At 31.9% G+C, this 72,089-nt stretch overlaps 1 protein-coding gene across 1 annotated transcript; it reads right to left on the bottom strand.

Annotated features, from left to right (window-relative positions):
• Window positions 1–24,363: 24,363 nt before the first annotated feature.
• On the bottom strand, window positions 24,364–64,827 carry LOC140433352 (uncharacterized). Its single transcript, XM_072521377.1, has 5 exons — window positions 64,522–64,827; window positions 60,812–61,039; window positions 53,866–54,045; window positions 25,934–26,281; window positions 24,364–24,685 (listed from the first exon to the last, which is right to left on the bottom strand). The coding sequence occupies exons 1-5, from the start codon at window positions 64,766–64,768 to the stop codon at window positions 24,393–24,395; spliced, it is 1,296 nt and encodes a 431-aa protein (XP_072377478.1). The 5' UTR covers window positions 64,769–64,827; the 3' UTR covers window positions 24,364–24,392.
• Between the last annotated feature and the right edge of the window lie 7,262 nt (window positions 64,828–72,089).

Raw genomic sequence — 72,089 nt, 5'->3', positions numbered from 1 at the left:
GACAATGCAAGTTACCACAGTCGTCAATTACATAGGTCTCCAAGTCGCAAATAACACGAAAATTGAAATTCAAAACTACCTGTTAGAAAACGATATATAATTTGAAGAAAGTTTTTTAAAAAATGAACTGATAGAAGTGTTAAAATCATTTTCTATTAAAAAAGTATATGTTTGTGACGCATTGGCCGAGAACATGGGACATACAGTGTTACGGCTTCCGCCCTACTATTGTTTATTTAATCCCATAGAGCTTATGTGGCACCAACTAAAGTCAAATGTTAGGTCACGAAATGTTTCTCTGACTTTAAGTCGTAGTGTAGTCGAATTAATAAGGAAATGTGTTGATGATATCTCCCCAGAAAGTTGAAAAAATTCAGTACGCCATGTAATGAACGTAGAAAATTCATATGTTACTTTGAATCACATAATTAAACCAATTATTATTAATCTTGAAGAGGATAGCGACAGCGAAACAGAATTAGGTATTTAGGAATTTATAAATATATTTTGGTTATTTTGGGTATTTTTTTTTGTAAATATTAACTTGTATATTTTTTTCTATATTTTTTTTTTTCAATTCATCTATTTTTTGTACATTATGTATTCGTTTGTATGTATATACGGTAAATAGAACTATTATTACTGTACATTTTCAACGATATCCGATTAGGAAGAGCAAAAACTTTTAAACACGCAGGTTTTTTGCTGACATTCCTAAGTCTGTAAAAAGTGTGAAGGAAAGTACCTTTCTGAATTTAGATCCATATACTACAATTATTCACGCAGAGCAAAAGAACTACTTTCTTCATGTTAAAAATTGTTCAATTATGAAGAATATTGACTTGAACAACCTGAAAATACCATATGAAAGAATTTAATAAATTTTTATAATCGTGTATTACACAGCTACCAATGAAATATATTAAATAACAAACTTTCTGAAGTGCGACCCTGTGTACTTCTGTAGTTTATTGAGAGACTCTTGTATACACAATAGGATTAACTCAGGAAACCATTAAGCACTCAACCATTTTTCGTAAAACAAACTATACTAGACCTGTTTTAAAATCTACACTAAAATCATGTATGTGAGAAATGTTAGTGCAAAACTTGTAAGAAAAATTGTTTTAACGATTATTTTTATTATCTGCAACGTGATTGTGGTACTCCCCTCTCAAAAGACCTTTTGTTATTTTTTTACGACCAGGAAACTAACCAGGACAAAATAATAAATGATGGTTCACTTATTCAAAAGACAAATCGCTATGTTTTTAAGCATACTTGCGACAGATGTTTGGAATATGATACTAACATTTGCAAAAGGTGAGATGTTCAACTATAAATCTTGGAAAATAGCCCTGATAAGCGCTTGATGAAGTTTGGTTTTAAATCATCGCAAAATATTTAATAATGTTTTGGTTTTAGCCCATAGCTGAGGTGGTTTTGATCATCAGTGTCATATGTCAAACTTTAATCTAAAATATTAATCAAAAATAATTTAACCCATGATCTTCTTAGATGTACCAATTTATTGTCAATGTGTGTTGGGAATACTCGCTGTATAGACAATTTAAATTATTTTCCAATTAATGTCATCTCTTTTTTGGCTTATTTAAACTTAAAAAAAGATATTATCCTAACCTGTTTAACAGAAAGGATAATACAAATTATTTTTGCTTGCTTTAGAATTCTACGACTCCGACAATTTGAAGGAGAAAGTAGGAACAAAATTACTTGATTGCTATGGTGAGAGAATTGCGGATGGACATGTCTTAGAATTTCAAAAGAAAGTCATCGACTAATGCATTAGCAATCTGAAAATTTTGACATAGGCTTGCCAACCTTCCGCAAATACTTAACAGATACGTCAAATGTATGTTTATTCATTGAAGCAATGATGATTAATTCCACATGTCTTAAAGTGTTAAAAAAGCATAATTTCTTATAGCCTAACACTAGGTGTTATCGTTCCCAAACGTGGTTACCGTTTTAAAGACAATCACTTAGAAATAGCCTTATACTGGCTACTTTGGGAAGAGAAGCAGCGCCGTATTAAAACAAAACATGTTGCAAGAGGATCAGAGGCTGTAGTTGGCAGTTGTAAGGTGGACAGTTAATACGAGAAGACTGTCTTTGAATTTCAGGGTTTTTACTGTCAAAGTTGTCCTCGTTGTTATTTTAAAACAAGAACATTCTCTCTTTATGACAGTTAAGCATCTTACAGTTTGCATAGAGAACCATAAAACTGTTCTCAAAATTTAACATCTCAAATCTATGTGATGCGAAGTGGTTGAAATGTGGGAATGCTAATTCTGATAAATGACGACAACTGAGATAAAATCATACAAGTAAAGTTTGTTTAGCAGTAAATGGTTGACTTCAATTGATACCGAATATAAACATCCTGGGTTAACACATAATAGTATAAAAGACCCGATTTCAGATAACAATGGTTTACCTGAGGTACAAGGTTTTCACAATGGGCCAAGTCAGATAAATTTAATAAACTGCTAAACAAACTTTACCGAAAGTGATTTTCTCATGATGACTTTATATTTGAATTTTTAAAATGCTTTGTATGGTGGTCGAACAGTAATATCGTAGAATATTAATTTTACAAGTGAAAAATGTTGATCTTTGTTCTCTTTATCCATGGGTATGCAAAGGGAGTAACTGTCCAGTAGGCCATCTTAAATTATACGTTGTTAATAAATGTTCGGCTGTTGTCCTTTCTAAAATGTCGGGTTTAATAAAATGTAGAATGTGATTTACACCATCCTATTCTTACGGCCTAAATCAACATAGATTTATGTTTGTTTTTTGTCAAAACTGTAACAAGGACTGTGTTTATGGCGATTGTGAGGATTTCGATAAGCAGATGGCTCTCAAGGGAACGTGAGTGATTAAAGAAGTTTCTAAAGCTCCCAGGAAAGGCAATACACTTCTGTAGACCTATAAGATATGGTTGTATGATACCATTCAGTTGTCAAGTGCTCAAAAGGGTTTGTTTTCCGATATGACGATAAAGTACAATAAAATTAAATAGCAGGCTTCAGAGTGACTGTGTTTCAAATGAGAAAGATCGGTACATCAGTGTTTCTTTAAAAGAAGGACGTAATGTTGAAATTAACCGAAATAGCAAAAAAGGTAATGTTAAATTCGTTTTGGGGTAAGTTTGCGTAGAGAAAAAATTTTCCTAAAACGTGTATCATAAAAAAATCCAGGAGAATTCTTTGCCATGTTGGTTAATCATTTTATTCATAATAATAAACTGATTCCTGTAAATGATGTAATGCTCGTTGTTACCTGGGAACATGTAAAAGAACTCTCGACCAATAATTTTTTACGTTCAGTAACTACCGTCGTTTCTTTTTACCCTTTTCCTTCATTTTACCCTTCATAACAAAACATGGAAGGTTTTATTTATCTCATCGGTCATCTGCATAACCTATTTTATTGGTTTTATTCTTCTTCTTAAAGTGCCTATCCGTTCCGGACGTTGGCGATCATCACGGCTATCTTCACTTTGCTTATTGCAGCGCGGAACAGTTCAGTGGTAGTCGTGTTATACCACTTTCGCAAATTTTGAAGCCAGCAAATGCGTCTTCTTTCCGGTCCTCTCTTACCATTTACTTTCCCTTGGAGAATCAGCTGGAGAAGGCCGTAACGTTCTTGATTTCTCATTACATGACCTAGATATTCCAACTTTTTAGTTTTGACGGTCATGAGAATTTCACATTCTTTCCCCATTCTACGCAGGACCTCCACATTAGTAACTCTGTCAACCCAGGATTGGTTTTATTTGGGGTTAAAATTACTTTATATTAGAATATCGGTACCCATAATTTGTAATATACTTTCCTTCATTCTGCATCATATTCATGAGACCTTTAGTATTTCTCGAAAAATCGACATTTTTAACTCTCTTAGCCTTATACTTTCATCACAAAGAGTCCATATTTCCACTTCATAAAACATTCATCATCATCATCAACTAGCCTCTAAGGTCCACTGCTAAACATAGGCCTCTCGCATGCTTTTCCACTTAGTCCGATTTTGCGTCATCTGAATCCAATTTGTAGTCACGCTTTTGTATGTCATCCGTCCATCTCGCTGGGGGTCGACATAAAACATTATGCAAATATAATAAAAACTTTTCATCAACAAATAAGCATTCATTGATAAACCAGAGTTGGTGAGATATTTTTATTTGTTAAAAGGTTGATCTGGCATTACTATTCGTGCCAGTTTTATGATTAAGATAATGCAGTTCAAGTTTTTGTATACTTTATCGATATTTAAAATAAAAAATTTGCAGAACTGTAAGGCACAATTTACAATTTAGTTCAGATTAATACTTTACCTAGTTGTCGCTTAGATTGTAGCTTTAATATTACAACGTTCGTATACATAAAGGTCACAAATAATTATTTTACTGTAATTTCTTTTGATTTTATTTATTTGTTAACTTTCTGTTTTTTTTTACTATTTTTATTTTAAAAATTGTTGGCACTCAACTTTTCTATTAACTAAAATGATGTGAAATATTTATTTTTCAATTTAAGCTTTTACTTATTTCGATTATTTTCTTATTTATTTCTTTCCTCCTTTTTATAAATCCCGTTTTATACCTTGTGTACGAACATTCTCATAGTTTCTAATAGTTTTAAAATTCTTTGTGTTGACAATTTCGATTTCTGTTATGTTAAATTTCAATCCCAAATTATTGAAAGTTGGTAAGGTTTTCTGTGTATTGCATCTTTTTAATGTGGAGTTTTAGTTCATAAACCCATTTATACAGTTAAATCTATCTTGGAATAAGTTAACAATTAATATTTCACCAATATTCAGTGCCTTTTTTATAATTAAATTTTTTGGATTGTTTTATAATCTCCCTAACCTCTGTGCTGTAAGCCATGTATTTTTTAAATACATTATTAGGTGTATGTATGTGTATTAAAGTTATATATACCCAAATAGGATCTCGTGTTTTATTTATTTAAAGAATTTATTTTAATAATAATAAAATTCATATAACATATTTCTATAAAATTATGTTCATTTAATTGTCTATGCCACTGCTAATAATTTTCTTATTATTTTTTCTACCACCTCATGGCAAGGCAATATTTAAAATTTGTGCTGTCGCTAACCCAAGGTCTTTTGTTGTAGTTTTTTCTACATTTTGAATTTTCTCTTGTCCGCCTTTTTAGTGAAACAACCCAAACAACCACGTTGTGCACCACACATTAGCAAGCTTTATCCTTGACACGACAACTGCTTCTATAATAAAAATTAACAACATCTCTAGCTTGTACAGCTTTAGATAAGGTTTGCTTGTTATTAATTTCAAATTTAATTGTCTTTATGCATTATAAATATGATTATTTAATTTAATCTTTTATTTGTCTCTGCCATTTGTCTTTCCTCAGGTTTCCATTTAATATAAGACATACTTACACCTACCTAAGACAGAGCTGGTCGAGTTCTCAACAATAAAATTATCATCTCAAGTGTCGTTTTGTAGTTACACGACTAAAGTGTCATTTAATTATCCACAAGGAAAATAAAATTCCTGTAGTTAACCGCATACCTTCTTCTTCTTCTTCTTTGTATGTTATTCCTTACGACCTGTCGTTTCCGGTTTGGTTTAGCAATATTTGCGATGTTGACTTTTTCCTTCTGGTTTTCCATCTCTTACTATTCGAGAGTTTCTCTCTCTTCCCATTCTGTTAATGTGTTGGTTGCATTTTAGTCTTCTTTCCCGTCCCAATCTGACAATATTATGTACTTTACACAGGTCTTCGATTTTTGTATTAGGAATTCTGTCTTTCAAAGGTTTACCTGCTATCGCCCTCAGTGTTTTCATCTCTGTTGTTCTTAACATTTTCTTTGTAATCATTGTTTCTGCTCTACTTTCTATAGCATAGGTTAATATCGATCGTATGCAAGTCTTACATATGCGTGTTTTTCCTTTTATCCTCATGTTCTTGTTTCTCCATATCACGTCTCGTATGCATCCTGACACGTACGCTGCTTTATTAGCTTGTATGCAGGTTCCTTCGGAGATGTTTCCATAATATGATATTTGCGTTGCCAGATACTTGAGCTTCGGTACTTGTTCTATCATTTCTTCGTTTATTACAATTTTGCATCTCACTCTCTTCCTAGAAATAACGAGGGACTGTTTTTATTGCTGATATTTTTAGGTTTAACTTTTCTGCGATAGCGTCCAAATCGTGGAAAATTCGTCCTACCGTTACACCTGCGTCATCTGCGTAGCATAGAAACTTTACTGCTCTATTGCTTATTTTGTATCCTGTTTCTGACTTTTTTACTTTTTCTATTATTTTGTCCATTATCAAATTAAAAAATAACGGGCTTAAGCTATAACCCTGTGTTATACCAAATTGAATGTTGACTTCCTTCGTTACTTCGGTTATGTTACATAGGTATATAGTAACTTAATAAGAGAAGGTGATATAACCTAAAACACAATTTGTAAATAATGACTCGCATAGCAAAGTTTTAAATTTTATTGTGTAGTTAGGTTATTAGTACACACTGAAACAGTGTTATATGGTACACAGTGATACGCGTGTCACTGTGTAAAGCAATATTATAAATTAGTTTTATAAATTAGTATAATAAATTATTACCAACAATTTGTTATTTTAGTATTTCAGATGGTTAGAAAGGTAACGCCTAGGAAAATAGGGAATAGTTCTGCAGATGAAATGGCTGCTGCCACAAAGTTGGTATTTGAGGAAAATTACTCTCTACGTGGAGCAGCCGAGGGATAGAATATTAGTTTTGTAACTTTACGACGAAATGTGCTCAAAAAATGCAATAACCCTAACACAGATATAAAAATGTCACCCAATTATTCCGTTTGACAAATTTTTACAGAGGAACAGAAGGTAAGATTAGCAGAGTATAATAATACCTGCAGTAAAATGGTATGTGGATTGTCCACAAAAGAGTGCAGAAGGTTTGCGTGGGAGATGGCGGATGTAAAGAAACTGGTTATTCCTGAATCTTGGACAGAAAACAAACAAGCTGGGGTTGATTGACTACAATTTATGAAAATACGAAAGAATCTTAGCATTCGTCAACCAAAAGCCTGCAGTTTAAGCAGAGTAACTTTGTTTAACCCACAAAATGTGAAAAAATGTTTTAATAATCTACACCAAATATTTAAAAAGAAGCCTTAAGTAGCTAATGCATCTAGAATTTTTAATATTGATAAAACGGATACTAGAACTGTGCAAAACCCAAGAAAAATTGTAGCCAAAAAGGGTTTTAAACAAGTTAGTCAATGTAGCAGTGCCGAACGTGGAACTCTAGTAACAACTTGCGCAATCATTTGTGTTAACGGCACATACCTTCCCCCAGTGATGGTGTTTCCGAGCAAATATTTCAAAACTACCCACATGGTAGCTGGAGCACCTCCAGATACACTGGAATTAGTAACGCCCAATGGTTGGATGACGACCGAACTCTTTTCAGTTTTTCTTGACCATTTTATGAAGCATTCACATAGCACACCTGACAATCCTTCCCTTCTAATATATGACAATCATGAAAGACATATATTAGTTGCCGTTTTTAAAAACGCACGAGCTTCAGGTGTGACTATTTTGACCCTACCTCCACAATGTAGTCACAAAATTCAGGCCTTAGATATATCGGTCTTTGGACCATTTAAAGCACATTACAAAGCTGGTATTGATTCTTGGCCTCTACGATATCATGACATTCCCATGACTATTTACCAAATAGCCGAATGTGTTAAAAAAGCTTATGCAAAATCCTTAACTCTTTTCCAGGAGTTCCTTTTATCCAGGATTTCAGGAAAGTAGAATTTATCCATTTAATTCTCTAATCTTTGACGACGCAGACTTTTTAACATCAGTAGTATATGACAGGCTACAACAGGAAGATGTCCTTGATTAGGATTTACCTGGACTTGCCACCTTACAATTTTGTAAAAAGACTATCTTTACAAATAAATCTTTTATAAAGTTCTATTCTACACCAGATACTGAACGTGCTGGATTATCTGGCGCACAACTTCAGAACGAGATTACTCCAGAAAAAAGTAAACCTAGATCATCTAACATAGAATTTAATCTAGAAACAACTATGGATAATAAACTTCCCACTTTTGCTAGTCCAGAAGGCTTCAGAGGGTATTCAAAAGCACCACCCCATAAAGCTAACTGGAAACCTAGAAAGTGAGGTAAAAGCACAATTATTACTGACATATCCGAGAAAGATGCGTTGATAGAGAAATAAAGGGGAATAGGGAAGCACTAATTGGTAAAAAGGTTAAAGATCGTTTAAAGGAATTCCCTACAACAATTAAATTAATTAAACGGCAAAAGACAGAGTCTGACTTCATTGAAGAAAGTGATATCCAACTAGTCGACTCCTCAGATGATGATGAAAATTGGATTGCTGAACAACCTGATAAATAACCTGATTATTTTCGAAGTAATACTAAGGGCGATTTCGTGTTAATACGTTTTCCTAAAAAGGTCCTCTATGGTCCGAAGTGGGTGGTTCTTTCATTCTAGCCTGAGTTAGCCCTAGTGAATAAAGTTGATGTAAAAATGGTTTTACCTCAACCCGTTTCCATAAAAAATTAACGCTTGGCAGGTTATTACATTTAATTTTGACTTTGTATCGTTAGATGTTCGATAAGGGCTTTACGTAGTCAAAACATTTTCTTAAGATACAAGATATAATATGTTTTACTGTGTACAGATTGTGGTACATAGTGAAAAAATTTTCGGTCTTTTTTCTTTAAGTTCTATTTTTTAATTATTTGAATTTTTAGCGAATTTCGTCCTTAAAAAACGATTAGTGTAACATACTGCTTTAAAAATTTTCCTTTTAATTCAAAAATAAATTGTTTGAACTCAAAAACTTTTTTTTGTTTCACTGTGTACTACTCTCCCCTACGTTATCTATACTTTTTTTTAATTTCTCGTGGATGAGTATTCCAACTCATTAGCTTGCATGTTTTCCGTTATCTTTTCCGCTAGATACTAATATGTACTTTGGATATTTTACGGTTCCCTTACCTTTTTTTCTTGTCTCTGAAATTTCGCATAATATATCAATTTTGTAGGTATTCAGTCCTATGATTATTTCTTCTTCTCTGCCTATCCATGATTTAATATTACAACATGCTATTCTTAACATGTCTTTTCTTGTTACCCTTTTTCAGGTAGGTTGCTAACCTTGCATATCAATTCTCCACTTTTATCCGGGCTTGGGACCGGCTATGATAACTACCAAGCAACTTGATCCACCTGATAATCATCCCAGTGTGTACATGAGTTAAGCCACTACATATCTGGGTAAGAACCATTAAAACGTTACAAAATATATTATGTGTTACATTTTTATTAAAAAGAGGTTGTGATGTAAAAGTATTTAACGGATACACTGCATGACAATGTAAAACTCCTAATAAGGGTTGTTGTAACCCTCAGATAATGTCTAAATGAGTTCTTAGTTTCCATTTACATTTCAGTTGCCATTTTAAACCCATTCAGTCATTATCCGAGGTTCAGCAAACACCCCTATTTTAAGGCTTAGGTGCTATGCAGGGTATCCGCTAAATACTTTATCACACTATATTTTCAACAGAAATAAATCACATAATAAATTTTGTAACTTTTTTTAAGGGTTTTTACTCGGATATTTAGTGGCTTGACTTATGTACACCTGGTAATAATACATTGATGATGGACTTTTTGATCCGAAAACGTTCTGTGATGTAGTTCGAAAGGGTCTTTTGACTATATACCTTTTATAAAGGATTTTTAAATAAAACTATTGTCATTTTATTGTTGAACAGTTAGCACCTAATGATATAGGGAGTAACTCCACTATCATGCATTGGTTGTTATACAGTGTGTCCGTAAAGTATGGAATAAATTCGATATTTCCTAAATGAAAAACCTTTTTAAAAAAATTTAAAACACGTCGAATTTAAATTTAGTGTTCTACATTTTACAATAAAATTTCAATATACAAGATGATACACATTACAGTGATGACGTCATCGGCTCTTTTTTTACATGTATCACCCTGTATTTTAGGACATTTTTAGATCGATAAAAATGAGCTGATTTCAAAAAAGTATAATACTCGGATCTAATGGATATAATTTGAAAGATATGCGCTTAGAAAATAAATTATTTATTATCAATTGCAAAAAAGTAGCCTACTTCTAGTTTTTGATAAACTGTATTTATTTTTAGTAACGTTCAATAACAATTAAGTAGTACAATAATTGTATTAATTCGTAAATGTTCTATATTATTGCTTAGAATTAATTTTAAGTAGAAACGAATTTGAGTGTAAAGCAAAGAATTGAAATACTCAGGATGAATGGGTATGGACACAAATCGCGAACTCAGATGAAAGTGTGTAATTATTTTATTGATAAATATCCAGAAATACCCATCATGCAACAGTAAGTAAGATTAAAAAGAAATTTCGAGAAACTGGTACGGTTGAAAATGCACGCAAATCAGGTCGTCCCTCTGTAAATTATATTACAAGATTAGATGTTTTACATGCTTTTGAAGAAGACCCGCACACTTCTGTTTGTAAGGTTAGTAGTGATCCCGATGTTTGCAAAACAACGGTACATAAAGTACGTTAAAGTAAGTAAAGTAAGTAAAATGCACAGTTGTACAGGAATTAAACGAGGATGATCCAGATAAAAGAATACAATTTTGCGAAATAATGATGAATAACAGCCACCGAAACCCTCTGTTGGTTCAAAATATTATTTTTTCTGATGACGCTACATTCAAATTTCATGGCGAGGCCAACCGTCAGAATTGTAGATACTGGGTAAAAGAAAACTCCAACTGGTTGCAGGAATATCATACACAATAATACCCGCAAAAGGTAAACGTATGGGCTGGCATTGTAAGAAATAAAATCATTGGACCCTACTATTTCGAAGGTAATTTAAACGGGCCAGCATACCTTCAGTTTTTAAGTGGGTATCTCGTACCTACTTTAGCTAATTTATTCTCCACTACAATTAATTTTGGAGGTTTTGATAAAAGTTTATGGTTTCAACAGGATGGTGCGCCTCCGCATTATGCTTTAGATGTTCGAAGGTACCTAAACGAAATTTTTTCGAACAGGTGGATTGGAAGAGGTGGACATATTGAATGGCCAGCGAGGTCGCCAGACCTCAATCATTTGGATTATTTTATGTGGAGTAATTTAAAGAATGTTGTCTATAAAACGAAACCTGCAAATATTGGACACTTAAAAACAAGAATTCGTAAAGAAATAAACAATATTTCTCAAGAAAACATAAGCAAGTTTCTACAAGAACTTTTATAACGTTTGAGTTACTGTCAAATACAACAAGGGCTACAATTCGAACATTTAAGATTAAATCATGCATTAATTACTGGACTACTTTCTGAAATACTTTTAAGTTATTTATTATAAATTATATAAAATTTATTATTATTATAAATCAATAAAAATTAATTTTCTAAGCGCATATCTTTTAAATTATATCCGTTAGACCCACAGTATTATACTTATTTGGAATCAGCTCATTTTTATCGATCTAAAAATGTCCTAAAATACAGGGTGTTACATTTAAAAAAAGAGCCGATGACGTCATCACTGTAATGTGTATCACCTTGTAAAATGTAGAACATTAAATTTAAAAATCGACGAGTTTTAGATTTTTTTAAAAAGGCTTTAGGAAATATCGAATTTATTCCATACTTTACGGACACACTGTATAGTTACAATTTGTCTAATTTATCGATATTTATAATTTTCAAAATTGTGATGGACACTTTTTAAGTCAGTTCATTTTATTATTATAAATGTAGTTCTCGCCCACATTGTTGCTTTAATTTATATTTAAATAATTTGATACATCGAAAGAATATATTAAAATATAACTAGACTAGATACCTAAAATATATATCTACTTTGTTGTTAGTAAAAGATGAAAATTTTTATATTTAGTACAATACATACAATACCATACATTCCATTTCATGAAGCATGAAAACGACAGAAGGAACTATAGGAGAAATTATGCAAATTTGGTTACAGAATAACAAAGATAGATGCATCTTTGATGCATCTAGTAACCGAGAGCTATTAAGGAAATTAACGTGTTCTCATTCATATGCTTCTAATTTGTATGTATATTTCCCAAACGAATTCAGTTTAGAAAATTATGTAATCAAATAACTCATACGTTAAATTATAAAAAAAATAAAGTTACTGAATTATTAAAATTGACATACAAGAGTTAATCAACATTTAGTATCATAAATAAAATAATCCACTTGGATCTAAAGACATGTTTAAACACAACCTTTAATGTTACAACTGACCTTCCTAACTAAAATTATTGTGTAGACACAAAAACGTTTGCTATGTTTCCGTACGGCATTTGCCCCGAATGAGTAATTACGGCATTATTAGGTACAAAAGACCCCTCGTTGTCCCTGTTGTGTTCCTTAATTATTGTGGCACATTTCCGGAAAACATGATTTTAATATTTCGTGACTCTCGATTGTTTCCATTCGTGAATTATTTTATTATCTTTTGTTTCCGGTAGTCAGATATGTTAAATAGAGGCTTTTGTTTACAGTTTGAGGTATTGTGTCGTAGATGTTTGTTAGGTTAGCTGAATGCATGATTAGAGTTGGACAATTTGCATTTTAGAGGAGCTGACGAAATGAGTTTTTAATACAATCTACATATTCTACTTTTCCTGAAAGATAAAGGGCTATTATTAAAATAATTAAAAATATTTGAGGGTATATATTTAAAAATATTAAAAGAATTTACGAGTAAAAGATTCAAATATTTTAAATTCGGCTTTTTTGACGTATTCTTTGTTACTTAAAAATGACATAAACTATTGCAAAAATAGATTACTTATAGGTATTTAAATCTTAACCTTTTAGCTCTTAAAGCCTTGTTATACATATCAGCTATACTACTACTAGGGCAAGTGCGGATATTTACTCTTAGCGACAAATACCGCCCTCTCTATGAAATTATGTTGCATAGAAACATAGAATTTTCATTAATTAATGAGTAACCGGTCCTCATATATACAGGGTGTCCACAAACTCTCCTGACAAACGAAGACAGGAGATTTCTCAAATAATTTTAAGACAATTTAACCCAATTCACCTTTTCCGAAAATGCTTCCTAAGGGAGCTAGAGCTCTTTAAAGATGACCCTTTGTAATTAGGTTTTTTTAAGTACCTCCAGAACGCTTCTATTAAAAAAAACGAAAACTGCTGCGATTATTTATCCTCCAAAGTTAAATCGATTTAATCAATTTTAACGCATAACTATTTTGTTTTTAACTTTTAAGCATTCGTGATACTAGAATAATATATTTTCAGTTATTCTACTACTAAAATTTACTCCTACTTCAAGTCAATAGAATACACTGGTTTCTAGAAAAATCGATTTTAAATTTTTTCGTTTTTTCGCTATGAACGTTAAATTGAAACTTTTTGCACTAGTTGGCCGTGACCTGTCAACAGAAGTGTAACCTACGTTTTTCACTGTCAAATTGTGGTCAGTTCGTGAAGTTAATCTTTTAGTTTTTTATTTTGTGGCATTCAAATATAACAATTTCAATTCAACAAAAATGATTTTTAACTAATAAGGAATAAGCTTTTTTGCTTAAGTTTTAATCGTGGCCCCAGAGGTTTAGTCGTCCCAAAAAATAATGAAAGAGGGAAGTGATGATGTAACAGCAGCACATAAAGATGTTAATGGAAGTTGAGAAAAATCCAGAAATTAGCGTTCGAAGACTCTCTGCCATGTATCCCACAATTACAAAATCTTTCGTAGGAAATATCTTACACAACAAAAATTTATATTCTTTGCATTTAACAAAGGTACAAGCACTGCTAAAAGGAGATTTTCCTGCTTTTCAAGAATTCTCTAGCTGATTACAGATCATCAAAATCAGAAAAATCAAAATGAAGATTTTTCAGATAAATTCTGTTCTGCAGCAACACTGAATTCACAAAAGATGGAATTTTTAATGTGCATAATGCACAATATTATTCGTACGTTGGTGACAATCCCCACGTTGTTTAAGAATTTAAGCATCAGCATAGGTTTAGCATAAACGTTTGGATAGGAATAGTTAACGATTATCTACTTGGGCCTGTGAAATTGCCTGCTCGTTTAAATGGTGCTGATTACTTACATTTCCTGCAAAATGGTTTGTTTACCTGATTCGTTAGATGATGAGCCTTGACGGCTGTCCGTCAAACTTTAGCAGGAAGGTACGAGACTTTCTTAATAATAATTATGAAGACCACTGGATTGGAACAGGCAGTCCAGTTGCTAGGCCAGCATGGTCGCAGGAGTTTAATTCTTGCGATTATTGAGCATCTTTTGTAAATATCTACTTTTGATACTTGTTCTTTTGTTTCAGTTTCTTTCCATCGTAATAAATAGTTCATTTTTAAAACATTTTAAATCCAATTTTGTTTTAATTTGATGTTTTGCTACATTTCCCAAACTTTTTTTACGAATTGTATGCCGCATTTAATGAAATGAAAGATAATCGCTTTTTCTAGAAAACGGTGTATCTTACTGACTTAAGGTAAGAGTAACTTTTAGTACTAGAATTGTACTGAATACTGAATAGAATAGTACTGAAAATTAAATAATCTTGTATAAAAAATGCTTAAAAGTTAAAGACAAAAAAGTTATGGGTTAAAATATCCGTTGACCTATTTGGACGTAGAAGATGAAGATGAATCAGAAAAGGATATTGTAGTAAGTAGTGACCATTACACTTATTCCGAACAAGAAGGTTCTTTAGATGAAGACCAAGTAAACTATAACACCTCTTCCAATTTTTTTCTGGGAAATGATAAATCAACAAAATGGACAAAAAAAAAAACAATCTAAATATTCGTATTCGTTCACACAATATCATAAAATTACTTCCTGGACCAAAAAGCAATGCCCGAAATGCAGTTTCGGAGATTGACTATAAAATTATATAAAACTGCTATTATTATTCAAATAATAACAAATTCAATAAACATATATATCGAAAAGATCTAGGACAAGTTTCGGAGGCAGAGGGATGTACGACTAACAAATGAAACTGAAGTTCGGGCATTTATAGGAATTCTGTTTCTTATCGGGGTATTGAGAAGTTCCAGAAAACATATTTATAAAATATGGGATAACTCAAAAGTCAGTGATGTAGAAGCATGCTATTTATCTATAAGCGAGGGCCGATTTAAATTTCTAAAAAGGTGTATAAAGTTTGATGATATTAGAACAAGGAACGACAGAGAAGAAATTGATAAGTTTGCACCGATAAGAGAGGTTTTTGAAATGTTTCTTCATACATTTTAAACTAATTTTATTGCCAGTAAATTCTTAACTATAGATGATCAATTATTGGCTTTTAGGGGTCGCTGTTCCTTCAGACAGTACATTCCTAATAAACTAGCGAAGTATGGATTAAAGATGTTTGCATTGGTAGATGCAAAAACAGCTTATACATTTAATCTCGAACCTTACGTGGGCACTCAACCTGACGGGCTTTACAAGGTAAGTAACTCTCCATACGATGTTTTTCTCAGATTAGTGCACCCTGTAGAAGGAACAAGCCAAAACATAACAGGAGATAGTTGGTTTTCAAGTATACCACTAGTGAAAAAATTATTGGAAGAAAAAAAATTGGTACCCTCCGTAAAAACAAGCGTGAAATTCCAAAAGAATTTTTACCACGAAAAGATAGAGAACCGAAAACTACACTTTTTGGTTTTCAAGAAAACTAAACCATAGTTTCATATATATAATAACGGATTTATTACGGCTGTCGCCGCTTCTCCGCCCCCAATTTCCATCTTTTTCTGTCATATGCAGTTGCCTCCTCTAAGTCTCTTGCCGCCATTGCTTCATCAATATCGTTGCGCCAACTTCTCCGTGGTCGTCCTCTCTTTCTTCTTTCAGGAGGGATCCATTCCAGTACTCTCCTAGGCCATCTGTACTCTGGCATTCTTTTAACATGTCCGAACCAGATTAATTGTTTTCTTTCTATGTCATCATTGATATTTCTCTCCATTTTCATTTCGTTTCTTATTTGTTCGTTTCTAACTCTCTCCAGTTTCGATCTACCGCAGCTTCGTCTCAGATAATCCATTTCTGTCGTCATAAGTTTGTTTTTATTAGCTTTGGTGACGTCCCATACTTCCGAACCGTAAAGTGTAATACTTTGAACTATACTACCGTAAATGTGTTTTTTGGTTTCTCGTCGAATTGTTTTTTGCCAGAGAAGAGAGTTTAAGGCACGGGTCGCTGCTCTGCCCTTGTTTATTCTATGGTTTATGGAATGGTTTATGGTATGGTTTATGGAATAAACCATAGTTTCATACTGTCCAAAAAAAACTAAGGGTGTATTATTAATTTCTTCATTACACAACGACGATTTCATTGATCCAGAAAGTTGAGATAAAAAATTACCAGAGATAATAACGTGCTACAATAAAACAAAAATAGGCGTTAATCTTATAGATCAGATGTGTGTAAATTACAACGTAGCACGAACAACAAATCGATGGCCAGTGGTTTTGTTTTATAATCTGTTAAACATATCCGCGATAAATGCATGCTGTGTTTATAAAGCCGCCCACCCTGAAGAGAAAGTCAAAAGATCAGACTTTATTGAAACATTTGTGTGGGAACTTATCAAACCTCAAATAGAACAAAGGTCAACTATTTCTTTTATACCAAAGGAACTTCGACGTCAAGCGCGTCAAATACTTGGGCATGAAGACATTTTACCACCTCCACCCCCTCCCGATATGTCGGTAAATGCGATTCGTCGTTGCTACATTTGCCCAAGAAGTCGTAATAAATCGACAAGAAAAATTTGCCAACAATGTGGCAAGCATGCTTGCAAAGAATAAATGCGAGATGTCTGTACGGCATGTTTATCAGAGTAAACTATTTGATATATTTACCATTTATAGTTTTTTATGTATATGTATATATTTGTCAAAGGAGTTTATGGTTTCATTTATATATGCTTATAGTTTAAAAAAAGGAAAAGTTGTTTAGTTTTTTAAAATTGCGTTTAATTTTTTACCTATTTGTTAACAAAGTGTAAATAAAGGTCTAAAAATGCAAAAAGATTTTGTTTCTGCTATCACCGTGAATTACAATGTTGTATATACATAAGTTAAATACCGTTTTTGCAAAGTTTATGTAAATAAATTCTTATTAACTAAGAAAAGCTTTTTACTTCAAAAAATAGACATCTTACGTTTGAAACAAAATGGATTACGATTGTAGTCCAATCGACCAACAACGTTAGTACACTATACGCTACTAACGTAGGGTTAAGTGGGATGTATTTTACATTCATTTATACATTTCTAATTTAGGATAAACAATGCCGAAACAATGATAAATTCACGAAAAAAGGCAACATGGAGCGCAGAACATCTTCAGAAAGCTATAAATGCAGTAAGTAGATATGGAAAATGCCAAAGTGCAAGAGAATTTGGTAATATAAAATTTTTATAAAGAAAAGACAGTTAAGATTTGATTTTACGTATAGTGCGTCTGTGTATTCGCTTATACGTATTTCACCCCACCCTAATAGGGATCATAAGAGACGGATATTCACAGTCGCTCTGAAAGTGAAAATAAATCTTTTCTGTCTTAGGAAGCAACTCTAACATGGCTTTGTCTGTCTTAGGAAGCAACTCTAACATGGCTTCGTATAGACGCAAATAGCGACATCTGATATTAAAATCCGTAAACTAATTTTCGAAACCAAATTCAGATTTGTGCTTTAATCTGTACCTTCTAAGAATTGTAAAGCAAAACAGATAATAAGTTAATAGAGACATGGGGAATCTAAAAATTGCATTCCACGACATGTCTCCTCAATTAAGCAAAAATCCTTAGCGAATTTGGTTTCTAGTACTCGTACAGGGTATATCGGAATAAAAAGAAAAGACAGTGAAGATTTGATTTCACGTACAGTGCGACTGTGTATCCGCTTTTACGTATTTTACCCTAATAGGGATCATCAGAGATAGGTATTCACAGTCAGAATTGGGAAAAACACTGGTGAAACCACTTATTATTTCCAGGAAGAATTTGCAAAGAACTAATGACTCACAAGAACTGGTAAAAAGAACATGAACAGAAGCGAGTAGAAAAGATGGAAATTCTAGTGAACTATGGACAATCCAACTCCACTTGCTGAACGAGCACGCTGTTAATTTTGCTCTAAAAATAACAATACTAATATTTTATGGTGTATATGTCACAAATATATTTGTAAAACCCATTCTTTTTATTGCTGTCCCAGTAGTAAACTAAATTAAATTTTATAGGTATTTGTTCTTAGGCTTTTCTGGGAAAGAAAAAAATATCTTTTATGTTTGTTAATAAGGTTTAATTTACATTAGCAACATAATTTTTCTAAATCTTGTGGCATTTTAAAGTAATTAATATTTAAATGGGAATAAGCCACAATTAAATCAAGAACAATTTTCGAAGTGAAAATTAAAACGTTAATAAACGTACCTTAACCTTTAATTGTGGCTTATTCCCATTTAAATATTAATTAACATAATTTTTGTTTAATTAGCTGTAATTTTTTTTAATAAAGTTTTCTTTAGCACCATTAGCTTATTTTATTTCGAGTAAGGACCGTAAACCATAGTTGGATCATATTGACCCAAACAGTCCATTTGCGTAGTTTACTCGAACGATACAGCAGAGTTAACAAAACCTTAGGCCACCAGTTTCGAGTGAATTTGGGTTTAATGCTAAAGGCGAAGGCTTTTTATCTCAAATTTTATTATAATTTTAACGAGATATAGTTTTCAAGCTGCGTTTATTGTCGACAAGACAGCTGTAAGTTGGGAGGGAGGTCGAAGTAAGACTATGCACTGTTCAGTAAGTTTATCAGGGATAATATATACCTTCGATAATCATATATCCTAGAATACGAATGTTGTTACAGCTCAAACGCATTGGACTGATAGGTGCCACTTATAAATGCTTGGACAAAGTCTAGATGAATGAAGAGTTACTATTGATTTGGCTTAAGTATTTTAATAAACACGGATCTACTTTAAAGGGCGACCCAGCATAGCTGTTGCCTGGTAATCACAGCAGTCATTGTGCTTTATCTGCTTATGAATTTTGCCGTAAAAACAGGATCATGTGATCGTTTCCGTCCTGCGCGTTCCATAAGCTACAGTTACTAGATGTGACACTTTTTTGCCGCTAAAATCAGCCTATTTAAATTAATGTTCACTCTATATAAGACGAAATGTTCACCAGAAAATAACACTATTTGATGTATCTGAAATTTTCAATCGCGCATTCGTTAATGTAGCTACCATTAAAAAAGCTGAAAAAGTCTTTGAAATAAGCGGTATTGTTCCATATAACCCAAATATTTTGACGGATGAAGATTTTTTGCCTTCCACCCTTTTTAATATTCTCGCTGTAATTACAACTTTCTGAAGCTTATATTATTCCTAATACATCAGAAAAAAATCGAGGGCCTTCAAACGATGCAGTCGTGGAAATAAATAAACCTGATGTTATTTCAACTACATTCAAAGCCAACGAAGCTTAGGCATATGCCACTTCTTCATTATGAAAATCGGATCTTACAAATCTAAATAAGAGATAAGGAGATATATCTATCGAATGACACCCTTGTGCGTAGTGGCTGAATATAAATTAAAAAAGAGGGGTAGACAATCAGGTAATTTAAAGATTTTGACGGCAACAAATAGAAAATTACAGAATAAAGAAAAGCAAAAACTTACATTAACTTTAAAAAACGTCAGTAAGAAAGTAAAACGTCTCACGAGGAAAGTCAAGTTTGATGATAGTCTTCAAGCGTTTTGTGGTACAAAATACGGAGTTTGCCATAGATGGGCGCATAAAAAATGTAGTGATTACGATATTCACAAAAGTTTTATAAGCGGTGACTACTCGTATAATTGGAGTGTAGTTTGAAATGGTTTTATATTAGTTTTTTACTTTATACTATTTATTTAAAAATATATTTTTTTATATAAAAGAATATATAAATGTTTTTTGTAAGTATATAATTATTTTGTGTTTTATTTTCATATAATGTAACCAATGGGCGGGATTATACCATCTTCTTCTTCTACGGCACTACAGCTCAAATTGAGCCGTAGCTTCCTTTATTTTTTGCCTCTTCTCTTGTTTGTCTGTGGCTGATTTTCTCCGTACACGGATTATTAAAAGGGCTTGTGCCTTGCTGTTTACTGTGTCCTCCCAGCGCTTTCTTGGCTTTCCAACCGGTTTTTTTCCCTGCATTCTAGCATTCATTGCTCTTTTTTTGGGTAGCCTATTCTCTTCCATTCTTAACACATGTCCGGTCCATTGCAATCTTTGCATTCTAATGAAGTCCGACAGCGGTCGCTTCCTTATAAAGTTGATAAAGCTCGTTGTTGTATCGACTTCTGAAGATTCTGATTTCCTTCACAGGTCCTAGTATTTTCCTCAGTACTTTATTTTTTAATGTATCGTGTTTGCTTTTTGATGTTTCTGTCAGGACCCATGCATCACTGCCATAGCATGCTATTAGTCGAATTAAGGTTTTATAGATTCTCATCTTTGTATTTCGGTGGACATTTTTAGACCAAAATATATGGGAGCGAGCAAAAGCTCTGTTTGCCTGCGGGCAAAATACAAAATATATACTTAGTATAAACAAAATAAATGAACACTTTTAGGCTTAAATAATTAGAAGTCGATAGTATGACCGTATTTTGACAGTTAACATTTTGATTTAATACCTACAGCTTTAATTTAATTTGATAAATTGCCTAAGTTTACGGCAATACCCACATTTCTCCTATACAGGGTGGATCAAAAGTCTGAAAACGCCTAATTATTATCTATTAAATAGATGGTCGGAATTATACAAAAACCAGGATACGCCTATTCTGCAATATAAATATTTTAAATTTGGTGCTTGCAATGTTTCCAGAATAACTATTGTTCTTATATTATTAGTCACTTTGATTTTTTAAGGAAACGTAAACACTGTATACTGTATTATTATTGGAATCCTTACTTTAATATGAGTTCAACCATATCTAACACATAGTATTTTATCTAGTCAGGAAGGTCTTAAATAAATGAAACTTCTCAGTGCTAAATAGGTTCAAAGTAATATTGTAAATATAGAATGCTGTGATTTTGACATTTAATAAAATTAACAGTAGCTTGACGTTTGTTGAAAAGTGTATTATAAAATAAATTTTAGTAATACCTAAAGCTGGCAGTTGTGTTATGTGTTCTTAAAAGTTAAAAGTGAAACTAGAACAAACCATGAAGTGGAGATATCCCGGAGTGGCTAGTATACCTGTTGAATACAAAGCAAGTGGTGTTCGTGTGTATTAAGGTATAAAAAAATTTATACCTTAATATACACGAACACCACGTGCTTTGTTCTTAAAAGCTCTACAATAAAAATGTTTTTTAGTTAAACAGAGCGAATTACTCCTTCAATGATGAGGGGCAATGGTGATAGAAAAAGATCCTATAGTGAAGTTGCCAACTAGTTCCACAATACTTTCCCGAACCATTATCCTATCCACAAGGCGACGGTACAAAAAATTGTAATGTGCTTTAAGGAAATTTGACAAGTAAAATAAAACATTCGAATAGGTAGACCAAAAAGTGTTATAAATTACAATAAAAATTTAGATTTATTGCAAAGTTTCCTTAAAGATCCACAAAAATCTTTATGCAGAGCTGCACAAATGCATGATATAGGTGATTCCTTAGTCTTGCGTGTATTACACAAGAATTCGTTTAAACCCTACAAAATCCAGTTGTTGCAAGAATTAAATGAAGATGATTACGATCGTAGATAACAGTGTGAGGTAATGATGAATAAAATTGTAACTGACGAGAACTTCGTAAATAAGATACGTTTTTCCAACTACGAATATTTACAGTGTGTGGAAATCGCCAAAATTAAAGTATCGGATTGCTTACCGCAATAAACTTTTAAATTTGATACCTAAAAATATCTGTGCATCACACAATATTTTAGTAAGGTTTGTTTGAAATGTATTTAAAAAGACTACAGAGTTCTCAGAAAGTTATCACCATTTTATCAATTGTTAAAAATTCGCCAACAAAGCAGATATTCTTACAATTTTCTATGAAAGTATCTATGACCCAACTTCAGAGCTATCTGTGTCGTTGGAACATTTGCAGCTATCTATCTTTTTTCTTTGATTTCTGGTACTTTTATTATTGCGTCGAATAACAGCAAGTAAAAATAGAAATCTTTTTTTATTTATGCATGCTCGAAATATTTAGGAGATTGTACCATTTGTTGTCCAGAATTCCGAAAAGTGACTATTAATTTGCATCTTGTATAATAGTCACTTCTGATAATAAGAGCAAACCCATGAATGCTAGCATTTCTGTTTTTGATACGTCTTAAGCATCACGTTCTCTTATAAAAAAACTAACATTTGAAATGTGTAGATTTAATTCGTGCATTCAGTAATGTACTCTATCATTTTATCTGTATATTTCCTCATAAAAGCATCTTCTGCATTTCTAATTTCCCTTGCTTGCTGTTTGGTATCAAAAAAGATTTTACCAAATTTTCAGCAGTTACTTTAGTAAATTTGATTTTTAGCGAGTTGGTGAAACTGAAATGCTTAACATCTTCTAAATAATCGTAGTCGTTACCATCGATATCTGTTCCTAAGTTATGTTTAGTTTTCTCTAGGTAAGCTTCAGAAGTGCCAGCATCATCGTTAAGTTCTTCTTCCAAATCGGAGTCGAAAATTACTTAAGAAAGCTCCTTTTATTCCACCTGTGTCAGTTTGTTAGGGTTACTTTGTCCCTAAAATAATGAAAATCTTTAAAAATCGACATTTACACAAAATTAATGGACAAATAAACATTTGCTAAACATTTTGATTTAAAACAAACAAAAAAATTTAGTCATAAAACCAAGAAAAACATTAGAAATATGATTTTTTTTTTCGAAAGAATGCATTGTAAGTATTGTAAAAAAATGTAACCAAAGTAGTAAATCTCCAGGTAACCACAGTTAAACAGAAAGAAGATAACATTCAGACTTTCACAAAAAACCTTAAAGAGAGTCAATAGAAGAAATGACTTAACAGTCATACTAAATTTAAAAATGGAGTAAGACCTATTTGGTAAGAAATATCCAAATACAATAAAACTATAAAGATATACTAGGCCCCATTAAAAGTGTGTTTCAAGAATTTCATAGCAGCATTTCTGGATGACATTTTGGAGTTAAACGAACACTTGCTAGAGTTCGAGACAAATTTTACTGGATCAATTGTCGCCGAGATGCAGAAAATTGCTGTAAAAAATGCGATTTATATAATGGCCGATAAGAGTCTAGAAAACGAAGCGTTAAGAAATAACACATTTTTCCAAAGTGCCTTTTGAATGACTTGCACTGGATATTCTCGATCCACTTCGAATGACAGAAGGACGAAACTTGTGTACTTGGATGTACCTGATCAGAAGTACATCAGATGTACTTGATGTGATTAAATCAGAAACATGGCAAGAATTAATAAAAAATTTGGATATTAAGAAAACTACTTATTATTTTTCATCCGAAATCAGACGGAATAGTTAAAAGACATAATAGACTTGTTTGTAAATAACTTTCAATGTTTATGATATGACCATCTATGATGGTCACGGGAAGAGAAATATGAAGCTTCTTTAAGATCGTATTTTAGGAAGATTCCCTTCTGCGAAGAATTATGTTTGTACCTGACATACAATGCACGAACATCGCCCTGCAGAAAATAAACAATCTAATCTACCGCATCCAGTTTTCAGTCAGAAGCAAACCCAAGGTAGTTCATATCGAAAAACTAGCTAGATACTATGGAGTTGATCCCCTCTGCTGGGTTCAGTCAGTCCCTAATAAACCAGTTAGTCGAGGCGAAAAACTATAAAGGAAGGATCAGTATTACGATAATTCCGTATGATTTATTTAAATATTTTTAGAAAAAGTCCCTAGACGAGATAGAAGTATTAAAAATCTAGATTGTTCAACTGAGAATTGCTGAAATGTGTTTTAATGTCTGGAACGAAAGAAAATAAATAAAAACAAAGGAAGTTGACTGTTTAAGTAACAGTAGTGATTGAGTATTTAAATCGGTGCCATTGAGTTAAAGTTTTTATGAAATATTGTTATATTGTTTACTATTTTCAAATAAAGTAGGTAAGTTTAAAAAATTGTAACAAAACTTTATTTTCAATATCTTAGTTTATCCTTCAGTATCCTCCTTAATTTGGCTTAATTTTTCTCGTTTTATGCTTTTAAACAATTCCGATGGAATAAAATAAGCTGTTTTGGATTCATGGCTGGGAATATTATTGTAATTAATAGATCTTTCTGTTTCTTTTTGTCCCGTTCCTTTGATATATTTTCTTCGTATAATATCATTGAAAAAACTGATTTCAGCCTCATAAACTTCCTCAACAAAGGTTTCTTTGGATATGCCTTCCTCTGTTATAGCTGGCTTTCTGTTGTAATCGCATAAACCAAATGTAGTCATTCCTAAAAATTAAGAAATTATATCAAGCTGTAGTTTTGAAAGGCTATATTTTAAAGAAAGCAATAAGTAAAGAAAAAAAATGGAAATAATAGTATTTTTCTGGACAAATAAAACATTATCTATTAAATGATAATTTTAAAAGTCTTAAGACCATCATAAAGCTTATTCTTCATTTTCTCCAATATTTTATTATTATTTTTCATTAAAAAAAACTTTGGGATTTTTAAAATACCGGAACACCTTTTAAACGGGTTTTATTACTTATATTATTACTTGATAATGAAGGAAAACCGAGCGTGATAAAATTTACGGAAACTCTGAACGCTGTAGAAAAAAGAATTTAAATTTATTTAAAAAAAATTCTCGATTATCTGAAATCAATACCCACATAGCTGTAATATACAGGGTTTTGTTACGATTTTGCCGAAACTACTGGCAACATTGTAATGAAATTTTATACGAATATGTTTTGGAAGCTGATACATCCCATGAATTTGTCTCTTTCCAGAGCATCTACATAGGATTGGAATCTATGAAACCCCTTTCTGTCCTTGTGATGGTAAAACTGTCGGAGATTTGAACCACTTATTTTTCGATTGTCCTAATCATAGGAAACAGACTCGAAGCCTATATCTAGATTTAATTGATCTCAATATTAGCCTACCAGTTAACATCAGCAATCTGTTATCTTATTCTGACAAATCTATATATAATATTCTAATCAAGTTTATAAACGATTCTAAAATAAAAATTTAAACATCCTTATAACAATTTTATGTGTCAAAAAGATTTTTTGTCTAATGCCATCTCTCTCTCTCTCTCTCTCACACACACACACACTCACACAAAATTGTACTTATCTGATTTGACGTTGAAAAATTTTATCGCTACTGCTTTTTGTGCTGTTTCTGGTTCTGGCAAGGTTGTAGTACAGTCACTGGTTTTATTCGCATTTTTTGCAGTCGAATCATCAAAATTTTCGATTAAACTGGATTCATTAATATGCATTTCACTATTATCGCTAACACATGAAAAGTTTAAATTACCTATTGGCGTCTCTGGGGAAATCGCCTCCCCCATGGGGGGTCGCTTATAGACTTATTTAATACACTGAGAATGTCAAACTTCGAATCACCTGTACTAATTTAAAATCAAGTTAATTAGTAGCAAAAGACACTGGGCGCTTATTATTGTCGACAAGGTAAGAATATAAAACGTAAATTTAAGAATAAAAGATACAAATAATATACCTTGTACGTACTGATTCATATCTATAAAACCAGAATTCATCCTGTCCATTAATAAAAACATTTGAGTAATATGTTTAGTTTCGTATAAAAGAGGCGGTTGTCCAGCACCTGATCTATACAAGAGACATTTATTCAGTAACTCCAAAATGAAACTAATGGGATTCTCAGGGGCACTTCCCAATAGATGAGCTATAATAAAACGAATGAAGTCGAAAATTCTATGCACCCGCAAATAATGCTGTGCTTTTTTCATTGCAGTGGAGCTACTATAAATAAACGATAACTCCTTTTCTCCTTTAGGTTCGAGCTCTGTTTCAAAATATTCTTCCTCTTCATCTTGATGAAGACCTAAAATTAAATGTAAATAAAGGATAGATGTAAATAGAGAGTTGTAGAGGACATTGAAATTTATATAAACGGAATTTATTCCTTTTCAAAATAAATCACAAAACACAAAAATTTTGGCAATTAAAATATTATCAAATATCCGAACACTTTTACAAGTAGCCTGAAAAATGTATTATATTTTTGCAAAATTTTGGAATACGTTTAATTAGAACAATTTTAACATTTGTTGTAAATACAGATTTCAGTTCTCTACAAATAGTTTCCCATGACTTTTGGTGTAAGATAATTAGGGAAGCAGCAATTCAACAATTTAGATTTCCCATTGAGTTTCCTATGGCCCGTTTGACGATTAACCACCCTGTATACCAATAAAAGCAGTAATGGGAGAACTATATTAGGAAGCCTATTTATTGTACTTGATCGACATTATATTAAATCGTATGGATAAACGATATATTAAATCATTAAATGAAAGGCAACATAAGATAAGAGAGATAACTATATAATTCCTGGAATAACCAAATAAAAACATAGAATAGAAATCATATGTTACCAATAGTACTTGAGGATAAACTCACTAGCTGTCAAACATGAGAAAGATCTCTTCAAGGGTGTAGTGATATCCAGCAATCTATATCGCATGAAATCATGCTCTCCGAAGAATAAACAGACCATACGTATAAACGAAAAAAAAAAAGGAAACATTACGTCACAGATATCCGAAGTATTAAAAAAAATTATATTCTCAAACTTATATTTGCATAAAAAGGAAAAGACAGTTAAGATTTGATTTCACGTACAGGGCGCTTGCGCATCCGCTTATACGTATTTCGGCCTAATAGGCCTCATCAGAACGGCTTTCGCAATCGCTCTGAACGTAAAATAATATACTGTAAAATAATATACTAATATACTAATGATATACTCTGTACGAGTACTAGAAACCAATTCGCTAAGAATTTTGCTTAGTTGAGGAGGTATGTTGTGGAATGCAATTTTTAGATACCCCATGTCTCTCATAACATCTTTAGCAACGTCTGTTTTGCCTTGCAATTCTTAGAAGGCACAGATTAAAGAGAAATTCTGAATTTGGTTTCGAAAATTAGTCTACGATTTTATTATCAGATGTCGCTACATTGCGTCTATACGAAGCCATGTTAGAGTTGCGTCCTAAGACAGAAAAGATTTATTTCACGTTCAAAGCGATTGCGAAAGCCGTTCTGATGAGGCCTATTAGGCCGAAATACGTATAAGCGGATGAGCAAACGCCTTGTACGTGAAATCAAATCTTAACTGTCTTTTCCTTTTTATTTCGATATACTCTGTACGAGTACTAGAAACCAATTCGCTAAGAATTTTGCTTAGTTGAGGAGATATGTTGTGGAATGCAATTTTTAGATTCCCCATGTCTCTCATAACATCTTTATCAACGTCTGTTTTGCCTTGCAATTCTTAGAAGGCACAGATTAAAGCGAAATTCTGAATTTGGTTTCGAAAATTAGTCTACGATTTTATTATATTTGCATATTATCGTGCTCTATGTAAATTATCTTTTTATTTGTATTTTGAAATCTCTATATCTGGCGATTGTATGAGAATATTTTACCTGCAGATTTACCGCTATGTCAATAATATGTATTGTTTACTAAGTTAATTTGTCTACTGGTATGAGATACCAACGACAGTGTGCCTTTCGTTGGTGTTCCAGTACAGCTTTTAGTTCTTAAAAATATATGAGCATAGCACCATAGACACATTAATAATTAGTTATTTAGTTCCTTATTTTAAGTTGTAGGTAATGTCTTACTGCTTTCAGCGAGATTTGAGAGATTTGAGAGATTTGCAAGATTATTTGAGCTTTGTATCTGAACATAATTTGGGTAACCTTATTAAAATAAATCCAAATATAAATTATTACTAAACTGCAGTGTGTAAGAAAATGCTTAGTCTAAAGAAGACGTCGGCAGAATACGAGTATCCTGGATAAGTAAGCTAAGAACTAGGTTTGCAGCATCCACTACAAAAATATTTAGATCAGCAATACATAAGATTATCATATTCTAAATGATATTCCACGTTGAATTAAGTATAGACAGAAGGATTAAGGGAATGAAGAATATCCGTGTTGTTGCCGTTTTAGAACTTAAAGACTTATTATAATATAATATAAAAGTTGCCAATGTGTGTCTTTAGTTGTTTTTTGTTGTTGTAGAATTTATAGGCTACCCGTTTCGAGGCTCACAATATATGACCCATCATCAGGCCACAGTACATAGGTCCTTGTTTTAATAAGAACTAAAACCTAAAATCAACATAAAACAAAAAATGAACATCTAATACAAAACAAGAGTTAAAATCAAAATTGAATTATTCAAGCAAATAACTGTACCTTAAATAAGTAGGAGATTTGGTACTATACACTTTTAATTAAATGATAACTGTAAAAATAATTTAGTGAGAAAATTGACATAATGTACAATATATTGAGAAATTATTGTCATTGAATGTAACCAGTCTGATGGAAACTGTACATTATAGTCAGTCTATACTCGTAGTTAGTTAAATTGGAATAGGGTATGAAATTAATATTTAGATAAGTTAAACAAATTATATGAAATGATTAAGACTTACATATTAATGATATAATTACAACAATTAGTACATCAAGTCAGAGGAAAACTGATAATATTGGGGGGTTTTAACGCTCGAATAGGCAATCAATTAATACCCGGCATTAAACAAAACATAATGAGAATATTAAAAACTAAAATGGGAGAAGTGATGATCAAGTTCTGCACGAATAACGAACTAAGAATAAATAGTACATTTTTTTACCACAAAGACCAACATAAATATACATTTAATAACACCCGTGGACAAAGATCTATGATAGATTATGTTATAACCAACAGAGATATACATCCATCGAAAATAATCGTCGTAAGATGCCTCAACTTAGCAGATTTAGGTAGTGACCATAGCTTAGTATTATGTAAAATAAGAATCATCCTAAAATACTTCCCACCCAAGAGAGCGGCGCAAACACAAACAAAAATCAAAGTCGAAGGACTAAATACAGAATCCACAGAATACTTATACAGGAAAAGATTATTAGAGAAGATTGCTGGGAATGAAATATTAGAAAACGATATCAAAGATGACAGCTGTAAAAAACGCAAAAATAACATAATTAACGCAGCAACAGAATCACTTAGAGAGAGGAAAGTAACGAACACTAACATACCAAAAAAACACCATGGTTTAGAAAAGAAGTGAAGACAAAATGTCAAGAAAAGAAGAAAGCCTTTCTACGATACAAAACACAACCAACACAACAGGCATACAACCACTATAAACGAATTAGAAATAAAACGAATACTTCAGTTAGACAAATAAAAAAAGAACACTGGCAGAGTTTCTCAAAACAGATGGAACACGATTTCTACGAAACACAAAAAGAAATATGGAGAATGATTAGAGGACAAAGAAAAAAGATGAACGAACTAATAAAAACAAAACACATTCAGAAGGAAACATGGGTAGACTACTTTCGATTCCTATTTGCTAACTCTGATGATAATGAACCACCAACACCAGAGGTGACGATAAACAAAGAAATGAATATTGAGGAGGAAGAGGTAAAGGAAACGTTAAGGAAATTAAAAAATAGAAAATTATCAGGAAAGGACGGACTACCGAACAAAATCCCAAAGTACGAAGGACCAGATTTGACCAAACAACTATTAAAACTAATCCAAAAAATAATAGAACAAAACAGAATTCCTCAAGATGGAGATTAAGCATCCTTATTCCTCTCTTCAAAAAGGACAAATCGGACCCGGAAAATTACAGAAGAATTATTTTACTAAACACAACACTAAAATTAACAACCAAAGTGGTAACAAATAAATTGAATAAAATTATAACACTAGCAGAGGAACAACAAGGTTTTAGGTCGGGAATATCATGCACCGACGCTATATTTATAATGAGGCAAGTGCAAGAGAAATTATTAGAATACAATAAACCGGCATATCAATGTTTCGTGAACCTTACAAAGGCATTTGACCGAGTCAAATTAATAGACGTTATCCTCTTACTGTAAGCAAGAGAGATACCTCTAGGAATAATCAAAACGATACACAATATCTACCAAAACAACACAATAAAAGTAAAAGTAGGAGAACTAATCGACCCTATTGAAGCTGGCAATGGGATAAGACAGGGAGATTCCCTGAGTCCTCTATTGTTTGACCTAATTATGGACGAAATAATAAAAAAAGTAAGAATTCAAAAATTATACCAAATTAGAGAGAAACAACTTAAAATATTCTGCAATGCAGACGACGCAATACTACTCTCTCAAAGTCATACAACGTATGCTGCACCAACTAAATATAACCTGCAGAAAATTTAACATGTTAATTTTCCCAAAAAAGACAAAATGCATGATTACAATAGCAAATTTACTAAGATGTAAATTGGAGCTGGAAGGTCAGATAATAGAACAAGAGATGGAGTTTAAATATATAAGCATCACATTATCTAGCTACCGAAAACTCGAAACCGAAGTGGAGGATCAATCACATCGAGCAAACAGAGCCGCAGGCTGCCTAAATTAAATAATATAGAGAAATAAAAATATCGAGAAAGAAACGAAAGGCAGAATTTACAAAACAGTCATCAGACCAATAATGACATACGCGGCAGAAACAAGACCTGACACAGAAAAGACAAAAAGGATGTTAGAAACAGCAGAGATAAAAACAACAAATGGATAACATCAAGAACTGGGTAAGAAATAGAAGAGTAGAATGAAACGATCATATAAGCCGAAAGACAACATATAGAGTAGTAAGATATCAAGCAATAGGAAGAAGACCACGAAAACGATGGAACTACAACTTACTGGAGGCACATTGAAAAACAGACAGAGTCATGTCTATATAAAAAGAAGAAGAAGATAATAATAGTATGGTGAGCATCATGACAATGTTTATTTTGCACAGTGCTGCTCTGAAAGGATTTGTGGTTGTTGTGTTAAACCACATTTTTCGCTGTTCCTCATTATGTGATCGAGGTATTCGTTTTGGCTGTTTTTTATTATTTTAAAAAGCTCTATTTTGTATTCTTAATAAAACTTACTGATTAGTAAAGTGGTCGGTATATGATATCTTCAGGCGTTGACGATAAAGTCACATTTAAAAATCCTCAATTTTCTTGCAGGTAGCGTCTGTGAAAATCCACGAATCAAATCCGTACAACAATCTAGGAAAGATATAACATCGTAGTAACCTTATTTTAATGGGTACCAATAAATCATGGCACTTGAATAGCTTAGCCAGTTTTTAAAATGCAGATCCTGCTTCCTCTATTCCAAATTTGATTTCTAGGGAATGGTCTCAATTTTCTTTGACGTTCGTACCAAGGTAGGAGTAGGATTTTACTCTTTCTATTGAGTGACTGTTTAAACTGATTTTTCCACATCGCTGTTCCTTCTTAAAGATTATCATATATTTTGTTTTCTTAATGTTAAGTAAAAGTCCATATTTGTGACTTACTTTTGTGATTCTATTCATTAACTCCTGAAGGGCTTCATAACTGTCAGCGAATACTACCCTGTCGTTCGTGTATCTGTTATTACTGATGTTTATAGTTAGTTCGAATTCCATCTTCAATATCCCCTACTGCTTCTTGAAAGATTTCCTTAGAGTATATGTAAAACAGTAGCGGTAATAACAGCAGGTAGTGTCTGTGAAATCCACGACTCAAATCCGTACAACAATCTAGGCCAGTTTTTACAATGCAGATCTCGCTTTCCCTATCCCAAATTTGATTTCTAAGGAATGGTCTCAATTTTCATTGACATTCGTACCAAGGTAGAGGATTTTACTCTTTCTATTGAGTGATTATTTAAACTGATTCTTCCACATTGCTGTTCTTTTTTTAAAGATTATCATATATTTTGTTTTCTTAATGTTTATTAAAAGTCCATATTTCTGACTTGCTTTTGTGATTTTATTTATTAACTCCTGAAGGGCTTCATAACTGTCAGCGAATACCACAGTGTCGTCGGTGTATCTGATATTATTGATATATTTATCATTAATTCGAATTCCAGCTTTAATATCCCCTGATGCTTCTTGAAAGATTTCCTCAGAGTATGTTAAACAGCAACGGTAATAGTTTACACCCCTGTCGTACTCCACATTTGATTTTGACATCATCGGATTCTCCTATCTCCGTATAGACAAATGATAGTCGATGTTTAATTCCAGTATCGCAGATGTTAATTCCAATATTTGTTAATATCTGCAATAGTTTGTCGTGCCTTCTGTATCTAATACTACGAAAATCAATGAAGCAATATCAAAGAGAGCCTTTTTCGTAACCACTTTGTTCCAAACACCAAACTGTGTACGGCTGATTTTTTCTTCGCATAGTCAATTATATCCTTTAATGTAGGATTTTTAAAAATAACTTTAAAATGTGGTTTATTAAGTTGATATTCCAGAAATCATTGCAGGATGCGGATTTTGTTTTCTTTGCTAGAGCAATAAACGTCGACTTAAGCCACGATGTTGGTATTACTCCGTTAAAATATAATGTCAATAAATATTTTTGTTAACCGTTAAGTACCGTCGGCGTAAATATATTGGGGTATAGGTATTAGCGACAAGTTTTTTTCGTGTTTGAACCTGTTTAGATGTTTTTTGCGAACAAAAACACTTTTACACATACGTTTTGTTATTAATGTGAAATATTGGCTTAGTATTAATTTAAGTTTATTGTGGTACTGTACCTGATTATAAGTTCGGCTGTAGGTTTTTGATTGTCTCCTGTTTAAAACTTGCATTAAAAAAATTATGACACCAGAAGAAGGAGTACAAGCTATTGCTTTACAGGATGATGGGCGGAACATTCGTTACATCGCAAATGCTTTAGGAATTTCTCGAAGTACAGTGTTTGATGCAATACAAAGATTTTGGGAAACAGGACAATACACTAGGAGACCAGGTCAAGGTAGACAAAGAACCACAAGTCAAGTTGAAGATCGCTTTCTTAGGTTACAAGCATTACGCGATCGTACATTATCAGCACCAGTACTTGTTCAACGATTAAATGATGTCTATAGAAACACAGTTTCCATTTATACCGTTCGAAGACTCTTAAATGAATATGGATTAAGGTCCAGAATACCTGTCACGGGACCTCTATTAACAGCAGATCATCGGAGGCAACGTTTACACTTCGCTCGCGAACATCTTAATTGGAGTGTTGACGATTGGAGTGCTGTGCTTTTCACGGATGAATCAAGATTTAACAGATACTCATCGGATGGACGGCATAGGATATGGAAAAGAACTGGTGAACGTTATCAGCAATGTTGTTTTGCTCCGAGAGTTCAATTTGGTGGAGGTGGTATAATGGTGTGGGCAGGCATTTCCCTAGAGGCTCATACAGAACTTGTTACAATTCAAGGGGGCAGTTTGAACGCTCAACGGTATATTCAGCAATAGTTGGAAGATTATGTAGTGCCATTTGCCCCATTTATTGGAGAAAACTTTCGTCTAATGCAAGATAATGCTCGTCCGCACATCGCAAGAATAACACGGGATTACTTGGATGAAGTTGGAGTTCGTTTATTACCATGGCCGCCAAGAAGTGCAGACTTAAATCCAATAGAGCATGCATGGGATATTCTGGGACGATGTATTCGACGTAACCATGGTGAGTTTGAAACCATGAATGATTTGGAGCAAGCAGTTCGTGACGAATGGGAGCAAATCTCTCAAGCAGACTTTGCTACCTTGATCCGAAGTATGCGTGATCGAATAAGGGCCGTAAATAGGGCTCGTGGAGGTAATACACTCTACTAAACATTGTTTTCTATAAAAATTGTTTATATTAAAATAAAAAATAATATTTTTTTCTTTGCGGATTTTTAAATTTTTTTAATTGTTTATTGTTTTTTCTGATATCATTCTTGAGTTGTAATAAATTTGACTTTTAAATTTTGTTTATTATTCAATACTTAATTGGGAACATCTTAAACTCTTTTAAACTCCAGTTTTTAGAAAAAATCGTAAGTGTTCGGTTAATTTTGCACCCCAGTGTAGTTTTATGAGTTCAGCATATGAATTGTCAAGTTCAGGACCTTTGCTATTTTTGATTTTGATATTGCTTTTACCTCTTTGTCTAATGTAATTAATAAATGGTCATTACATATGTAGGATGGAGGTTGTTGGGATCCATTATCTTTAAAGAGTTCTTGTATGTATTTAGTATTATTCTTGTACTATTAATATACTTGTTGCAATTAGCTTCTTATTGCATAGTTCGTTTAAAAGAGAGAGAAATAAATCAATTTATCACAAACAAAATTAAACAAAATCTCTCTTAAATAGATTTTTTTATGACAAAACGAAGATATGCATCCAAGAAGATATACATATGCAAAGACAGCAAGGGTAAAAGTTAGTAAGTCTGTGAGATAACATTATTAGTTGTTTGTACAGGACATCAAAGTAAAAAAGCTTAGAGAGGTCTACAAAAAAATCTGATTACGAATGGTAAAATATAAGAAAGTATGTCTACTAATTGCAAAAATAAAATAAAAAATGAGTTGAAACAATATTCAATCTAATTCTCTTCTACTCTTAGGGACGAAATGTACTGTCATTTCAATTATGCACAAATCTCTTCCGGATCTTACTCTCTTGTGACTTTATGTTTGCTTCTTTCCACGTAACTCCTTTTTTGTTGAAATTTGCACTATTACATCATTCCAAGTCTTTCTAGGTCTTTCTCTCTTCTTTTTTTCTGGTTCTTTAGTAGTAATTTCACATATCCTTATGACATTCATCTATTTATATATTTTAAATTCATCTCTTATAACATTGTTTCTGTACCAATCTCTTCTAGTGAGTCCCTGCATCCTTCGTAAATATATTATCTCTGCCGCATGTATCTTACGTTGCTGTTGCTTACTTAGTACCAAGGACTCACACTAATACGTAAAAATTGGTTGGTATATAGTCCTAAAAACGTTTGCTTTTGTTTGTTTTGTTATTTTCTTCATGTGAATGTTTGTTCTTCCTATTATCTAGTATATTGTTTCGCGTTAACTATCATTTTATTTTTTTTACTCATTGTGTGACACTTTCCTCAATTATCACTTCTAAGTATTTAAATGTTTTCTTCTGTTTCATTGTAGTTTTTTCAATTTGGACTTATATATCCTCTCTGTCTTTTGCTGTGACCATCACTGTTGATTTTTTCATGTTTATATTCATACTTGTCTTTCGCATACATTTGAACTGGGTATTTTATTAAATACTTTTTTCATCTCTAGAAAAGCTAGGTATATCTTTTGTTCTTTTGATAGAATTCATGATGTTCTTAATATATAATGATTTTAATGTTCTTAATATGGCTCTTTTCCTAGATAGGTATAGTCAAACCTTTTTTTCAGTCTGTAGGTACTTGGTTCTCTTTCATCTTTCCACAGTAATTCAACTAGTGTTTGTTTTTCTTTGTCACGTATATTTTTGATTACTTCCACCGTAATTGTATCATGTCTAGAAGCCTCTCTACATAGTTTAATTTTCTTATTGAATCTATTATTTTCGCATAATATGCAATATCTCCTGTTGTGTGATATTCTTCATCATCGTTTTTTTCTTTTTGTGAATCTGTAGTGGTTTTTATTTATGCCTGTAAAACTTTTGGAAATATTCTTTCCATCTCTTTATTATTGCCTCTTTTTCTATCAATAGGCATTCGTTCTTTTTCTTTATCGACTGTACTTCTTTTTTTTTATTACATCTTCGATATGTTTTCACTTTATAGAATAGTTTATGTTTGGTTCTTTTATTTTCGTTTAATTTGCTTCCAAAATATTTTTGGGAGCGTTGTTTTCCTTTGAATATTACCTTTTTTGCCGTTTTTTCTCAGCTCTTTATATTGTTTATAGTTTTTACCAGTTTTATTATTAAGGTATTTTCTCCATGTTTCCTTTTTATCCACAAAGAAAATGAACTTCCTATAGTTGGCTGTATACCATGAATCACAAAAGATTTATTTGATGATCGGAGGTTAATATTAACATCTTCCATAGGTATATCTTCAATATATCATCAATTAATATCGTCACATCATACGCATACCTATCATAATTTTTAGATACCAAATGTTAATTAAATATATACAGGACCGTACTTCTTATTATTTGTATTGCTAGTTGCCTACTTACAATCCAAATATTTTCTTTGTCATTCCATTTTATTAATTAACATAAATGTTTCAAAGTCAACATTTTAAGATAAATTATAAATTACAAAATAACTCTTCTACACTTTTATTTCGTAAGTTTCAACTCCAACTCTATACACACACAAAACAGTTGAACCATCTGTCTTTGTCAATGAATAATTCAACATCATACATGCATCTTCCATTTAATTTCTAGGTACTAAATGTTAATTTAGAACATAAAAGGCCTTATCTCTTTTATTCTTGTCCCATTAGGTACATGTATTGATGCCAGCCTACTTTAGAAACATTTTTAAAGTCTTTCCACACATAAATTGGTTCAACAGAAGGTTTTAACATAATTTTCAGGGTATACCACACTTAAACCCCAACATTTTGATTTTTGCTACTGTTAAAGCAAATAAATTAAAAAGTTTAAAATTTCTTAACATATTTATTTAACACATTGTTGGCTGATGTCACATTAAGACACATACTACAAGTTACATTGACTGTTTTGTACACGTATCTGTTTAAAAACTTTCCTTTTAATTAGTTGCCATCTGGAAACCATTCAGGCAAGGTCTAAGGGTCAGCAAGAACGCCTTATGAAGTCTTATGTTGTCATGCAGGGTATCTATTAAATACTTTAACATCACTACATATTTTTCCGTCCGAAAACGTTCTGCGATATAATCCGAAAGAGTCGTTTATACTATAACTTATGTACCTTTTATAAAAGATTTTTAAATAAAACTTTTATTCTTTTATTCATCATTTTGTTGTTACTGTTACTGCTGTTTTCAGTATTATGTATATTAGTGTTTGTCATATATTCTCCATATTTTGTGTGTCCCAGTATCCGATTTCTATTTTTTTATTAATTATTGCTGCAGCAATATTTCTTGGCCAATATTTTATTTTTCAATTTGCTTCCAATTGTGTCCTCCGATCTACTTAATGTCATCAGCTCATCTCATATTGTATTGCTACCAGCCAAAAATGATTATTGTTTATTTCGGTTTCAAGTCTCACTCTTTAATTGGTTAGTTTCTTTCAGTTTTCATTTTATGCTATTATATAGTCTATTGTGGGCTTTTCTTCTTTAGGAGGCTTTTTTCTTATCTGCTTGTGTATAATTTTGAACAAACGATGAACTGGCCAACCTGCAGCACTGATATAAATCCTAAATAGGAGCAGACAACCACCACATGTCTCCCTGTTAGAAAAGTTTGTGATACAATTAATCAAGACTAAACACCCCGCTTGATTTTAAATATGCATCGTCGATGTAAAGAAATAATTATGTAGAGGTGGAAATAATCGTTTTTAAGTGTTTTTTGGAGAGGGAATTGGTAAAGAATATTTATGTTTGTTTTCTTAGGTTTTAGTCGTAGACATATATATATATATATATATATATATATATATATATATATATATATATATATATATATATATATATATATATATATATATATATATATATATATATATATATATATATATATATATATATATATATAAGATAAACTGATCCTTGTAATACCAGATCGTTTTACAGTGCGGCAGAGAAAACTGACGCAAAGCAATTATGTACTGCATCTGTTTTTAATTTGCTGGGTTTGTCGACTATGACACCTAAATGACCAATGAGAAGATCACGTGGTTGATAAATCCGGTGCATTAGACAGAGATACAGGGACTGCTTTGCGTCAGTTTTTTCTGTCACACTAAGGGAACGCCACTATTCCAGCAATTAGTCTATCTTGTATTATATGGCTATATTTTTAGTTGTATTAAAAGTAAATAATATTTATGTACGTAGTATTTTATTTGCTTTAAATGTTAATAAAAACTTGTTAAATTTAAAGTTCTGTATAATCTTTAATAATAAAGATATCGAAGATTTCTCTTTAATAATAGAAATATCGAAATATCTCTATTATTGAAGAGAGATATCTCTCAAAATACGTATCTATATTTTTTAAGATCCAAAATTATATCCCCCAAAAATACCATTGGTTTTTCAGTCCAGTTAGTAAGTTAATTTTTGAGCTCTGATATATGTGTGCATAGCCATTGGAAGGGTAATTTTAAGGAAAATTAGGCTAGGTTCATTAGAAAGCCAAATATACTTTAATTTAAAAAAAATAAGGTTTGAAGCACTCGAAATACGGAGTGGTCACACCAAGGCATACATTTTAATCGGTGATATCTCCATTGTTTTTACGAAATAGAAGTTTATAAAAAACAAATATATTTATTAAAAAAAGAAATACATTCTTATACTTTATCGTTGTCTACGAATATATTATAGTTTTTAGGTTATTATCAAAAAGAGAATAATTTTTTAGAAATTTTAATAATAGACGATTCAATTTAATATAACTTTTTTTCAAAAATAATGCATTCTAAACCTGTCTCGCTCCTGGATCTAATAAAGAATACTAAAATAAAGTGTAATCTTAAGTGAAAACTATTATTTCTGATTTGAATAAGATTAACCACACTGCTCTCTTTATCTTTAAATATTTGACGAATTTATTTTTAACGAGGTGTATCTTACTCAGTTTACACGCAAATGATTTTTGTAGTGCTCATTTGCAAACACCTTTTATAAACTATAATAAACTTTAATATTTGTACCTCCGAAAAACCAACACTTTTCTTACAATTTAACGTTGAATACATTGATCCAAATATTCGCAAAAAAGTCTTCTTTCACCAACCATATCTCACTTTGTATTGCAGCTAGAAAAACTCATTTAAATAAATCTCATTCTTTTTTTATTAGTTTTATTTTTGTTTCGCATAATTTTCCGATAAGGCAAATTTTTTGGGTTATTTATAAAAAACCTTTAAAAACGTGAGTTTTTTCATTGAAAATTCGCTATTTCCAACCAGAAAAACTTCATAAAACAAAAATTGCTTAGAATTTAATGCCCTATCGATTCCTGTAATTATTTTAAGCAACAAAATTTCCACCTCTCAAAAAAGGGTGGCAACTACCCCTGGGATGGAAACACACATCGGCTTGATATAAATTTTTGTATTTGAGCACTTTTCCTTAATTCACGGTTTAGTCCGACAGGTGAATAGCCTGAGTGACTGGTGTGGATCTCCCACATCTAACATATTCGTTGCTCCCTCATATATCTCTTACACTCTTCACATAGTTACACAGAACTCCTTTCACATAAAGGCAACTATGTCGAAAACAAGGCAACGATTATTTTACATTAAATCTAATTATTGTGGTTCCACGTCGCCCTATTATGTAAAATTTTCCTGATTGAATGATTCAGACAATTTTTTCTTGTTGTTAATGTTCGCAAAAAATAAAGTTATAGTAGTGAAACAAAAAATACACTTACACCAAAATTCAGCCACATAAAAATCAAAAGTGATAAGCATTACTGCAACCTTAAATTACAGTGAGTAAAGAGACACAGTCAATAGTTTGCAGTTTACAGTTGTCGTAAAGATTTATTACCTCTTGTTTAGGTTCACAAAAGCTCCTCTCGGATGAAGAGGCTGACTGGTGCCAGGGGAATAAATCGAGACAGAGAATTACATTAACTTCAATGATGTATGATAGGAAACTAATTCACTTTGCTGGCTGAACTAACACCGCTGTATTTTCACTGCAAAATAATTGGAATGGTGCAGTCGTACGAGTATCAACAATAAAAGTGTTTTTATAGGTGCTATGTTGCTTTGTATTATATTCCTTAATCATTAATTGTATTTATAGAAATGTAGTAGCAATTTTGCAGCATTCATTCTAAGTTATTTAATTGTACGCAATATTTATTATTTATATATATTTATAGGATATATAAGTGGTATAGAAAAAATCACAAGAAAACTAAATTCCTGTAGCTGGCTGTATACCATGTATCACAAAAATTGTTTTTTAAAATCCTTTTTAAAAGGTATATAATTAAAAAACCCAATCGGGCTATGTCATACAGACAGCACGTTTTCGGAATCCATATTCCTTCATCAGTATCTAGGTATACATGTTTAAAGCGACTAAATATCTGGGTAAAAACCCGTTAAAAGTTTTAGGTTAAAATTAGGTTTACATTATTCGATCTTATGTAGAGTTACCAGTGGATTTAATAACATGGTAACGTACGACTCTACATGAAGTTGCTGGTCCTGAGACAAGGTGTCTTCGAGGACTTGATGATAGTAATTTATTGAAATGATATGAAATGATTTATTTATGAAATACTTCAATCACGATGTCATTAGCGGGGAAAAGACAAAACAATAGGTGTATACAAAAGTATAAATTTAGGTACATTATATCTTACTTGCTAAGTTACATTTGTAAAGGAATTGGAAAAAACTATGCAGTCAGATTGACGGTAAAAAATATCTTTTATATTGTTTAAATATCCAGATATCGATTGTTTGTAAGTGTCAAATTTACTAAACCTGTTAGCCATGCTTTATTCTAATTGGTATATTACACTTGCTGCATTTTGGTGCGTGAGTATTGTAACATTTTTTTAATTAATATATTAAATTAATTTTAATTCCTTTTACCCCCGTGATGATACGCTTATGTTCTATGATTTGTAAATATTCCGAAGGCCCGTATAGTAATTTTTCTGTAAAGACCCAATCTCGGGATTTCATATTTTATCACGTGCCAAATTACCTCGAACTTTCAGATAGCCGTTATAACCTTATCTTCTCAGAAATACATACAACTGGCCTATGATTTTTGGGGGGAGATACCCTCACCTTTTCTTGGGTAGCTTGGTAAAATTTTAGAGGAACCAAGTTACTTCTCGGTGGGCACTCGTAGAGAAAACAACTTATCGGTGGGCATCCGTCGAGTTAAGACGCTTAGTTCACAGTATCTGCTACCTTACCGTCTCTGTGCATTTTCTTTATAAGTGTGTATACACTTGTTATTTTGAGTTTCTTCATCCTATACTATATTAGATTAAATATAGTCATAAATTCAGTGTTTAATACCAGTACAGTAATAACAGATATTTCGCAGGAAATAACACAGAGAAGTAAATTGTATCAAAAATATCTGAACACAAAAAATGTGGAAGACAGAATCGAATACAAAAGAATGCAAGCGATGGTCAGAAGAAAAATTTGCCAAAAGAAAAATGAATCCTGGGAAAAAAAGTGCACCATGATAAATACATACATTGGTGGAAGCCAAAGTTCAGAAAGCTGGAAACTGTTAAAAAATTTAAGAAACAACAAAAAAAGAGATATTATCCAGTCCATATCACCGCAAACTTGGGAAGAATACTTTAAAGATTTACTAACAGAGACAAGAGAGCCCTTCAAACAGATAGAGAACTATGGTTTACAAGGCGTCAGGCTGATAGGGTCACCAATCAGAATAAATGAGAGAGAAGTCGAAACCGTATGCAGACATCTAAAGAATGGCAAATCACCTGGCCCCGGAAATGTAGCTCCGGAACTCATTAAACATGGACCCAAAATACTAATTCAACGACTACGACAACTTTTCCAGGAATGCATAAATAAACATGAAATACCTGAGGAATGGAAAGAATCGCATATGAGCACCATCCATAAAAAGGGAGATAAATCGAAACCTGAAAACTATAGAGGAATTGCAGTTACTAGTAGTATTAGCAGAATATATGGGAAAATAATAAAAAATCGAATAGAAGAAGAATACCAAGATATGGAAGCCGAAGAACAGGCTGGTTTTCGTGCAGGTCGATCTACAATAGACCATGTCTTCTCTATTACTCAGATAATTGAAAAGAAAGTTGCTCGTGGCCAAGAAGTCCATCTGACGTTCGTAGACCTTAGGAAAGCATATGATAGTATCCCGCTTGATAAATTATGGGAGGCACTGGGGAAAACAAATATAAATATAGAATTGATTGAAGCAGTAAAAACGTTGTACTACCAACAAACAACAAGAATTAAAACAGGAAATCTGATAACACCGGGATTCAAAGTGACTAAAGGACTAAGACAAGGATGCTGTATATCCCCAACATTATTCAAAATATACCTCGAAGCAGCACTCAACAAATGGAAGAAAAAATGTACGAATATGGGCATACCACTAATAGACTTAACTTTGTACACTCTGTGCTTTGCAGATGACCAGGTCATCATCGCACAGGACTCTGAAGACCTTAGTTACATGATGCGAAAACTATTAGAAGAGTTTACAGAGTGGGGTTTGGAAGTGAATATGGAAAAAACTGAGTACATGAGTATCGGAGGAGATCAACATAACCTTCTCGTAGAGGAAAATCAAGAGATCAAACTATGTGATAACTACAAATACCTAGGAGTAAAAATCACTCAAGACGGAAAATTAGATGCAGCCATTAAGGAACGAAATACACAGGGAAGGAAAGGCATAGTATCACATCAAAAGTATCACAACATATGGATGCGAAGTGTGGCCCCTAAAAGACAGATCAGAGAAAATGCTTAGAGCAACAGAAATGGACTTCTGGCGCCGCTCGGCGGGAATCTCCAGACGCGACAGAATAACAAACGAGAGAGTCCGAGAAATCATGGGGGTTACACATAATATTGTTGATGACATCAAAACGACACAACTCAGATGGTACGGACACGTAAGGAGAATGCCGGAGAATAGAATACCAAGACAAATTCTTGAATGGCAACCAAGAGGTAGGCGAAGACCAGGAAGGCCTAGAAGAAGTTGGAGAGAAGGAGTTGATAAAGAAATCAGAGAAAGAGAACTGGAAGACGATCTATGGAACGATAGAATGAGATGGAGATTGGAAATCGGAAGACGTCGAAGAACGTTGTAAACCGAAATTATATATATACAGTATTAACTTCAGTGAATTAAAGCAGCAGCCTTCAGGAATAATTACTGTAAGTGACATAATTTTAATATCTCCACCTATCTGGGCAAGTAACATGGTATAGCATCATATCATCTCCCATTATCTGGACGTATCGAACGATCATACATGTCTTCAAATGTAATTGAGAGTAGCTACTGAATTTTGCAGTCAATTAAAGAACATTCTATATTTTTTTTTGTTACGAACCAAATAATCGACCTAACCAAGTGCGGTTTGGTTAAATTTTTATGTTTTCACGTCAGTAAACTTTTTTGTATTTTTGTAAATTTAAATTTTATTAATTTTTGTTATCTTTTGTGTTTATTATAATTTGTATTCAATTATATTTGCTATAATATCTCGAGATTCGCCAAAACTTTATTTGTGCATGCTTGTGTTATACTTATATCTTTGTAAAGATATTTTCTAATTTTATTTCTGCCTATTTTTATATGTATACCACCATTTTATAGTTGTTGGTGTATTTTTATTACTTGTGTTGCATTCAGCAGCGTCGTAATTTTGTTGTTGTTTAATATATTGTATTGTTTTATGTATGTATTTTATTTGTCGACTCCTAACAACGTTCCCTGATATATTTGCTTTTTACCTTTAAATATAACTATACCTTTGACCAGTAGAAAGATCAGGCTTAAGTTTCGTAGGTGAGTAAGTGTAATACCTTATATATTTATTTTTTGTTATGTAGAGTGTTAACCAAATTTATTTAGTAATTAACTGTGATATCTTTTCTTGGGTTTGATCTCTGAACATAAATATCTTTCCTTATCTCTTTTCTTTTCTAAGGTTTCTTAATTTTCTCCTTAAACCCCAAAAAATTAAGTGGCGCCCTGTTCCCTATCTTATCTTATCTTTGGTAATTTTACCCATCTATCTTTTTGTTCATTTCTCTATCTTTTTCTAATATCTCCTATCGTATCTTTACTTATTTCATCCGTTGGACCCATTCCTGGTTCCAAAAGCTAGTTTCGAACCCACGACTCGCTCTCCACCAACCATCTGGCTGCCGTCCGCAGTGTCTCCATTGGTGACCTTTCTAGCACCATCAAAAAAGGTTTCCGAGGTTACAGTATGAGTAATGAAATGTTTATGAGTGTCCTAACAAAAGACGAGGATAACTTGGTGAAATCTGTTAATTAAATGTGGGTTCGATGAACCAGTATCTACTTTTATCTCTCTTAGTTTGCTTGTATATGTCTTCCATTTTTCTTGTCATAAATTGATGGTCATCGATTTTATTAGTTGCTTTATGTTGGAGGCTTGAATTGATTGATCTGCCAATGAAGGTAATTGCGCAGCTGTGTCCAACGATCAGCGTTTTCATTTTCCTCAATTCCAGAATGAGGTATGTAGGTACATAGGAATACTATTTTTGGTTTTTTCGTGACGAAACCTGTGTAATAATTGTTTGAATAATATCGCTTTAGTGATGTTCATAAAGATTTGATGTATAAGTCTCAGTGGATTGAGTGAGTAAGATATTATTAAAGAGTGGTTGGTTTGTGCTCTGGAAATTTATTTTAACGCTTGTAATATAGCATAAATTTCTCCATTTAAGGCACAGTATGAGCTAAGTAGCTCGAATAAATATTTGGTATCGTTCTTTATAAATACTGCTGCTCCTACGTCCTGGAAAGACTTAGATCAATCAGTAAAGATGTGTGTGTGTGTGTGTGTGTGTTTGTGTGTGTATGTGTGTATGTGTGTATGTGTGTGTGTGTGTGTGTGTGTAGGTGTGTGTGTGTGTGTGTGTAATTTTACTAATTCAAGACTATTTGTTTATAATTTTGATATAATTATAAGATATGGATTGGTATTATATATATTTTATTGCCTTAATTGGGTGTTTGCCTGTAGGGTTTTATTAATCCATGGAGAAATAATGTGTCCATTTATTAAAACGTTGATATATAGCGGTGAACAAAAATGTGGTGGCGAGGTGCGATTTTGAAAAGTTGATTTAGAACGATTGCAAAAAGTGTTTTTGTGAGCAAGAATTGATTTAAGCGATGCTACTCTTAAGGCATATGATAAACTGAGAATTTGTAGTCTAAAAGATAATGACGGTTTTTACAGTTCTCAAAATAGGCTTTCTACATGTAATGTTCTTAAGCTCCTAGAATTATTTTTAATGCGGTGTTGTGTATAGTATCTATGCATTAACTAATATTGATGAGCGAACAGATGTATATGCAACACATCTCTAATTAATTTTCGAACGCATAATACTCTTTAGTAGCATAAGATCATCATATCACCAAGTCTAATTTGATAAGCATCTTAATAAATTTATGCGCTTTTGGCATAAAAGAGTTAGTCTTTTGACATGGTTTACCATGATAGACGTTAATCTAATATCGTATCCCAGAAAATTTTTTCGTGAAGTATAATTTAGTTGATATTTTTATTTCAAAATTTTTAGTAAAAGGTATAAACAAAATACTCAAACGGGCTATATCACAAATACAGAACGTTTTCGGAATGTAAATTCCATCATCAGTGTAACAAAGTGCACATTCTATGAGTCACTAAAATATATGGGTGAAAACCCTTTAAATGTTATAAATTTACAAATATGTTACATTACTACTATTAAAAATTAGGATGGTTAAGTTACCGTTGGAATTGGTAACATGGCAACGTATGGCTCTACATCGATTACTTGGTCCTGAGACAAAGTGTCTTAAAGGACCTGTTGATAACAACTCTGAGTTGTTACAACAACTCCCCTTTTGTCCGTTTTCTAAGAGTCCCAAATCAATTGTAGCTGTTAAAATTTCTTAGAAGAATGGCAAGTATTAAAGAGTTGATGAATTAGAAATTCTAATTTATCCCTGATTAAATAACGATCAGAAGAAATATATATGTTGCAGGTGGTGTAATTGGGTTGTGAGTTTTTAAGAATTCATTACAGCCTTTCATTTTGTGGACAATATCGTTTCGGAACTGAGTTTCTTGAAAATATAATATGCCCAGATAGTGAAGTGCTATGAGATATTGTAGCATATTAAGACGGGTATATTACCCATTGAAGTTTTTCTGGAGTAATGACTTAAATATTATCAAACGCCTGAAAAAAGGTGGAGTGCGAAAATTGATTTATTTATAACAGAAATATATAAGTATTTAATATATATAATAAGTATATAAGTTAATAATCATGTGTCCTGTGATAGGCTTGAGATGTCAGATTGGGTATCACATAATGTGTGATTGTCGTAACAATTTGTTTTTTAGATTGGTGCAACAAGTTTTTAGCTTCTTAGTATTAACTTGGGAACGAAGATTTTTTAACATTTCTATTAATTTTGGAATATCTTGTGTGAAGTCTTCAGCAATGCTAAGAACATCATTGAATCCATGTGTATTTTCTAGAAGCTATTTGAACTGCTGCCTGATGGTTATGAAGGGGGGAGAGCAACAGTTAATATGGTTTATAATGAGCTCAGTGAATTTTGTCTCTTATAATTAAGTGTTTTTTGGGTGTTTTGCTTTTTCGATGGACTTATTATAGAGGAGAGAAGGTAGAAGTATTTGGAGGCGTTTTATCTTCTGAAGTAGCTGGAGTCATATTTTCAGCTGTTCTTTCTGTTGAGCAGAAGGCTACTGAGTTAGAAGTTTTCTCCGTGGTTGGGATATTTACCAAGTGAGCAGTGCGATCTGGATTTCATGTTAGAGTAAATGTGCTTTAAGTAATATTAGCGTCTTTAGACAATTTTTTACTAATAAGAATTTTTTTTGTCCCGGAAGTCATTAGAATTGAGATATGAATATTATGTGTGAGTTGTGGTAATTAATAAATATTTGGATTATTATTTTCAAAACAGCATTGAGATGCAACATGTCCATATAGTTTGCATCTAAAGCAAGGTAGACTATCTAGGGCTAAAAAATTCGATATTATAGATTCTCATACACTCGGAAACAAATTATTATGGAAAAAACAATCCAACAGCCTCGGGATTTGGACTGAAACAATGACATAAGACTATGGCGAAGAAAAATGACTATGAGAATAGTAACGTGGAATATACAAGAAATCGCAACGAAACAAAATGAAATACCCCCAGAAATCGAAAAACTACACACAGATATTCTATAATATTCTTGAATAAAACAAAAAAAGACAAGGAGAGGAAATTATAAGAAAATACACCCACATATGGAGGGGAGTTTACAAACATGAAAGAGCAGCAAAGGAAATATCTATATTAACAAAAAATAAATGAAGAAAACACATGCCAGACTACCAGCAAATAAACAAACGAATACTGAAAATTAGGATAAACATATTTGGATAACCAACAATAATTATTGGAGTATATGCAATTAATGACAATCCGACCATAAGGGAAAAGGGAGATTTTTTCAACGCATTAAAAGGTGTATAAGATAAGACAAGAGGAAAAGAAGATATTCTTTCAATTAGTGATGGATAACAAAAATAAAATAATTAACATATCTTCTATGACCTTTATCGAACTGAAGAAAGCATATCATAGCGTGCCCAGGAAACAACTATAGAAAGCAATGAGAAAAGTGCACGTTAGAGAGAAATGTCTCAATATAACACAAATACTAGATAAAAAAAGGTGCAAATAAAGTAACGCAATGAAATAACAAAAACAATCACTGCAACAAAAGGCCTCAAACAGGGATGTGGTCTATCATCTACATTTATATATAAATCAGAATTTAAAGAGATGGTATAGATAATGCGGAACAATGGGAATACGAGTACAAGAGAATATATTACATGCACTACTTTTCGCAAATGACCAAGACATTTTTGTACAAGACAGGGAGGATATGGAACATATAATATGAAGATTAAAGGGAGAATATGAGCTCAAGATAAATATGAATAAGACCGAATAGGTATGTATTCGATCCGACAAGAAAAATATACACCATATCTTTAATAATTTTAAATCGACTTATAACCTCATAAATAAGAAAGCCCTTAACAACGCATAGAAGACTTAAAAATAGTAAATTACTTGGTAAACTTAACAAAACAAACTACTGAAAATGAACAGAGGATAGTTCGGTCAGTTGGAGTCCTGTTTTGCACAATTTTAATTAATAATATCGTTAGACACTGAAAAAACTATGAGATTTGTATTAAACGTTAAGAAAACAAAATAAATGGCAATATCAGCACAAGACAGATAGAGATGTTTCGAAGTTTTGAAGCTTTGAACTGTTTAATAATTTGTATATCTTGGCTTTATTTTGAGAAAAAAAAATCATATGAACAACTAAATCAAAATGGAGTTCCTCTTCCTCCTATCAGTCGCTGCTTTAGTTTATAAAAACGACAAAAAATAAAGAAATCTTTAAAAAAGTACAAAAACTATCGTTTATAAAATTGATGATAAGAACAGTTTTAACACATAGCTTAGAGACTTGGTCGCTTACTCAAAAAAGTATGGTAAAGTTAATTTTATGCTATATTATTTACACAGGAAACCAAATATTATAAAAACAATCAGTTAAGATGGATGGGGAATTTCTTAAGTTGGGAAACTAAACAACACAACGATAAAAACTCTATAGTCAAACAAAATCCAACTGAAACAGAATTCCGCTATACACATCTTCATCTTTTCATTCCTAACTTTTGCTCTCTCAGAGGTTGCTGTTACTTACTCTTATTGGCCACGCATTTTTATTCATCGTAATTCCCCCAAACCTTTCTCTTTCAAGTCCTTATCCACACAGTCCTTTCATTTTCTTTTCGGATTTTTTCTATCTCTCTTTACCTCAACTTCTAAACAGATCCATTCATCGTCCCATCTAGTTCTTATTTCTATATCTGATGGGACCAAACCATTGAAGTCTTATTTTTTCTCTTTTTTAACACTCTAATCGCCCCGGCTCTTTCTGTTAATTTGTCGTTTCTGATCTTATCCCTTCTAGTCTTACTTAACATCAACAGATATGAAGCAACATATGAAGCAAAATATGGACAACTGAGCTTGAGAAATAGAAATAAATATGATGGAACATCAGCGTAAGACAGCGGGACTGGGACAACGTGAGATATGATGACTGTTAATACATTTTAAAAAGAGGTAATTAATTTATTACATACAAATATTGACAAAATTACTCCCAAATAGATTATTTTACAAGGAAAAAAATACGTAAATGTAAGGACCGTAATGTTATGATAGTTATTGAGACTGTGTCGAAGTAAAAAAGCGAAACGAAACCAAAATATCGAAAGAGATCACAAAAATAAAGGAGCGGATGTTAAAGATGAGAAAGAAGATCCATTCAGGGCAAAAATAAAAAAATGTAATTAAACATGATAGGAAGTCTAAGTATAATTTGAAGGTAGACATATTCGAATGTAGTTATAAGGATCGAATTGTTTTGTAATGCCCCTTTGTCCAATTATTCTCGATCGACGATGGTAAGACAAAAAAAAATTTGAAGTCGTGGAGTAAAAAATTATAGTTTTATTGACAGCACTGATAATTACACTCTAGTTGTTGGTTAGGTAACTTTCTACAATAGACTGTCCTCAAATGAGCTCAAATCCCCAATTTATAATTTCACAAATAATGTAAACCTTAGCACAGAGGTTAATGCTTTTATCATACTAACAAACTTTGAACTATGAGCTTACAATACAATTTAATCTAGGCCGTTATTGCAACACTTAGGAAGTTCAATTAGAAAATTATATTATTGGCAATTTAATAAGTTTGCAGGTGAATGGACTCTAATTATTAAAATATTACACGATATATTTCACAATGTTTCAATTATACACGGTAAAACTATAAAAGATTGAGAAGTTAAGAATAATGTGAGATTACAAATTAAGGGATTAATTTGTGATTGAACAGGAGGAATATAGGCGCAGTTAGTAGAAATACTGCTATTAAATAAATTGAAAAAATCTCAACAAAGATGTTTTAAATTAACGAGATCTAGTAGAGGCAAAACAAAGTTCAGGAAAAAATAAAGGTGAAGAGAAAAATTTAATAAACAGTGGCAAAAAAATTGGCCACACATAGATCTTCAAAACTATACGATTGTCAAAAAGGAAACAAAAATAGCAGTAGTAAAAGCAGAAGCGTATATAAATCTATATAAGATTACCAACTTAATATCCTTACTGGTATCCATTTGGTAATCAACTTGATACCGGGAAACATAAAATCAAAATATATAAAATACCCATATATAGAGCAAAGAAAGATTTTTATCGGATGTGATATATCTGAGATGACCACAATAAAATACTTGAAAAGAATGTCAAAAAGCATAGAACAAGTACTTCGAGAGTTTTTTAAATAAAAAATTTGAGAAAAAAAAAGCAAACGAATACAGTAACAGCAATGGTGACGAAAACAAAAAAAGACGTACCTTTTGAAGCACTGTCAAAAATAAAGAAAAATAAAGCAGTTGGACCAGACGATGATACTCTTGGAAAATTGTGGATAGCTTTAGGAAAGACAGGAACAAATTGGCTAATAGATTTATTTAATATAATTATGGAAGTGGGACAAATGTCAGACCAATTAAAAACCAGTTTGTTGGTAGCTGTTTAAAAAATGGGAGATATCAAACAATGCATAGACTACAGGACCATAAAACTACTTAATTATACCATGAAAATATATTACAGACTAATTGATAAATGAATAAGTGTAGAAACCGAAATATCCGATAATCGGTTTGGCTTTATCCAAGGCAAATCAATAACAGATGTAATTTACATTCTAAGGCAGTTGATAAAATATACAAGCATAAAGAAACAAACAATGATGTATGGTATTTATTTATCTTGAGAAAGCACACGATAAAATTTCTCGGAAGATACTGTGGTGAGCACCCAATAGGAGGAGGTATGAGGCAGTAACAACTAGTGTTAGGAGAGGTGTGGACGATAATGGTAAATTTCATGTGAAAGTATGATTGCACAAAGACTCCGTAATTTGTTTTTATTTGTTCTCATTACTGTTGGATCATATAATAGCAAAACTAGAGATAAACATGCCCTGGAGTTTAATATATCGATATTTCACAATATCGAAAATTTGTATAATAAAATGTACCTGCCACTCGCTTACCAGCTATAACCACTCTTGCCTCGAGTGTAGCATAACATACTAAGTGTTCTCAGCGAGTGTTATTTTGTAAGCTGTACGCATCCTACATCCTTTAACTACTGTTATTTTAGAAAATTCTTAATACCTTTTATACTAGTATTAGCATCATGTTCTTCACGAAAATCCAACACACTACCAATGTAATCGAAGTGCAGTATTATCACACACCCGTTTACATTTTTCTATACAGGCCAGGATCTCTACTGTAAAAACTGCCAGTAAGCCAATATATTGTTGCCCATATGCCGCACGGATACATTGGCAGCATAGGAGCCAAGTCTGTCATTATATTAGTCGCTAAATATATTGTCGCTAATTATAATCTTGTGCACTTCTGACCTGGAATTATATTTTTTAACTATACCCTGTATTTTTATATTAATAGCACGCTGTATACATTATAGGTACTATACGTCTCACTTCGTTTGATTTTTATGTGCTATGCTAGTATTAGGCTAGTTGTGTATTTTGTTATAAGTCAGAGGCCTTTTTCAGGTCAATAAAGAAAATGTACCTCCTATTTACCCTATGCTTTATATATAAAGGAAATATGTCTATTATCACAGTGACATGGGATATGTCGCTATACATTTATTATTAACGTAGACGGTGTGTAGTGCCCTTTTGGTAGTCTCTATGTTTGTTTTTTCTATCTGAATATATTCGTTATACCCTACCTTTTTATTTACTATTTCGCATGTTTTGATTCGATCAGTTGTTTATTCTGTTCTTAGCCTGAGGCCTTCTGTGTGTCAATAAATCAAAGTTTGTCTTATGATAAATCTAGATTTATCCATAGTGCCGTATTATATCTCATATATCGCTATACGTTCAATAATATTAAAAATACTGTGTAGTGCCCTTTTAGTAGAAGCCTTGTTTGTTCTTTCTATCTAAATATATTTGCTAAATCCGCTTCTTTTATTTGATATGTCGCATTTTAGGATTTGATCAGTTGTTTATTTTGTATTCAGCCAGAGGCCTTTTCAAAGTCAATAAATCAAAATTTGTCTTTTAGTTTATCTATTTTATCTATGGTGCCCTATGACATCTCATATATAACTATATGTTCATTAATAACGAGGACACTGTGTAGTGCCCTTTTGGTTATCGCCTTGTTTGTTTTTTCTATCTTAATATATTTTTTATTTTCCTTTCATTTAACGTATAACATGCTTCAATCGGACCAATAACAAAGGAGATATGATGTAATGCCCTCTTAGCAATGTCGCAATGTGTGTTTTTTCTGTCTCAACATATTCACTACCCCTCTTCTTTCCAATGATGTATCATATGTCACGATCCGACGAACGATTCTATCCCCACCACAAAACGCTAAAAAAACCAGCAGAATGAACCTTTTCCGGCATTTTCTTATAGGATTTTACATGGGAATTGAAGCAGAAGCGGTATAGCAGCGTTTTTACGGGTAATAAATTTTATGTAGTTTTAATTAATTTTATTTAATTTTAATTTAATTGTACGCAATTTTGTTTTATTTACTTATAAATTTTATTTAATCTTTTTTGTATTTGTTTTAGTTTTGTTGACGTTTGTTAAACCTCATTTTATTTTTATAATAAGTGACTATTTATCTTACACAATGACATATAATAAATATATATTATACATTGTTAATCTCACGTTACAATTGCAGTAACCAATATTTTCAACAATTTTGCGAAAAAAAAGATTACTTTGAAGTAGTTAAACTTCTGATTAATAATATTTTAATCATCAATTTGTAGAATGAATTAGCAATAGATCAACCGTATCATTTCAAGAACAAAATATGATTTGAAATGCAAATGTTGGTAGTTCAGATTTCTGTCCTAGGTGACGCCGTTACCTTACTGGACAAACGGCGTGACTTTTATATAAATAGATACTAGGAAATAATTTAGATCGATCAGATAAGAATAAATTCCTTTTATTATTTAATAACCTTGTGTCTTTTAGAAGAAAAAAAGAAAATTTTAAAAAGTTAGGTAATGTATAATATATTTTCGTGTGAAAGCGACTGACAATCCATCTAAAGGAATTATTATTAGATAGCCTACCCTAATTAAATTTTTGCCGAATAGGCCTGTTATTGTTAGTGCCTGGTTATTTTTTTTTTCAAATCTTATTTGTCATACGGAAATCTAAAATATGAAATAATAAATTTGCATTTTGTTAATTGTCAATTTGTTAATTTTCATTTATCGAGTTTATAAAAACTTGAATGATACAAATAAATAAATACTAGTACCTATAAGAATAAACATTATAAAAATCGGGAAAACAAATTATACAAAAATCATAAACAACTTTAAAATATTACCCATAAGATACTCTAGCTTCAATCTTTCGCCTACTATTTCTGCTTCGGTAATAGTTTCTGAAGTAGATGTACTTTTCGACGTAGAAGACAATGTAGAAATAGATGCAGATGCCAATGATACGTCTGGAGTTCTGGTACATGATATTTCCGCTTTTTGTTTCTGTTGACGTCTGTATATTTCTGAAAAATTTGATTGTTTTAAAGTCAGAAGCACAAAAAACGTAATACAGGTCTCAAATTGAAAAACTAAGACCTCCAAAAGAAATACCGTAAAAAAATCCAACCCGATATTCATTAGATTTTGTGAAATTGCTAAAACAAAAGGAGATAAAAAGAGATAATGAGAAAGATCGACAATTTTCTAGCGACCGTGGGAACACCAAGAAGAATTTTATTAGACAATGTAACGTATTTCCGCAATGAACGTTTTAAGGGACAGCTGAGAGAAAGGGGAATGGAGACAAACTTTGTCAGCATCCGACATCTACAGAGCAATCTTTCTGAACGCTTTATTCAGGAAGTGACACAATTTCTTCGTATTGCGACGAATGGACGAAGACGATGGGATAGGAAAGTGGCGGAAATAGAAAACTATCTAAATACCATTCCGAGTACGGTTACTAAAGAGACCCCGGAGTACATTATGAAAGGAGTAATGCCGATAAGATCATGGGAAGACGAGAGAATACCAACAGGTTTTGCAAACGGTGCACAGAAGGCTGCGGAGAAGTAATGAAAAATATGTCCAAAGGCAGGATCGAAATAGAAGACCAGTGACTGTCCAGAGGGGTGAGAAGGTGCTTGTAAGGTCATTACGAGGATTAAAACTCACAAATTATATGTGTGGGAAGATAATGCCTATTTTTGTGGGTCCTTACATAGTGAATTATGAGAATGGAATAAATAGCTACGTTCTGAGGCATGTGGAATCGGAAAAGATCAGAGGAATTTACAATATTCACGATGTATACAAATATCACGAGTAAAGGGGATTTTGTTGTAGTTCAAAATTTTTTAAAAATAAAATAATTTTCACATGTAATAGACCACGGGATTATAAATTTTCAATGCCCTGTATTGAATATCTGTATCTAATAAATTAAATAACCAAAGATAGGGTTGAGCTAATATCCAAAATGTTTGAAGGGAACATTGGAATGCATCTACTGTAATTTTATACTTCAATTACCTACCGAACACGAACTGTATTTTGTGTCAATAAGTTTAGTAACAGGCAAACTACCAAGATTAAATTATTATTTATTACAAGAACAATAAATGTGAAAAATTAACATTATACTTTATCCTACGTATTACAAACTATAAAATATCCGGGACGAAAAAACGCTTTATAAAACGTGACAGGTACAATCCAATATCTCACTGTAATGTTTTATTATAATAATTTATTAGATTGATTATCATTATTTTTGAATTGCAATATTTTCATAAATTATAATAAAACACAAATCAATGTGTGGGTACTTAATTGAGATTATGGAAAATTACAATAGTAATAGGAGAATTTTTTAGGATGCATGTTTAAATAAAAAATGTGACTGACTGATAGAGAATGCTCGATAATGTATTAGTTTTTAGTATACTCAAAACTGGCGGTCTGTCGCACAGCCCTGCTTTTAGCTGGTTTCATATAATATTTTAGTTGAACTGGCAACAGTGCCCTAGAAATTAGAATGACACATGAGACAAGATCAACGTACACAACTTAAAAAATACGATTTTTGGTTATAAGAGTTGTACCAGTTTTTTATGACGCGAACGGTACTCAGTATAAAACACACTCAGGGACAGTACAGAAGCGCTATAATTGCAATGTATTACGAAAGTTAAAAAATGGTAAAGAGGGCGGTATCATTTTAAAATCAGATTAAGACTGCAGCCCCCATTTCTTGGGCTGGTAAAAATATAGTAAAAATCTAGTAAAGCATTTTTGTATTTCCAAAAAGATTTCACATTAAGCTATCGTGAATGCGTAGCTTGTTGAATGTTTCCCATTAACTGTGGCTTTCGGAATCAAATTATGAGTGTGGATAAAATTCAGTAAAAACCTAGCAGAGCACTGTCGTATATCATAAATATTATTGTGGGAATTCTACTAGTTTTAACCATAAGCCAGCAAAATCGCTCCCCTTAAAGGTGCTTTGGCGGTAAAAATTATTAGGGTGGTAATAAATTAGTGAAAAAATATGCCATAAGCAAAAAGTTTTTTTTTCGAATTCTGCTAGCTTTAACCTTAAGCTAGCAGAATCGTTCCCCTTAAGGTTGGTTTGGTGGTGAAAAATTATAAGGGTGATAATAAATTAGTGAAAAATGGGTGAAAAAATATTAGTAGGTTAAATTGAATTCCGCTGATTTGTCCCCGTTAGCTTAAGGATCCTTAATTTGATACTACATTGGCATCTTCTGACCTATTATACTACTCGACTAAAAGATACCAGGGGGCTCTGCTCCTCTTACTAGAATCTAGCATTACGGCAATTAGAAAAACATTAGACTATTCGTCTGCTTGGTCGTCGTCATTTGTGCCAGAAATCCGAGAAGGGCAGTCATAATTATCAACGTCATCACACTGAAAATCTTGGTAAAATTACATTTCGTTGACTTAAATGTAGTTGGTGGCTAATTTCATTGAATCCTTGTGGTTTGCTTTTTTTATGAGTATTAATGAATCGTAAGCTATCGCAAAATTTCATACAATTCAAAAATAATATTGTCAATTAAAACCCTCACATTAAATGTATTTATGTTATCCTCTATGTTTTTAACACTTTGGATTTGAGAAACCTTAAACCTACGTTTCTAAGAATTGATAATTAATAATAGTTTTATAAAATGGTTTTTTTAACTAGCAGTTTGTGTAGGAGAGAAAGCATAATCTTTTTTTCGTATAACCTTCTGTATAACATCAAAACAACGGTCGCTTTGGAAACTGTGTTCTGGTTAAGGAAAACCGTGCTGAACATTCTTCAAAGACGAGGTTTTTACACGAAGAAGCAAAAACTATGGTATTGTCGCATTTTTATTTTAACATGTAGCATTATCCGAAAACAGGTAGAGCTGTTTTACATTTTTTAAAAGATATTTTTTATATTGTGGTAAAGAAAAGAAATAACTTTATTTGCTGAATTTCGAACAGTTGTTTGATTATAAAAATATAAAAATTAACTTTGTCCGTCTTATCAAAATGTATGCAAAAATTGCAGATCTATAGTTAACGCTTGTAGAAGGCTTCGCCGACCAAATTTTTCGGCAGAGAAAGATTCCGCTGAAAATTAAACTTTAAAATTTATGTATTATTATTTTTTTCTTTTAGTTTTATGTCCTCTTTTATTTCTGTAAAAAAACGGCTTGCTTTAATCACGTGTAATTTCATTTCAAGCTGTAAATTTTTCTTTTCAGTAGCATTAAAAGCTAGATCTTTAAAACTATGGTGTAATATATCACATATTTTGCAGGTGTCTCAACAACAACAACAGACAAAACGTTCCATTTTTTTTAACATTGAGATCAGGGAACAAATAAAAACGGACGGTTTAGTAGGGCTTTTGTATGACTGACGCCATGAAAAACTTTTAATGGGATTACCTACCCTCTGTATTAAATCAGTAGGAATGCGGTTGTTTCAATTTCTATGTTAGTCTTGTTTGTTGATCGGAGATGTAATATATTTTTATTGCGAGAAGTATTAGGAATATGATTCCCTTATTTTTTCGATATCCCATGCATGGTTTTGAATACAGCCCTAAAGACTCCTATTTTTTCCATACCTAGCTTAATATAGTACTTGTGAGTACGACTATATATCTTTTGATTACCAGATTTAGTTTGAGTTCTGTCAATATAACTTGTTGCAAATAAACCTTACACAAATATGGTTTGGATCTTTTTTCTCCTTTTTAATTAAACTTTAATAAAACTACTTGCATTTGTTGTTCATTTACCTTTTCCCAATATTTAAACTTGCACTAACAATTACATCTAGTTTGCGTAGGTCCTACACTAATATCTTTCCATTTAAAATAACGTTTTCCTTTTCAATATAGTTTTTTTATTATATTTCGTTTCCAGTTACTTGGTTGATTTTCTATATTTCTGAAACGAAATAGGCTAAACCTCGTCTTCGACAGTATTGACTGAAAGCTTGTGTTATTTCTTCACACCCTCGCTTTTCACTGAAGAACCTATTTCATTACAATCACAGCTTTTTTCTGATTCGGATAGATTAGGCAGATCAGACGAACCACTACTAAATAGAGTGATGTTATCACAATCAGATTCAATACCACTCATGATACAAACAAATAAAATATGTAAAAAAAATAATAAAAAAAGTATATAATTCACGTGATCAACTTTTGTTAAACACTGGTTCCGATGCTTTAGGACTGGCAACTCCAGAGCTGCCAATTCTTGCTGCAAGTAGTTTCGGTGGCAGATGGAAATGTAGTTATATATTTGCCATTTATAAATAGATCTGCCTACTCTTTCTTGAACCAATAGATTCTTCTATTTTTTAATATAATAAGCATATATAAACTAAAATTTGGATAGAGCTGCCACCTTCTTTCCCATTTAAATGGGAATAAGCGGCAACTAAAGGTTAAAGTAAGTCTATTGCCGTTTCAATTCCAATTTCCACTTCGGAAGTCGTTCTCAAAATACAAACATTAGTAAATTAAACCATTTTTTTTGTTGTCACAATTTTTCTATGTCAAATTAAAAATATGACATTTTAGAAATCATCAAAAATCATGTTAAAATTTTCTAATTACTTTTTCTTTAGATCTCCCTTTTCTTTAGGTCTGTGCCATTTGTTTAGATCGCTCCTAGCTACATGTCCAGCGTATTCCCATTTCAATTTTAATGATTTTTGCACCACATCGGTGACTTTTTTTTTCTGTCTTATCCATGTGTTTGTTTTCTTGTCCTTAAGTGATATACCTAGCATTGCTTTTTCGAAGCAAGAAAAGAAAACAACGAAAAATTAATAACAACAACTATTGAAAAAAATAAGAGTATGAAATACCTCAGACCGACACTAGTACGACGTCAGATGATATCATTAATGGGAAAAGACGAAAATGAAATCACAACTAGAGAAAACATACTGACACGAATAGAAGAATTTTACACAGAACTTTACAGAACACAGCAACAAGATGATGAGATAAGACCAGCACGGAAATTAATAAAAAATGTTGGATCAGAAATAATGCCAAAAGTAACAATTTCAGAGGTAACTACAGCATTGGAAAACATGAAGAGAAATAAAGCTGCAGGAGAAGATAGTATCACCACAGATATGATATTAGAAGGAGGTAAGGATAGTCGAAAAAAGGTGATAGTCGAAAATTGGAAAACTACAGACCCATCAGCCTACTGACACACCTGTTTAAAATACTCACCAAAGTCATAACTACTCGACTAACAAGGAAATTAGACGAATACCAACCATATGAACAGGCAGGTTTTAGAAAAGGCTATTCAACTTGCGATCACCTGTTAACCACAAAAATATGAATAGAAAAATGTAACGAATACAAGTTTCCAAATTTCCTAGCATTTGTAGACTACGAAAAAGCTTTCGATACCATAGAACACACGGCAGTAATAAACGCAATGCAAAATTGTAGAATAGACAGCAGATATATTAACTTAAAAGAAACTATGAACCAAGCTACAGCTATATACTACCTAAATGAAAATGAACACACGAACCCTGTACCATTAAACAGGGGAGTCAAACAGGGAGATACTTTATTACACAAACTGTTCACCTTAGTTTTGGAGGACGTTTTTAAAAACCTAAATTGGAAATATAAGGGAATAAACATCAATGGCCGCTACCTCAGTAATCTACGATTTGCAGGTGACATAATCCTGATAGCTACTGACCTACAAGAAAGGCAAACAATGCTTTTAGAACTACATACCGAATCTTCTAAAATAGGACTGAAAATGAATTTAAACAAAACAAAAGTCATGCACTCCGAAGACACCGTGACAATAATAAACGATAAAGTTATAGAAAAAGTTGAAGAATATATATACTTAGGACAAAAATAATACTAAATAGGGAAATTCAAACTGAAGAAATAAAAAAAAGAAGAAACTTAGCTTTCGGTAAACTGAACTATATACTCAGAAATCAACAAATTCAATTACATCTTAGATCTAAAGTTTTTGATGCATGCATTATTCCGATATTAACTTATGCGGCACAAACATGGACAATCACAAAAAAGAATATGATATGTTCTATAGTATACTATATATTTCACCTATGTAAATTCTACGTTATATGAGCAACCGAGAGACACTTATAAATTCTTTTGTGGTAGTAACTGGAGATCCTACAATACACGAATTTTTCGACACGTCAGTATATTGAACTTGATCATATGTTTTGTGTGTATTGTATTCAGGCTTTATTTATAATTGTTAAAGAACTGTAGTAAATATAAATAGGAAGAGAGGTAGTAAATGATGAAAGTTGTGCAAGGAAGGATGAGTAAAGATAAAATAGGTAAAGTAAAAAAGAGATTGTTGTCATTTAATAAACACACAATTACACGTCACGGTTTATACTCCTGCCTGACAAACTCACTCTCTAATATGGTTAAATAGGTGGCAAAAATAGGTGGCAGAATAGATTTACCTGCTACACTATCACAACTATACTGTTCAGCATATTGTTGTAGACAATAAACTGTTCAAAATTAAAAAAAAAAATATTGAAAAATTTAGTCAAATTAATCTACATTTTAATACATTGTTTTATAATATATACTAACAACAAATTTTGAAACCATAAATGCAAAATATGCGACCATTAATTAAAGAACAATATAACAAATATAACCTATACAGTAATGATATCCTTTACAAAGAAAAACATACTATTATTTTTAAATATTTTTTTCACCTTGAAGTCTCTTACTCTCGTCGTCCAAAGCATTTTGCAATGATTGAAGATTTCTCATTCCAAATCCAGTAACTAGTATGGATGGAGATTCTTTTTTAACTTCTATTAGTTCATTGGCGCTATCAAGCGTAAGTACTTTAGCAAACAGATCTTCCTTTTCCATATTTCGTTTTTGAAAGTCTGTAAGACTTAACTTTGACAACGGGCCAAGCAGCTCGCTAAGAGTCACTACAAAATGTCAAAATTGATTATAAAATTTAAAAAATAATATTTGAAAACACAATTTTGTTATCATAAGCCGACAAACAGAACCTAAAGAAATGTAGACGTTATGTATAATCTTAAACTGAAGAATTTAGAAAGCCTGCTCACAAACATCATAAAGAGGAAAAGAACAGAACACTTCGGTCATATAACTAAAGAATACAAATACCATATACTTCGCCTTATATATTATAAAAATATGGTAGTGAAGGCCGAAGCAACAAATAAAGTAGCTGCAAAACTGAATATTACAAGCGTCGCTTTAATTTTACCCAAATAATTTAATTGTAAAAGTATAACATATTTAATTAATTATTTTAATATTATAATAATAACAATTTTATATAGTGCATATATGTACAGTATATTGCAAGAAAAATAAAAAAAGAACTATGAAAACTAGCATGATTTGTTCTTAAAAATGAAAACAAGTCTACTGTATTGGTGACAAGGATATCGCGTTATATATGATGTCTCCATATCGCAGGCCACCGCGACGATCGCTAGACCGATGCCCGCCGCAACAGATTGCGTCCTGTGTCCAAATATATGGCCTAGTAGGACAAATTTATTAAACTTCCCTTGCTCGAATCGGTATCAATAGAGTGTTATGACTTATTTCAGCTATCCCTGCTTATAAGACACTCGGGCTGATACAACTTCAAACTTAGAAATTCCAACAAATGTCTCCTAAAAGTTGACCACTGCAGTGGTTCGCGTACAAAGGTGTCACCTGCTTTGGCGGCAATGAACGAAAACGATTTAATAATATCTCTTAAAATTATATTAAATTACGGTGAAAGTGGATAGTGCGAATAAAATGACCCGAAAACCATTATCAGATACAGAACTGCAAGATATTGCTAATAATTTATAGGATTCCGATGATAAAGAATCTCCTGAAGTAGGTGGCATTGAAAGTGACTCAGAAATTAAAAATCATATTTTTAAAGTAAGTGAAAAGGATGATTAGCAAGTAGTATTGAGTGATAATGAAGAAGAATGTGTAGCTACAAGTTACAAGATTTCAGAGTTTGTAATTTTTTAAACTAACGATAGAATTAACTGGAAGAGTTAACCACAACCAAAAGGACGTATGTGAGGATCCTGTGACGTAATAAAAAGCAAAGTGCATAAAGTAATATTTGCCCCTGGTCAAAGTGTAGATGATCCTGTTTATTCTGTTTGTTTGTTTGTGGACGAAAAAGTTGTAAACGAAATAGTAAAATGTATAAATAAAGAAACCAGAAAAGTCCTGGGGATAGAGAACTAGAAATATTGCGACTCTACAGAGCTATATGCTTTTATTGGACTATTATTAACTGCAGGGCACCTGAGTGCCAACATCCATAATGTAGATATACTTTGGAGTAAGTTTTAAGGGTTAAAACGATTCAAAAATTTGCTACGATTTATTCGATTTGACGATAAGGACACGAGGTCTGAACGAAAAAGGAACGACCAATTAGCAGCAATACGCGATGCATGGAATCAAGTCAACCAAAACTTTCAGAAATTTTTTCTATTTACCAGGAAAAAACATAACGGTAGATGAGCAACTTGTTTCGTATCGAAGCAGGTGTCCTTTCAAGCAGTATATGCCTTCAAAGCCAAATAGGTATGGCATGAAAATATGGTGGGCCTGTGACTCGGAAACATATTACCCTTTATAATACCGTATACAGGAAAAAATGGAAATACAGTAGCCAAAGGTCTTGCATCTCAAGTTGTAAAGCAACTAGTTGAGCTTTACTATAATTCCAAGAGGAATGTGACTTGCGATAACTATTTCACTGATCTTGATCTTGCACATGAATTACTGGCAAATTAACTTAGTGTTGTGAGTACCGTGATAAAAAAAGAAATTTGTTCCTCGGGAGTTTCTACCAAACAAGAACCGTTTAGAGGAATCTTAAATTTTCGGATTCACTCCAAAAGCATCTCTTGTTTCTTACGTTCCGAAAAACTAAGAAGTGTCCTGGTCCTGTCTACCATGCATCAAAATGCTTACTGTGCAGATAATGTTGACAAAAAAACCATATATGATACTCTCTTATAATAGTATAAAATGTGGTGTCGATAAACCAGACCAAATGGTTCATAAATATATGGCGTGGTTCATAAATAATTTAGACGTGGCTGGGGTAGCCTTATTTATTACTTGGACAAATTTACATTAAAAGATTGTTTCTTACAACGATAACGGAATAACTAGTGTTGCCTCAAAGTTTGAAAAGAAAATCAAGAAAAGTACAATGGAAAACAAAACAGTGCATTGAAAAATTCTTACAGGAAGTTGAACCATACAATAAAACCAAAAACTAGAAAAACCTCCAGTTTTAACAAGGAAAACAGACACAAAAACAGACAGAAAACAAAAACAATTTTGTGAAATATGCAGTTGAAATTGGTGTAACGATCACTGTATAATTAAAAAGATTGTAAGTATTGCAATAAATAAAAATAAATTACTAATCTATGATTTTTTTATTTTTATTGTTTTTTTTTAACCTTACACTTAATATTAATTTAATCAATTTGCTACTCTAAGGCTTAGTCCCAACTAAAATAGTAAATTGATATGACAAAGTATTAATTTGTAAAAGTAAAATAATAATGTTCTTCTGACTTATGAGTTTTATTGCCTTTGTAAAGATTGTTTTTGTCTGTACTTTAATCTTTTCTCAGAAGGGTTTTCACACAATAATGAAAGGTAACAACACCGTAATCTTTTACCAGGGTATCCGTAAACATCAACCCCTATTTTCTAATAAAATGACATATTTTTCTGCTCGACTTGTATTTTTTTCTTGTTAATTTTAGTTCTTTTTTACTTTATGCTTAAAAAATCACATAATTTTTTTTTCGAATTTGTTCATAACGTTCGAAATCAATTTTGTCTTAAAAATTATATTGATAGGTTTCAGATATTATATTGGGAGGTTATACAATATTGTACACTGTTGCCTACACATTTCAGGTTAGTTATGTGAAGTCAATTGACATTATTTCTTTATTTTGCCAGTTTTAACGCATTTAACGTCCAGTAGGTTAACCAATAGCTGGGGGAATGACATCTCTTCTTAAAACCTGCTTTAATTATAATTTTTTCTGTGTAGACGAACAGTTTAACTGTAAACTTTATATTACAGATATTCATAATAATATTCTTTATGAAAGCAAAAGTACAGCAAACTTTAAAGCCATTTGACGACTGTAGCTCAGATAAAAAAGTTAATAATAAAGTATTAACAAGACCAATGTCCTTCCTCTATATGACTGATAAGAATGTAAAAATGATTAATAAATAAGATTGTCTTTATATATTAAACAATCTGGAAACTTTTACTGCACCATTATTTGATTTAACTTTGACGTAACGAGTTCATACAAATCAACTTTTTTAAATACGATATAAATATTAAATTTAAACAAATTCATCTTACCTATTTTTTCATCTCTCGGCTCTAAAATGACTGATTGGATAAGTTCTTCTTTATCTGGAGGTAGGTCACTTTTTAAATCAGACTTATTTAACTTATGTCGTAAACGAGCAGAACTGCTTGAAAATGAAGGAAGCAATGTTTTGGATGGTTTTGCGGTGATACCATCTTTCGATGATTTTGATTGTTTCGACTTCCTTGAATCTTCTGACCCACCAGAAGAAGATTTTGAAATACTGCTAAATGACATTTTTGTAAATAAATTAATTGATCAATAAAATTGTTGACATTTTTTAAATGCCAATTGTTATATTATATTATTTTTGTCAAAAATGAATCCGTGCTCTTATTTTTTGTGTATTTTATTTACTGTTTTTTTTGCAATCTAATCTAAAAATAGACTGTAATTAGTAAAAACTTTGTAATAATTAGAGCTTAAAGAAGAAAGGTACGGTAAATGACGTTTTAAATACCAGTACTAGAAAGACTACTTGCTACTGAAGCCATTCTATAATCTAAACTTATTTTATAGGTGTCATTTGCATTAAAGCGTGGACAAATTTGTTAGCATATTACCAATAATCTCTATCTATCATGGAATACTTGGTTATGGTTATTTTTTTATTATTGCTTACTTTTTATTAGTACGCCAGCAAATGCCTTTTAATATGAACACGCAAATGCGAAAATATTTCAAAATTTGACAGAAGATACAAAGCCTTTTATAAAGGTTAGTTATACTTCTGTTTAATATTGAGTATTTTTTATGCATTCAGCTGCATGCGTTTTGCTGTAAGTATTACTTTTACGTTTTGTACAGCTTTAGGCAGGATTAGCTTTTTTTATTAACATTCTCGCCGCCAAGTGTAACATTATGTGCACTCTGTATTGACACACGTGTAACATTAATGTACACCTACAGCGATTCACGTTAACAAAATAATATAGTTTTGGCGCACGACGAAAAAATTTAAAATATCATTGGCGGCGAGAGTGTTAATATGTATTAAAATTAAATTTTTTTCTTTTTTTTGACATAGACTTAATTACCATCATACAGCCAGACACAAAAGAAATGAGATAGTATCCATTATTATAATTTACCGAAATGCGCTAACACAAAGTTAAGATTACATAGATATTATTTAATTAGGGACCTTTCAAGACATTGACTTATATAAGACATAACAACACTACGTCACGGACAGGAGGAAGTTATACAAATGGTTTAAAACAAAGGTAACAAGAATAACTAAATAATTTTTAGAGAATTATAATGATAATTTGCTGTCTTTTACAAAGTTAATTAATAGTTATACAGATTGAACGAATTTAAAACGGAACATACGAAATCAATGTATTTCGGCTCAACTCCGCTCTAGGTGGTTGGCCAACAAAAGGTTGTCAAATAATTATATTATAAAAATCCAATACTTCAGCGGGCTGCTGGATTCTGAATTCATTCAAGAACAAGTCAAAACTCCACCCAAATAGGTTGCCTAGAATCACTGTGAAAACTCGACTACACAAGCAGTTATTATGCTGTCAAACCACTTATCGCTTCCTTATAGTCCAAGAGATAGAGCCGAAATTTTGAACTGATCAGTAATATGTCATTTCTCTATTGGAATATATTCATTGTAACTGGGTTAAGACTTTGCCTTACAGGAGGACGCCCCTCGTGGTACAGGGGGTGGCTATACAGGGATGAAGTTGTAATTTTTTTCAGAAAAATTAACGATCGATAATATGGCTGAAAATTTGCCCAGAGTAAGATCTTGGTATAACCAGACGAAATCCCAAAGGGCGGACGCGAGAGTGGATACATAAGGGGTGGCGGACAGGGGTGAAATTGCAATTTTTTGGGAAAAAATTAACGATAAGTAATATGTCCGCCATTTTCATGGCTCATTATTTAGCCCCTAAAAACTCTAAATCCAAAAGGGCGGACAGCTGGGTTGGTACAGAGAGCCATAAAACGGGGTCAAATGTACCACTTGCCTGCTTATTTTAGGTCTCGGTAAAAATTTTCAAACTGATTTTATTATGATATTTTTATACCGATTGATTTGAAAATTTCTATGCTCACTTCTGTTACTATTCTGAGAAGCGTCAAGTAGAGTTTTCCTCAAAATTTTCCAAAAAAATTTTCGTAATTTTTTGAGGTAAAATCTAATTTATAGAATCCTTTTGATTTTCTGTAAGTTATACCATGATTTTTTTCCAAAAATTTTCAAACGATTTTTCCGATAAGAAAAAAAAATTAGAAAAACTTTTCTAAAACATTTGATAAAACTCTATCATTATATCATTTGATAAAACGTCATTTTGTAGTTTTAAAATGATATTATGATAATGTTTTTTTTTCAAACTATTTATTTAGATTTACTTTACAAATCACATTTTTTTCTTAAATATAAATATTTTACGAATTAATTTTTAATTGAATAAATGTTTGATATTTGATATTTTATTAAATTAAAGTAATTTTATAATGTTAACTATTAAATATTTTTGGTATAACAAATAGTAATTTTACTTATTTTTTATTACAATAAAAAGATTTTTAAATTTATATTGCATAAATAATGGTTGTTCAGATATAGAAAAATTTTATTTATTATTACATTAATAATCAAATACAAAATATATTATTTCTATTTATCAATAGGTAAAATTCAATTTGTAGAATTCCTTTAACATTTTACAAATAGTTATTAATAAAAATCAATTTAATAGTGGAATTATCAATTTTTTAAGTCTTGAAATTTACTTTGTACTTAGATATTTTCAATATTTTTTTTAACTTTCAAATTGATTGAATTTTTTTTTTTCATTAGTTAATTATAATTTTACAAATTCTGTTTGGACATTAATTTTGCATCATTATTATTTTAAAATATTAAAATAATAATGATGCGCGTTCGATTTAGATCAGTAATTCTAGACGCATGCGCTAAATGTAATAAGTATCAAGATGCTTTTATCCAACTTGGTGAAACTGACTTCGATTGTAATGAAGTTTTTGAAACCTTAGAAACTTTCATATGTCACTTATATGGAACAGGACTGACGAGAACAATTCCAAAAAGAAAAGTAAACGATGTCAGACTTTCACTATTTAACCGGCAGTATAAGTTGCATGATATGAACGAGCCTTTTTAAAAAAAAAAAACTAAAAAATTTCGATGTGCTTCAAGCTTACCACCATGTCAAGATGAATTACACCAACATCTACTGCGAGCCCATTATATTTCAAATAATTGGACAAATGCTCATAAAAAAGTACCAACAGAATTGATTGTTGAAGAACATGGTTGGGAGTTTGAAGATGAAACATATAAATTCAAATGGTTTAGTGGACCTCAGATGCCAGAATCAATTCGAGAAGTAGTGATTGAAAATGAAGCAGATAATGAATGTGATATTATTGAAAGTGAAAGTGACGAAGATGTTGAATGTGATGACATCAGTGATAGTGAGAAAAATGACGAAATTTTTAAAGTTTTTCTAAATTTTTTTTCTTATCGGAAAAATCGTTTGAAAATTTTTGGAAAAATTCATGGTATAACTGATAGAAAATCGAAAGGATTCTACAAATTAGATTTTACCTTAAAAAATTACGAAAATTTTCATTTACGGAAATTTTTTTGGAAAATTTTGAGGAAAACTCTACTTGACGCTTTTCAGAATAGTAACAGAAGTGAGCATACAAATTTTCAAATCAATCGGTATAAAAATATCATAATAAAATCAGTTTGAAAATTGTTACCGAGACCTAAAATGCGCAGGCAAGTGGTACATTTGACCCCGTTTTATGGCTCTCTGTACCAACCCAGCTGTCCGCTCTTTTGGATTTGGAGTTTTTAGGGGCTAAATAATGAGCCATGAAAATGGCGGACATATTACTTATCGTTAATTTTTCCCCAAAAAATTGCAATTTCATCCCTGTCCGCCACCCCTTATGTAACCACTCTCGCGGCCGCCCTTTGGGATTTCGTCTAGTTATACCAAGATCTTACTCTGGGCAAATTTTCAGCCATATTATCGATCGTTAATTTTTCCGAAAAAAATTACAACTTCATCCCTGTATAGCCACCCCCTGTACCACGAGGGGCGTCCGCCTGTAAGGCGAAGTCTTAACCCAGTTACAATGAATATATTCCAATAGAGAAATGTCATATTACTGGTCAGTTCAAAATTTCGGCTCTATCTCTCCGACTATTAGGCAAGCTCCTCTTTCCTTTAAAGGAGACAGATAGTTGAACGATATTTTATACAATGTCTATCACCGGGTATGGATTTATTTTTGTCCAAGTTTTATATTGGTCCACTATTTCAAATGCAGTTCAAACAGACATATATTAAATTGTATGTTCCGTTTTAAATTCGTTCAATCTGTATACATCTACAGAGGCAAAAGTATGGTATATTCCAAGGAGTTGCTATTTTACATTTTATTAAATCATAAGTTAAGATGAGTCAGGTTTTTTTAACAATACCAAAAAAATAAATTATCTAAATCAGTTTCCTTTCTACAATGCTTACATTTATTGTCATCCAAAACCTGTATTTTAAATAAGTATTTTGGATAACATGCGTGCCCAAATCGTGTTCTTATAATGAAAGAATGTGCTTTCTAAAAGCTCTACAAGACTTGTACCTACTAAGGAAATTTGGGAATATCTGGCTAAATTAACGAGTATCTACTGTTATTCACAAAAGAGTATCCTTTCCACTCGTAGCTTCACTCTTAAAACAATGTTGACTTGCAAGATATGATACTATTAGAAAGCGTCGCTTTCTTCTTTGACTAATAAGTCGATATACTCATTATGTTTAAATCCTGCATGTATTGTAATCTAGAGAAAATGTCCCTTTGGTTAAAATAATTTGTTTAATATGTTTAATTCTATAAATGTATGGGCAGTCTTGTAAGTTTGGAGGTCCATATTTACCAATTATAATATAAGCGAAATCAACTTCAGCTACATATAATAAAGTTTTATATATTGCAATAGCCTTTACTGTATAAATCGAGGTCTTTAGTTTCAGTTTGAATTTCTTTTCTATATATCCCGATGGGATAAAAAAAGCTCATCCAGTTTCATCTGAAGATTTACCCTTCGTAATTGCTCGTTATGCACAGAACAATATTTTTATTTAAATATATGTTTTTATGTATGCATTTATGTATACAGTACATGTAGTTTTTGAATATATATAGTTTGTTTTATCTACATATATTTTTTAAAAGTATTGTATTTTAATTACACGCTTCGCAAAGTAAGGGAGATTTGTTTTTGCTTATATTGATTGGTCAGATCACGGCAATTCAAAGTCACTATCTTTTCGTATAGAGATGGGCTCAATAAGTATACTTTTATTAAATATTTTTTGAACAAAAAACTTGACCTTAAATTTAAAGGAAGTTTCAAAGCTTCTAAATATAAAGCTTGTACTGGAGTGGATCTGATGGCCTCTAAACATATTGGTAAGGCTGAAATTTGTATAAGATTGATTTTGTTTAGTAGTTCGTTACTTGCTAAAGCAATAAAAATACTTAACAATCCAAGATAGATCGTATATAAGCTTTATAAAATAATAAACTTACCATAATATTTGATCCGCACCAAGTTTTAATAATTGATTTTAGAAAGATTACTCGCTTATTGCACCTGTTCTCCCTGTTGCACATGTTACCAATATGTACCTTCCAGATAAATTTCTGGTCAATTATCATTTCCGGATATCTAATTTTATTCTTAAAGGAAAATTGGTGTCCACCAAGTTGATTGTACTGGCATTAGGAAAGTTATCTTTAAACAAACCAACTTCTGATTTACTGCAAGATAATTCAAAACCATATTCTATAAACCATTTTTGATGGAACACTATTCAAATTTCAATGGATTGGTGATATTTTTTGTGTTTTGTGTACAAACAGAAATCGTCAGCATATTGTACAATAATAAATGCAATATTAGTAATAGTGGTGTTGTGTAAATCTGATGTGTGAATGTTAAACAAAATTAGACTCAAAACGAATCTCTGAGGTACTCCTTTATTATTAATAATAATTATTATATAAGTTTAAGTCCTATAAGAGTATAATTGTCTTTTAAATAAACGATTCCATTTTTATACAGGTTAACAATGTTAGAAGCAAACTGTGCTCGAATGATATAAAAAAAAACTTCATCATTTTTTCTTGGAGAATTGTAAGAAAGACCGAGTCGTAAGCACCTTCGATGTCTAAAAATAAAAACTGTACATACATAACTGTTTCTGGAAAAACTGTTCTAAATGTCTACAACAAGAGTTGTTAAGGAATCTAAACTTCCATAACCTTTCTTAAGTTAGCGGTTAGCGGGTAAGGGAGTTTGATCCCTTAAGGTTGATCTTTACCCACAATTAATTTGTTTCTGATCCTAGAGATGGCTCTACTGCGGAATGCTGATGTGGTAAATTTTTTAACTTAATTGTAGATTTCTACATGATGACTCTGTAATATTTTCAAGCCCTAACATAAATTACAGTTTTCTATCATTATATCCATTGGCTGAGTTGCCAAGTTGTGTAGACAGTAATTTTATCAAATATGCTATAACTTATACGCTAAGTAGTAGACCAAGTCAGCAAAGATATCTTTAACCCAGATACCTACGGTATCAAAAGGATTAAGCTCTGGTGGGACTCTTTCGATGTTATGGAGCCCTAGGTGACTTGGTACGCTGAAGTATCTCCCATTTTCGTACACATCTGGACGTTGAGAGCAGTACAGCTTTCTGCATGGTCTTGTAGAATAATAGGTATTGTCTAAGTACTTTCCATTCTCCACTGTCTTTGTATTTAAATTTCCTGATCCCTGTACTTGGCGATATTTTCGGTCTGTTTAACACGAAGATTATTTTTGTTGGATATCGCCGCATCAATTAGTGTTGTTTGTCTCTTTAGTTTATCAACAGTGTGGTCTATTAATACTTTTAGTTGTCACATAGACCTTCTGAAATTTTTTCAAATTTTTTAAATGTGTAGTTTGTCTTTTGGGGGTGCCGATCAACCTTAACCATCAATCTTACGTAATCTTAATCACCTGTTCGAGAGTCTTCAATATACATATTAATAATGATATAGTTCGGTTAGCTTAAGATAATTTGGAGTTTTTTACCGGTTTGGGAATAAGGACCACTATAATACGCTTAAAATCTATTACGCTTTTGCCCTCAGTAATTACCTGGTTAAATATATTTAAAAGTAATTATTTTACGTTATCTGGCAAATTTTGTGTAATAGGATATTTGACTGCATCATATCCTGGTGAAATAATAACGCGATTATCAAGGGCAAACTCTAATTCAGCTATTAGAAAAGGTGTTAAGAGAAAATTATTCTGATCAGATGGGAGCGTTTCAGATATCAATACTTCTACCTGGCTATTTACGTAAGGTGAAGTTATTTTATCAAAAAAGTCGTCCAATCATGAATTACTTAAAAGCGATGGAAAGTTAATCTTTTTCCTGATTAGTTTTCTTCGTTGATTCCAAATAAGACTGGATGGAGTTTGTTTA

This window comes from Diabrotica undecimpunctata, chromosome 2, assembly GCF_040954645.1.
Source record: "Diabrotica undecimpunctata isolate CICGRU chromosome 2, icDiaUnde3, whole genome shotgun sequence".
NCBI classification, from domain to species: domain Eukaryota; kingdom Metazoa; phylum Arthropoda; class Insecta; order Coleoptera; family Chrysomelidae; genus Diabrotica; species Diabrotica undecimpunctata.
The sequence above is the reverse complement of the archived record's forward strand: the minus strand, read 5'-3'. Positions and strand labels throughout refer to the sequence as shown.

Bases quoted from the DNA above. Each gene is read 5' to 3' on its own strand.
- LOC140433352 (XM_072521377.1), bottom strand. From the start codon at position 64,768: ATGTCATTTAGCAGTATTTCAAAATCTTCTTCTGGTGGGTCAGAAGAT. The intron at 26,282-53,865 runs GTAATATTTTAA...ATTTAATTTTAG, and splicing joins GAAGCTAGAGTATCTTATGG to GTCTTCATCAAGATGAAGAG. The intron at 24,686-25,933 runs GTATATTATTTG...CTTAATTTTTAG, and splicing joins TATGAATCAGTACGTACAAG to GAATGACTACATTTGGTTTA.